The sequence below is a fragment of the Sinohyriopsis cumingii genome, unplaced genomic scaffold (genome assembly GCF_028554795.1).
Source record: "Sinohyriopsis cumingii isolate HCF-2022 unplaced genomic scaffold, ASM2855479v2 utg002885l, whole genome shotgun sequence".
Taxonomy (NCBI): Eukaryota; Metazoa; Mollusca; class Bivalvia; order Unionida; family Unionidae; genus Sinohyriopsis; species Sinohyriopsis cumingii.
In genome coordinates, this window is record NW_028316329.1 from 33,238 (window position 1) to 105,326 (window position 72,089).

At 34.0% G+C, this 72,089-nt stretch overlaps 1 long non-coding RNA gene across 2 annotated transcripts; it reads right to left on the bottom strand.

Annotated features, from left to right (window-relative positions):
• Positions 1-17,921: 17,921 nt before the first annotated feature.
• Positions 17,922-57,740, bottom strand: LOC149769998 (uncharacterized). Of its 2 annotated transcripts, none has more exons than XR_016418993.1 (3): positions 57,071-57,740; positions 56,449-56,708; positions 17,922-18,749 (listed from the first exon to the last, which is right to left on the bottom strand). It is a non-coding gene; the product is annotated as an uncharacterized LOC149769998 (long non-coding RNA). The 2 variants fall into 2 exon arrangements; XR_016418992.1 differs by having other exon boundaries at positions 57,304-57,737.
• Positions 57,741-72,089: the final 14,349 nt, after the last annotated feature.

Below are 72,089 nucleotides of genomic sequence, written 5' to 3' on the forward strand. Positions count from 1 at the left end.
AGTAAACAATCGTCGCATACGAGGTCTGGAAGTAAATCGTGAATGATGTCATGGACGATTTCTTCAAAGGTTTTTACCCGCGCTGACTTTCGATCGTTACAAAATTTATATACGGCAAAATACTTGTCAATGGCATCCTTAAGCTGCTGATGTCGCATTTGCCCGACAGACATGTGAGGACGCTTGACATCGCGGTATATCTACCCCTTTCTATGACGATTTACATGCATTTCTTACCTCATTTAACTCCGAGTAAACTCCTGTGGTCTGCTTAAGCACATTCTGGTCATGAGTGGCATAGGATGAGTCCTGTCTATAAGTATCGTCTAAAATGCAGCTAATAAATCTCTTTAGCGAACAGCACGATTTCCGACATGATTATACATTAGATAAAATCATCAAAAATAAAACCTGAAAATAGTTCAAGCTTGGATTGGTGGATTCCGCTGTGAACGCGAAAAACATAAACGCGATATATTTCGTCGTGGTGATGGGTACATAGTGTACTGCACGTCCGTTGTCGCATCCTGCATTATGCCTTCTCATTTTCACGTGAGAATTCTCTGTGTACCAATGATTTTTTCTTCCATGCAACTGAATTTTCCAGACAGAGACTGGGAAAGGAACCTGCAATTGCATCCAAAAATTGGAAGTCACTACCGACGTTGCCTACTCGTTGTAATAATCGGGCGCTACCTGATGATGAGCGAATATCATCCAAGAACGGCATGAATCCTAAAATTCAGACGACGCTGAGACAGACAATTCAGTTCGATTTCAGCGAGGGAATGTGACCATTGTTATTTTTGAGGCGTCGTTTATCCATGTACTGTTTCGTCGTCGCCTCAGTGTTGAGTACTGAAGTGGAATCGGTGATTATTAACCGTATTCCGGCAGCAAAAAAAAACATATTACCCTTCGTAATAACTCCACCTTTGTTGACCAAGGCGAAACTTGAGCTCCGGTCTTTTACGCCCCCTCTATCTCCTCAGGATTAGAGGCTTCAAAGAGCAAGCGTCGGAGCATTGCTGAAGCAGCCTAGCTTAATAAACCTTCTTGATGCAGTAAAGCAACGCCAGGAAGAGGATCTTCAAACATGGATAGATATGGAAAAAAGAAGTACTACCAGTATCAGGTATTGCATACTGTCACACCTCATACGAGAGAGATGAAAGAGAAGTGGAAGGCAGAATCAGACGCATTGACGTTTCTAGGGTTGCTAAAGATAGCCAAACAACAAAGAAAGAAAGAAAGAGAAATTGTCAGCATATCTCGTAAAAAGATAAGGATTGTGTCATGGAGGTACAATCCGCTACGTCTACACTCCCGCCGAGATCGTCTCACGATTCAAGTGCGTATCGCTTCTAAACAAGGGGAAAATGTCGGGGTGGAAATCGATAAAGAAATATTAGAATTCTTCATTCATCTACTGGATCAAAAGTTGATGACCTCTGATCAGTATTGCATTTTCTACGAGGACTTGATATAGACATGGACGATACGAAAATGTTATTCGATTTGCAATTCGACACGTCCGCGGTGAGGTATCATCAGCCATTGCAACTCGACCAGCATTTGCCTTTATCTCCGCCGAAATCTGGAATAGCTTCTTTAATGTGACCAACAACTACAATTGGTAGTCGTATCTAGTATCACTTCAACATAAAACGATCACCATTTCCCAAGGCGGAAACAACATTACCGACATCTCCACGAAAATCTCCCGAGTGATTACCACGAACGTGTCGGCCAACATTAAAATCGAACCCAATTACAGTGCGCTTCGTCCTTAAATCACCCTCTCGGGAAATTACATCGTGCAATTCGATGTCGCTAACTCGATCACATCTGTCGATCGTGCGCTACTAACATGTGGTGCTTCAGACATAGAACAGGAGATGCTTCAGCGAGTACCGATTTCGCTGCCAATGCAGACCTTTTTCCTGTAACAGGATTAGCAAATGTCACTAATATCACTGGATCCAATTTTAGGGTCAGTTTAGATTTGCACGTAATGCCACCTACAACGCGTGATTCGCCGCTCAACTCTCTCTTAACGATAGCAATCACGAAATCTATGTGTTCCGTCCTCCAATCAGCCACCTCGGTATATGCAGGGATACCCTCAGACTTCAGGTATGTCAAGCAAACGCTGGTGCTGAAAAGAGACTCACCTGACCAATACATGTACAAAGCAGCATCAGCTGGTAATGGGCAATTTAACATGATGTGGTTAGCACTGTGGATGCCCAAAATCCAACCCTTCACGACACACATGCTCGAAGTAGAATCCGCACAGGCTAGATGCACCAAAAAAGTGTGCTTGGGACAACATCGCATCTTCATGCAACAATTGCTCGCACATCAAGTTAATAGGTGGTGGAAAGTCGCCACCAATCCAGACACTAACTATCTCAGACACGTCTTCGTCGCGTTTGACGTTTGAGCTGCCCAGACGGCGTAACGATCAAATTGGAAACAAGCACGTCTTTAACAACCTTAATATTTCTCGCATCCACGTTTGCATTAACTCCAAACAATGTCCAGAGCGAGAGTTTGATTGCAACTTCGCTCTACGGACACGAAATTATTTTCACGCGTACATGATCCTGATGGAAGCCATGCAGAAGTATCAAGACGTAGACATTGGCACGCAGATCACTAACTTATATCCACTTCGATGTCTCCAAACATTCAGAACGTCTCAAAGAATCTCCTACCGACATCGAAATCCAATGAACTGTCGCTCCAGGAGCTGATTACTTCTGTTACAGTCTGGTCGCCTCAGACCGATTCATAACGCTGAACGTACTCAGTGGGAAAATAAATATCATATTATAGATAACCATCCCCAGAAAAGGTCATCCAGACGTAATGGAAAGGAAATAGCGAATGCGATCAATCCCTTTCTCAAGACCATGGCTACCAAGTTATTTGCTTTCGTCCTTGCGTCATTAGGACTGGCTGCAGCTACATGGGCTATCAACCGAGCTACTCGGAAAGAAGTTATGGGTAACGGAATGTATGGAAGAAGGCAAAAGCGTGCCAAATCGTCAATTTTCGATGCTAACTGTCGCAAACCACGACCAAAATAACAGCAATTCATATAACACCATGTCGTACGTTCCAGTCGAGGTCACACTGTCGCACGACAGACAAAAGCATCGATGAGGCAGCCACGCATAAAAGACCTTCCTCAGTAAGGCTGCATGCCTGAGCACTTCTGGGACCGGATCGGATCATGTTGACGCTAAATATAAGACTCAGCGCGAAGGTCTCATTCTGAACTTATCCGTTGAGCTGCTCTCCAAACAAGGATGATTTCTCACAACTCTGTTAGCAGAGATCTCTGGATCGTTACTGCCAGGATTGATCATCCTCCGAAATGGACTCCAGTTGCCAGGAAACACTCGAGGTACTGGCATGAGAAAAAAAAGGTGTTAAGCAACTTCAATCTTGAGAACCTCTTAGGATCAGCTTTCAACAGTTCAGAGGTGTCTTTCCTAAGATCAACTTCCTGAACATATCACCTCCGACGAGATCAACGTCATTAACCTGCAACAGTATTACGATGGACATGGCACTCACTGGATCGCGGTCGGCATCAACAACGATCCTCACTGGGACGATGTGGAGTATTTCAATTCGTTTGGTTTACCTCTTCTCGATGACGTCAGGCGATATCTCAAACCAGGGCTTAAAGGAGCTGTGTATAATTCGTTACAACTTCAAAACGTCGGCGATAGCACTTGTGGATGGTAGTGTATAGACTACATCCAGAAAAGGTAAGAGGGTCAATCTCCCGTTGAAATAGCGTTATCACTGTTTCCGAAATAATATCCACTCCTCATATAACCAATTGGACTCTTGGTGTCTCAAGTGTAAAGCCCGTCGAGGTGATCACAAAAAGTCATCGACACATGACCAAGTCGAGATGTGTAGTGTGCAGTTCTAAAAATGCACACATTGTCACTGGTAAAGCTTACTGTACCACTTTGAATACAAAATGTATCATTGCAGACACTGTGATCTCGATACGAGCTGTGAGGACCTTCGCAAGGAATGAAATCTGTTCGTGGGATTCTGTGAAGGATGTGGGCATCGACAATTCTCTGTGGAGCCATGGATGTCCATGCTCTCATCGGAAAATTTCCTAAACTCGAGGTGGATGAACTCTTCCAGGATATAAATATACAGGGTCATGGAATATCTTAGAATAACAACTGGATGATCACGATCAGCCACTGTCACATCATGAACCCTAAAACGGTGTCTATGCCAATCCAATGCACCACGATATCCGTTACAAAGATCTACCCAACGATGAAGCGGGATGCAATCGAGACATGTTAAGGGACTTCAAAGAACTCGAGCCTAACACTTTTAGAGAACGTGTAGATCCAGGTCTCGTGAGTGGTTTCATTGGCATTAAACATAAGCTAGGAACCGGTATGCCAAACGAACTGCATAAACCCGCACGCAAGAGTTTTTCAAGACGCAGAGTCATCGCAATGGGCATAGATGATATATGGTCAGCATATCTCGTCGATATGAGAAATAAAATGGCGAAAACTATCATTTCCACTATCTCATATCAGTCATCGATGTCTACAGTAAATATACCTGGGTTATTCCTCTCAAAACCCTAATAGGAAAATCCATCTTGGAAGCAATGGACAGCCTAACAGGTCTATGAAACACCATAAACTCTGAGCATATCAAAGTAGTGACTTTTATAACAAAACCATCTCTGCCTGGCTTAAAAAATATAACATCATCTTGCACAGCACCTATAATCTCCTCAAAGCATCTATTATCTAACGGTTTAACAGAACTCGTAAAAATCTATGCATTCAAATGACTTCAGCGGACGATTCTTCAAAAATCCCAAACCAAAAGTTCGCAGAAGCCTTAACTTTTAGATTTAAATTCAAGGTAGGTAATCACGTCAGAATCAGCAAGCAGAAATCCACGCTCGAAAAAGGATACATTCCTAATCGGACGGAAGAAGTCTCCGTCATCGATACCATTCAGAGAACCATTTCCATTGCCTACACACTCAAAGATTGTTCAGGAGAACCCATGCAAGGGTCTTTTTACGAGCAGGAATTACAAACAAAAAAAAACAAAGCAAAACCTATTTAGAGTTGAAAACGTGATCTCTACCGAAGCGAAAAAACAGCTTATCAAGTGGTATAGCTATCCTGAACAATTCAACTCGGGGATTCCCCCAACTTCGTTGGCCACGATAGCACCTCCGAAAAAATCTTAATCATATTCCATCAATCTCTTCCCAGAGACTGTCTTACATTTCACCGCATGCTCGTGAAGACCCATCTTCTCAGAGATACGCTTAAACACATACTCAGACTTTATAAATGTTATATGACTTACATAATGAACACGAGTCACCTTAATCAACCAGTAATAAAACTCTTCTCGCTGGGGAAATGACAAATGAAAATGCTTCAACGTGTTTTTGATATAATACTGCTGATTGTCTCGCTGCAGTGGACGCTGATGATTGTGACAACCCTTCACGCACACCTCATTCTCATCATCTTCATCATTCTCTTCACATTAGATCATCTCAAGCACATAACTCAAATCCTTATTCGCATAAGCTAACAACCACTCCATTGACTCCTTTTGACTTAAGTATGGTATCTCATTTTGCTCTCATTTCAAAACCTCAGTAGATCCACAGTCCAGGGATAACACAGAAGAGACATTCTATTACAAAGAACATCTCGAATAGATTTATCACACAGAACATTCATTGTTTTCTGCGCTGAAGCCGTCAGGAAAATTATATCAGAAACCAGTTCAGTGGGGTAATTCACTCACGAAGTTGGCTAGGTGAGCCAGAACCCCCATCACTGAGCAGTACAGATGGAGGGGTTGTGACACACTTTTATCACGTATTGTTAAAGATGCCCATAACCCCAACCTCTATACTACTATCATTTGCTATCAGTAGCAATGAATGCAATCGATGTTAACTTATGTTAAAATATACAGAGCAATTTTCTCTGATCACACGGCAATTTTCTGATGACACGGCAATATATGAGAAATATTTCCTTGACTTAAACCATAGTTTGGAAAATATCATCGATTACAAATATTTCTTAATATAAACCTTAGTTTCTTTTATTATGACTAAGTGACTAAGTGAAAATTAGCCATATGAATGCATCATTGATACATATTTGTGACATTACTGATTTTCGGGATAAGTAGAAAATTCCCCTTCTGAAACGTACTCTGGTTTTAATGAAATGTTAGTACAGAACCTTCTGTACAGAAGATATATTTCTTTGAATGAACATCACGGAAATTCCATAGGTGTAGATACTAGAATATATGATGAATAATCCCCCAAGGTAAGCGGGATTAAAAGTTAAAGCCTTGTACGACTTGCTTATATAATTGCATGAATTTATATTAAATAATCGATTGCTACGATGTAAGATACCGACGAAGTATTTTGAAACCTTGATCTTTGATTTACTTATATAATTTAGACAAGGGATATATATGTAGAGGTCTGATTTAATAATAATAATAATAATAATAATAATAATAATAATAATAATAATAATAATAAAAGAAGAAGAAAACGAAGAAGAAGTAGAAGTAAAAGAAGAAAAACAAGAGATGGTTTGGTATTAGTAATTTCAGATCTGAAACTATATTAAAAGTATGAGATCTAAGATTTTCTAAAACAAAGTTTCATAGATATTAAGTCTGCCCTATCAGATGTTTAATAATAATATATTATCCTTAAGCTGAGTTTGCAGACGAGCTTATATATATATATATATATATATATATATATATATATATATAACAAGCTTTTAGTATTGTAAAAGCATTCAAGTGTTCAAGTGAGAAAGGTTGTGTTTGTTAAATATAAATCTAAGTCATTAGCTTGGTATTACACTTTCAAACACAAGATTCAGTTCAGGCTAATTGTAATAGCATTGCAACATAGACTGTTTAAAAGAGTAAAAGAAATTGCAGTGCTAGAGCATACGAGATCAAAGTCGCACTGACTGTGTGATAAAAGCGTGCATTTGAATCAAGATAATTTTCTTTTAGAAGCGTGTATAAGATAGGTGAACTAGTAGGTCTACGATCCTGTTTTGAAAATTTAGATTACAATGTTTCAAGCAATTTAAACGAGATGCAATGCAGATTGTTCAATATTTATTATTACAACAAATACTTAGCGTCAATCTGAGGTCTTGCTATCGCTAGGCTTTTCCTGTATACATTGACTGGTAACGAACATATATTTTTCTAAATTGCTTTGTGCAGGTTTAGATTATTAGTTCTGATTTTCGAGATTCCATTATATGGAAATTTATCAGATGTCACGTAATATTGCATAAGAATATATTATGTCAAAATTTCCAGGTATGGCTCATTTGGAAGTTCATCGATCTGAAGTGACATATTTGCCTGATCTAAATACGCTTTTAGATACATTCATAACACATTTTGTATATTTTAAATTTATTATAGATGAAGAAAAGTAGAAAGAATCCCAGAGTGTATCTGACAACGGATAGGTAAGAAGGAATTTGCAAGTTACCAAATATAAATTTTCCTGGTTTCTGAGTAACTAATCTAATCGAGATTCTTACCTCTGTCTTTTAATGCCTGTTACATATACAAAAACTAAAGGCATCAAAATAAAACTTATGTACTAAGCATCTATCGTTTTAGTGCAGAATCATAGCGAAATTATATTAGACGAATGGTTTGCTTCCTGGCTCAGATGAAAAGTCATCAGTAGGTTAAGAATATTCCGGTGCCTTTAAAGCGTCAATGTCAAACTTAACCATTGCCTGAGTGTTGTACAACGTGTAAACAAGACCAAATCACCTCTGTATATATCAATTAAAATAGTTTCATAGACATCATAATCACAACAGTGTTCCATGCACACTTGATACAAATGTAGTCAAATATCTATATATATATATCGTACATACAGTCACAATACATGCAATATATTACAACTGTCTTATAGATTACACATGTCGCCTCATAGGAAAGTTTGAAATTCTTTACGTTCTGTTTTATTTTGTGCATTCATATGTGAAAAAATCTTACTTGGAGTTTTTAAAACGCATTTAGAGGTTGAATGAAATCATCTTTATCAATGTATAAAACATTTAAACACAACATAATTTATTTACAAATTTGCATTTAAATTAAAACTAAAAAGCTTCTTTCCAAACTTCTGCGGGTTTTTCCGATAAGATACTTATCTAAAATGTTATAAAAAAAATTAAACAGCTCATATTACTACCTCTCGCTGAGTTGTTTCGAAACGAGTTTCACATTTATAAGCATAATGTTCAAATTATATAAAGGCCATCTTGTTAACAAATACTATTTACGTCAGAGGAGAAATCTTGTTCACATTATATGTATATTTCATATAATATAACTTTTATTTATTGTTGACACTCTGTTATACAGATTTTGCATTGTTGAAACCTTGCATGTTTCCTATTGATGTCAGTTATCACAGGTAGCAACAGGAAGGAAAAATCACAAATAGGTCGCAGTAACTTGATTTGGGCAAAAGCTTACTATACAACCTGTTTGCTTATTATCCTGTGTGAGAGGTATTTGATGCGAAATATTATATATATATATATATATATATATATATATATATATATATATATATATATATATATATATATATATATATATATATATATATGTGTGTGTGTGTGTGTGTGTGTGTGTGTGTGTGTGTGTCTGCGTGTGTGATCTCAAATGAACACTGCTTTAAGATGAACTTTATTAATAATTTCTGGCTTTAACATTCGATCCTATCCGAGTAAAAACTAGAAATTGTTCAGCTCGTAAAATATGCACTTATTTGAGATTATGTTCATTACAGCCGATTCCTGTTGTAGGCATAACGAAATTTTCATAATACAAAATACATGAGCGTTACATTGGAGGTAGAGCAATTGGAAACCTCACTGGAAAATCTTAGCCGAGGCCGAGACCCAGACTCTAACTCACGCGGGCAGAAGATATATGTCAATGATCTATAAAGACAGGACCCTAAGATTACTCGGGGAACTTGGTCCACTATCACAGTTGTTAATTTAAGAGATTAATGCCTGGAGTGAGGAACAAATAATTTTCAAAAATATACTACTGCTGCCTAAACTGTTCCACATGCAGACTATTATCTCGGTTCTCCCTTAATATTCCTGGAGTTTTTCTTATGATTCATCCCCAAGGATAGAATCAATGTAATGCGATTTGTCTGCATCACAACCCAGGTAGTACACAATTGTTTTTCCCAACGTTTCTACAAGGTTGTAATTTCTTTACGAGGAGAAATAACATTCAAGCAATATTGATAAAACATTAGATATGAATATGATTTTGATAGTCCTCTGATTTAAAAGTTAAATAAACTTACAAATGGCACGTTTGTGCATTGATAATAACACCATGTACAAGAAAGTCACTTGTACAAAGAGAATACACAATGTTTTCACAACGTTGTAGCGAGGTTGTGTTTACTTTTACGGCAGTAGTTCAAAACCTGATCACCAGATGAATCCGAGGACAGACTGACTAAATAGCATTTCCTTCATATTTACAGCTTTAAACATGGAGAGGTCCTCGAAATATTTTCAAGTTAAGAATGGGTCCTCGTGAGGAAACATTCACTGTGTCGTCGTTATTTTTTCATCTTACTTTCAAAAGAACTGAATGAAGGTTGCAGTTTATCGGTACAAAATTTCTTTGTTAGCTTTTATGATTACGGTCATGAACATTTGAACATAGCATTGTCAGTGTCTGCGAGCCGTAGCTTGTAGGTCTTTCTTTACCGGCAGAACAACATGATTCGATGAGTTATCTGCTATTTTCACTAGTCTAGGTATAAACATTAATTTATTATTCAATAATTCGCATATTTAATTGCAGATTGTAACGTTTCTATTGTGATACAGAGATTTATTTATGTCTTTGGACGCTTTCGTGCACATGTCAACACCATGACACTATGCGTTACCATTTCCAAGCAACCAAAATATGGTCCTTGGCCAACATGTTCAATCTGTACGTGACATAATATAAATTTTGGGGTATTTCTGTGACCTTTATCTGACTCGTATTCAGTAAATTATATTGATAAACTAATGGGAGGTGTAAAAAAATGTATTGAGGATGAGAATGGGTTTACGTAATGCTTATATCTAACGTCTATTTGAATTAAGCCTGCTCTTAGATCATGAACGTAAGATTTATTTTTCTTGATCGAAATATATTTAAAACTCAAGTGTGGTGAAATGGAATAAACTTTCACGTAAATTTAAAGAAAGGTATTTTTAGACAAATATATACGTTCTGCTACGCATAGTTATACAATTGGAAATGCACTTTTAAAGATAGTTAACTTTGGTAATTACAGTCAAGAATAAACCATATATTTTGATGTTACAGATAATACTAAACAATTCAATCATGACATTTTTCAGTGATAATTATGTATAGGATGTTTTCTTTGAGTAATAAACACAACACGCATGAATAACATCTGTTATCAACTATACAGTATATTTACGAAATAATAGCATTGATATGCAAGGTCTGGAATAATTTGTTGGTGGGGGTTATGGGTCGAGAAGCATGATTGCCGGATTCATACACATTCAAATGTGAGATAAATAAGTTTCTGTTTTTAATCATATTAATTGAAACAAAAGTATGGTACATGACACATGCACTGTTAGTTTAACGCATTCCTAGTTGTCAATAACTGACTTTCTTTACTATTTTCAGACAATGATAACAACATCACAAGTGTAATTTATATCGAAGACCCTCAAGCATGCACCAAACCAACAAGAAAGTACTAAACAAAAGGTTAGTCGACTGAGATTCTATTTCATACATACTGGATTCAATTTTGTCGTTTTATGTTTTGTATTTAGAAATTTGGATGCATTTCTAAATTGCAAAATAAAACTGATGCTTATTTTAGTACTTGGGACTAACAAAATTTGAGTACAAACAACTACAATTTACATCCATCTCGTTTAATTGGGCAAGTGATTCAACTTGGAATTTTATTGACGTGAATTATCTGGACAAATAAAACCTGTTTCTGCACAACTTAGTTTCATATTACACTTGCTTGAATTGACAGGGTGTGTGCAAAAGTTAACATGCAACACTACATAAGATATTAACAGAAGCACAAGTACAGTGACGAAAGTTTCCTTACATTAGTTAACTTGACCTCTACATATGCACGCTGTGCTGGGATGATACGACCTTGCTCAAGCATTACAATTATTGGTCAATTTGCCGGAGGCCGACATTGCTGTGGAAGATACCGGTTCTGATTTTCAATCTTAATAAAATCCGGAAAAATCATCATAAAACAAAGTGATGGTAAAATATACGTTGAATTGTTTTCATTCCTTATACCCACGTTTCTGTTCTTAATTAGGTAACCTTAATATATAATCTTTTTAGGTTCTTATTCAGTTTACTTTCGCAGTTAAATAAAAATTCTATACAGTGCTGAGTACATTTTTATATGTGTACCTTTGAACTTATTTGCGGGAGGTATCACGCATCACAGCCTTCCAACAACGACAATTTGCACAATATTTGTGTTATCTGGACACTCGTATGCCTTGGCATCGTGTCGCTACTCCTTCTAATATGGTCAAAAGAGTGGTGATGTTTAGTTCGTCCCAAAATATAATGGTACAGATCTGCCATGCAATGTGGAAAAATGTCAGCACTCCCTCAAAACCTGCTGTCTTTATATGGATAGTAATGTTGGCATTTTTGTAACGTTTGATAGGACTTTCTTGCCAGCAGCGGGGTATATGAATTTCAGAAACTAAAGGCAACTTTCATTCTTCAATTGTCAGTATAGGTTTGTAAAGTTGACATATTATTGTAGGAATCTCACTTTATGACGTTAAATAACAACGTTGTAGCGGAATTCCATCCAATTCACAAAATCACGTTGCTGCAATGTTAAATGACAACTTTGAACTGTTAGCTGGGTACATGCAAATGTGACGCATGTCCATAGGCAGCTTCCTGATAAGCAGACTGTTATGCTTCGAAACATAATTGCAGAGTAGCCATTTGATCAGAACTCCTCAACTGCTGGGCTTTAGGAGACCCAGGCCTCGAGCTAACATGTCCCTTGTAGTAACGAATCTAAACACGGTGATATCTATGAACAATTTACATTACCATAATGGCACACCACAGAGAGAGAGAGAACAATTGTAACTTGCAGTTTTGTTTCGCAACTGTATTCCTGGTAAGTGAGAAATTCTAACTCTCGAACATATTTCATGTAGATAATGAACATTCTTTTTAACTAAATACACTTTGAAATAATGTGTTTTCTCCTGTTTGATCCAGGGATATTCACCCTGTGTTTGGTATTCAATTTGTATTGTGCAGTAATTATTCTATGTAACTAGACCCTTTTCATCAAAATGACTACATATGGATTATCTGGTCAAAGTTTCAAGTGGAACTTTACTGCCATGATGGCACGAGTGACTAATGAAATAGAGGTAGTACAAAATGAGAGTGGAAGAAGGAAGTTGTTCAAGGGTTTACAAAATGTTTGGCGTATGCATGATATCTGTACTATCTCGGAAAGCTGTGAAATATATTATCAACAATGTCTTTAAATATTTTTTTACAAGATAGTGTGTGACAAAAAGGCATGATTGATGAATGCAATGCAATATCGAGGATAAATGGTTGGGGGAACGGTGCTTTTTAAAATAGTGTTGCAACCTGTTCCGTAATGCCCAATGATCGTCATAAGCAACATAATAATTAAATTCCTTACTTATGTCTAATAATTCTATTGCAAACAGTATCGGATTCCGCAACAATTTGTATCTTTTCTTCAACCCATGCTCTGATTGTTTTAAGACTGAGCAAGAAAGTTTAATTGTCTATCTCCGAGTACCAGTATATACATGGAGGGTGAATGTACCAATGCTAAAGGCTACAGTATATGTATTGCAAGCTGCGGTCAGGATGTGTTTTCTTTAAACAAAAGTGGCTGTTTAAACTGTGGAAATCGTATCATCATGGTTCATGGATTAAGTGTTTCTAGTCAATTCATGATAAACTATATGTGACAAATGAGAAATAAGTCGGCTATATTCTATCAATACATGAGACTAAACAAAAAAAAGAAAGTCGATGACACCGAAAAGTCTACATTAAACACAAACAGAAATGTGGGTAATATTTGTAAAGGAGTTTGCAAATTTCGATAACGTGTACAGAAGATGAATGAACAAATAAATATTATACACAGTTGAACAAAATTGCATGTATTTTCTCGAGCAGAAGTTGCTATAGAATACTACAACATGGTACGATTTCACATCAGTCTAGAATTATTGTTTTAAAAATCTTTTAAAGAGTTTATAATAGATTCTAAGAGTAGAAAATTGAAATTTATTGAACAGAATAAATACTCAATTAATACAGGCAATATGTTATACATGTTGATTCACTTAGTGTTATGTTTTATATGTAAATTTTTAAAATCGTTGCATCATAATTTCTTTATTATCAGTCTTCTGTAACAGCAAGAGTGTAGATGTTAATAATGTCAGCTAATCACTTTAATGGTTAGGGATACAATATTATTATGCCCAGTACTATCAAACTCTAGCAGGAGATTATGGGCCGATCCTCATTCGATACAGATTGATTATTCCTGGTGAAAAAATGCAAAACCTCATAATTTCAACAAAATTTGAAACATTTCGAAAAATCTAAACAATGTCAGCATAATTTTATTTTATGTCTGACAGTATTAGATGACTGAATTTTGTATTATCATGTTCGTGCTAGCTCAGTAAATTCTGATATTTTTAGAAGTGTTTTGATGGCTAGATCATGGTTTTATTCTGTGTTTTGTTTCATTATAAGAAAATCGATATTTTATTAGCAGAATAAGTGTGGATTAGAAGATACAAAATTATGTAAATTGACTCCTTGATACAATGCCGTGAGGTTATTTGTATTAGAGTTCATTTATTTTGTTTTTCTTTTATGTATAATATTTAGCAATAAATCGTTTAAATCATATTGGGTTGGAATATGTCATTTACACAAAAATGCATATTGCATTATTTCACATAGTGTGTTGGTCACTAGAGAGCTTTTCCACTGTGTACAAATTGGGTCGATAAATATATTTCTCATCGAAGTATATCAACATATCACTGTGCTATTCATTAATTCGTCTCTTAATTTTGATATAATGATACACCACGAATCCATCTATTGTACATTGTTTTACTCCGCTCAAAAGTAAAATTGATAACTCCTCTCGTCTTAATTACACGCTAATGTTATCATCGTCGTTACCGTTACCATTGTTATCATCATTATCATAGATATTGTCACCATTGGTAGTAGTAGCAAACACTGTTAGGTGATGTCGAAAATATAATGATCTTTAAAGCAATATTCAAGTAACTACAAGTAAAGTAAAACCAATTCTTACATTTTGCTGTTCTGTTTAATGCATCATTGTGATCATACTATATATTCGTATTCATTATTTCAAGAGATTTTCAAAAAGAGACAAAAGGGAGACTGTGTGCTTCAAAATTGAAACCAAAATATATAGATTGTATGGAATGATAATTGGTATAAATGTTTAATGCTACTATTCGGTGATTGAGAGCTGATATCATAACAAACAGATAACGTATCGATTTTTGAAAATCGTAATATCTGTAAATCAATTTATACAAATAACTCTTGCAAAATCTGTAGAGGTTATCTAGCACATAATTCTAAATCAGGTATATGTCTGATTTTTATCAAAGTCATATTTATTTGCATCTTCAAATGAGAAAAAAATGAATAAGCTTTTGGCTTCCGTTCAAATCCCCAATTTATCAATTTGTACTTACTATAAATAATATTCATGCAATTTAAAAAATAAATATCTTCATCTGTATGTGGCATTATGGCATTAGATTCTTAGCGTCGTGCAGCTGAAATGGCATTTGATACAATTGTAAAGCAAAATGAATTCCAATTTTGTTTTCTAAATAATATACTTAAACAATAATAGAACTTTGTTTTGATGATTGCCGGTATGATGTTTAATGTGGTAAACGCCATCTGTTAAATATAATGATATTAGCGTTATTTAAATTGAACAGTGACTTGTGTATACTCAAGATGTAACTCACATCTAGGATGTGCAGTATGATCCTTCAGTTATCTGAAGTGTACAAGAGGAGTCTTTAGTCTACTGGGAGCTACATTGTCAAGACAAAACTGAAAGTTTTAGAATTATCATAAGTGTACAAGAAGAGTATTTACGTTCAGCGAGTGCAGTCTTGTTAAGACTTAACTGACATTTTTAGAAATATCTTAAGTATACAAGAAGAGTCTTTACGTCCAGTGCGTATTGCAAAATTCAACTCAAATCTGACATATACAGTCGTTACTTTACAAAAGCACACAATTTGCCTGTATAAGTTTTTGAAAATTCCCAGGAAAATAGCGAACACAGTCTAATGCATAACGTGTAATAAATGTTATAAACAAGCATTTCGACTTGTCCGATGCTGACTGGATTCAGCTGAATAGGATAAGCATTATAAAACAAATCTCAACCAGAAGGCGCTGATATTCAACATTTCGAAATCATTACAACCATATACTAACGGCACATTATACAAACTCACGATGTTTAATACTTCCATGTGTACTTCCTTTTATGGTATTAATAAATATGTATAACATTTGCCACGAGTCTCAATGACCTGGACATTTGGTCAAGGTATGATGTCTCAAACTACACATACTGTACAGACATCATTATTTTCTTATGATACTTACCATGATTGCAACCGCTAACCTTCAAATCAAGAATCTATACTTTTGTATTTAGTATCCAAAGTCCAAGCCATCCAAAATTACTCTCAATTCTAAATAACTATATCTATAGTACACTTTATAAATATAAGCCATCATACCAAAGTAACATTACTAGAAATAAGTCCCACCCGAGAAAGGTAAGAGTAAATTTGGACTTCACGCAACTGTTGGTCAATATATTGCAGCCGAAATCTTCAAAGTTCATCTTGGCTTCACGTCCTAATACAACATTGTCACTAAATTATACACCAGATAGACGCAGCCACAAAAACGAATGTTAGGAACCTTGCTCGGTATTCTTTTGCAATGGTTTTGTATATACATGTTTGGAATATCATAAAAAAATATCATCCCTTCAAATGAACACTTGGTTACTACAAAGTTTAAGAGTATACCATGAGGTAACGTTGATATCCCCACTTCTTACTAAATGTCATAAACTGTTTTAGAGCAGCGAAAACCATGATTTATATGCGTTTCGCAAGAACTTTCACACATTTCTGTAATGTTCTTGAAAGTTAAACGGAAACAAAGGTTCCTGTGCACTTTATTGCATTCTCTTGTTCATTCATTCATATAAATTTGTATATTGATCACGACCTTGTCCGTCTACTAACCGGAACCAATATCGTATCCCAGTCTTTGCAGTCAACAATGCCAAACTATATCGATCGTCCCATTATAGGTATATGAATCGATTTACCGATAAGTATGTAAAGTTGCGATATAACAAGCTACATATCAAAACAACTTCTTCATAAAAAAAGACATCTGATGTATTTTAATACTTTTCAAATCCATATGGTTTAATCAACATGTGTTTATTTATTACGTCCTAAAATTTAAGATATTGCACGTATTGCTAATGGTTGTCGCTGAATACAGCGATTTTGAATTTGAAAGAGAAACAAACCAAAATAGCTACGGCAGCAAAAATTACTTTCTGATTAGACTACTATAGTTCTCTAGCAATAAACACTATTTGCGCGTATACGAAATTCATCTTAGTGGTTCAGTTTGTTTCATCACTACCTCAATCGCATTATTAATTTTGATTACATTTTCTACCTGAATGTAACAGCTGTGAATCGCAAAATTGGAATAGCATTTTCACAACTCCTAAAATCTTTTGCTATATTGTAAATATCATCACAATGAATGTCAATACTGTTTTCGGTATCGACTCACAACAAAATCACTTTACCTATGTCATCTTACATGTTTGCTATATCTTTCATGTGGGTTCGTTGTACCTGGTATAAAATTTTTGAAGGCGTTATCTTTTTAGTAAGATAGAATCTAAGTTATATGTATTGCTCCACAATGGTTTTAAGTGGCTTAATTACGATTCTAATTTTCATGTGTATGGCAATGTATTGGTTCCAAAGCATATGTTGCATCTCTTAGACCTGAACATTTGAAACTAAAAGGGCACACGCAATTCGCATTTCTAATATTACAATTAGGAAATGTGCCACGAGTCTTCTCTCTTAGAAAAGAGGATTGTTTGAGTAAATGCAAAATAAGAAACACATTGATTACTAATGCTTTTTTATAGGATTGAATAATGATGAATGTATATTTATCTCCATTGTTCGGAGTTTAGACTGCTTACATCATATATACACATCAAGGAAAACTACATCACCTTGTGGTCTTGCCAGATCTGCTTTGGTCATTGCATGTAGACACCAACTTTCATCATTGGTCGTTTGACAAATAATGAAAAGTAAAGTAAACCTCTCACCTGCAATGAAGACTTCCTAATATATGGTTCTGGAAAGCGAAGCGCCAATCAAGAAACCTTTTCATCGAAAATATATTTTCACCAGACATTGATAAAAACTCGGGTTGTGTAATCTGATGCATATTGTCTGACAATACCTATATATGCATGTTTCATGCTTGCAAATGCGTATGACTGACACATAGGAAATTAATAAAAAGACAAATTATCAAAATGATTGCATTTATTTAGTTATCAATATACATAATGTATGAGCACAGTAAATGTTTATTGCAAGCTGGAAATCAATGTTCTCATGAATGTTTGTATGTCAGCATTATGCAGACGTTCCTTTAGTTTTATTTTATTAATATAAAGTTCTATTGGAAATGAAATAGTGGTCAAATCCTTATATATAGAGTACTTTTAATATAGAAATCATAGTCTAAAATTAAGCATGTTTCTCAAGATATGCTGTGATTGACTTCCGGACACGATAGTATCAAAGAGAGTGAAAACAAATAAAACAGGAGAGCTTTCCTTATGTAGACAATTAGTAGAACAAAGGAAAAATATTAACATATCTCGCAAATTTCCAAGTTAAAATTTCACTAAATATATTACATAAATACGACTGCTTATTCATCTTTGAAACAGAAACCATGATAGAATCAGTCCAACAACGTAGGCACTGTAGAATATAAACTAAAATCTCGTTTCATGTGTTCGTGTATCCACTAATGTATTGCCGACAAATTGTATTATGAATAAGTAAAATCGAAACGTTCTCGTTTTCATGTATTAATATATGTGTTGTTTAATGGTTTATTTGTCTGTGCTAGTTCTTTGCTATAATGTAATATTTCTTTTAGATATTAAATACAGCTTATTGATAATATTCCATGAATATCTTCTGAGACGATAGTTCCGTGCTAAAGCACCAATTATGCTCAGTAAGACAGCAATTTTTCCAAAAACATCCTCCAAAGAAACTCTTCTGTTATCATCTCTTAGATATTTCATTTTCTCGTCCTCTTGCTAGCTCTTAATGTCTCTGTCAAAAGAGAGAAAGTTGAAATTAGTTTATAAATTAATGCATTTCTGTGTGTAATTTAAGATATAAAAGCTCATACAAGAGCAAATTATCTTATGGCAATTGTTCTCAACGAACATTGTAAAATGTAGCTCTCTAGATAGATATATAGCTACAAATTTAACCATAAATAAAAAAGTATTTATTTTGCCAAAAACGAAATGTTCTTGTTCAACACTAACAACATAAGGAAATGCCCCTACCCAGACTGATCTGTAATCCCTTTCAGCTATACCCTAATCCAACATTAGATTCCTCTAGTAGGTTACACTGATTTTTGTTCAGAGTGGATTCTATTAATATGTCACCTGGAAGTTTGAGAACAATGGTGTCATAAAGAATTTTGGGTGTTTGGAGGCTAGTAAAGGTACTTTTCCAACTTAAGCAAGAACGAATCATATATATTTTTTGCGGATAGAAAGAATGAGTAGTGATCTATTGAGACCGTTTGAAAATCAAGTCACAAACATTTTTAGAAATACACTACATGCTGAGAGTGACATTACCACTCCAATAGCTAAGCTACTGAGAACTTGTAGAAATGCAATCCTGCAAGTTGCCCCTGGTCTATAATACGGTTCGTCCCAGAAACTGTTGAATGCGGTCACGACATTACGAGAAGAAAAAAAATAAGGTATTGAGGACTTGAATCATACGGCTAGAAAAAAGTATGATATATACACGCAAGAGTAGATTCTTTTGTCGGATTCTCATACAATACATTATTCGTAATGGATGAAGACCTCTGCGGTGGCCTAGTAATTAGAACATCCGCCTCGGACGCGAGAGGTTGCAGGTTCAAACCCTGGTCGAGTCATACCAAAGACGTATAAAAATTGTACTAGCAGCTGCCTCGCTTGGCTTGCAGCATTAAGAGGTTAGTGTTAGTTCTGGTCGGCCTGGTGTCAGGATAAAGTGACAAGGTGGAACATCATGCTACATGTCATCGGCATTATGCCCCAGAGCAAAACATCACTAACAATTGCCACACTGCAGATATCGTAACGATATGACTGACAAATGTATTTAAGGTACATTCAAAATTCAAATCATACACACATAATTGATGCTGCATTTGTATTGAAAGAAGCAATAAATAAATACGCATAGCAAGGGAAAGGATATAAAATACTCGTAGCTTCCATTCTTTTCGTTAAAATATTTTGGCAACTCGATTATAAATTGATAATATTAGATCTTTCGTTCGCTCTAGCTGAGCAATAAATCAAATTGTTTAATTGAGTCGTGTTTGTGCCTGATACAAATTTTAGCATTCACGATATAATCAAGTCCAAACCATATTCTTCAGCATATTATTGTGATATGAATTCTTAACAAATTTCAAACTGGCTTTTGCAGGAGGTCCATTAAGCAATGGTTTCGCAGGTTTTGCTTTCTGTGTAAAACATCTGCATAATTGATTCAACTTAGTAAACATTTTTTAAAAATAAAACCTTATGATTTTAAAACAATATTTCCTCTAAGCATATTCTATTATTGAAATTGGTACTCTGCTTGCTATCGACTCTTGTGCTTTTGTGTATAAAACGGGGTACAGTGTGTACATTAAACAAAAAATTTCTTAACTTCATCAGTCCACATTGCAAAACAAACCTGCTCTTTGAGTGTGTACTCGTCTCCAGAAACAACTTTAAACTTCTGTTTTCACATGTACGTACGATTTTCAGTTTTGAATGTAATGATTTCATTATAATCGTAATACACTGGTTTATTAACAAAAATAGCAATTCAAAACACTGTACAAGTCAACACTGATATTAGCCCTTGCAAATGAGATTTTGACTTTAATTTACTCTTCCGAAACCGCTAACATTTTTTATGTTTAAATTGTGTAACGCCAAACCAAAAAACAATATGACATATTACTGTGTATGCAACTTGGACTGAGCGCGAACGTGCCTACTAAACTGAACTAAAAGAAAGACAGCTTAACTCCAACAAACTAGTAACATATTCAAATTCCTAATACTGCTAATCTGTCCAAACATATCATATGACTAAAGCGTTGAATTATTTAGCATCAAAAGATCAAGGTCATAGATACTGCCCAGAAAGGACAAGTTCAAATAAACCCAAATAAACCGAGCCTACAATGAGACAAATGCTGCAGACATGCGTGCACTTAAACTACATACCGTGGGCAATTATAACTAAAGGAAAAACTCTTTGATAATATTTTGAGTGCCTATTGGAAAAGTTAAAACACCGGCAAGAAGAATAAGTGATCTAGCACCAATTGCCGTTTACACGCTTATAACTAACGTTGGTGCTTTAAAACCACCAACCCCACAAAAAAGAACCACTCGTCTGTTTTTACATTATATTGTCAGTGTCAAAACAGAGTGATATGAAAAAAATTGTTTGTAAAATCTAACATATGACCATAACTGTCCATATGTTTTAATGCAAAGTATAACAAATTTCTCGACATCGTCCAAGGCACTGGATTTCCACTTGCACAAAATAGCATACATGACTATAAATTAACGTTCACCGGAAGATTAAAACGACAATTTTGTCACCACAAAATGGGAAATGGGTTTTGTCTTGATATACGCGTGAAACGCATGCGTCAAAGATGGAATATAACTGAATGACGGATGATTTGTCAATAATATACGTGCATAGCGTTTTCAGATTCTGGTTTGTTTGCTTATTTGCTGCTGGTTGTTAACTCTTCCATATCAATGCTGCCACCAGGTTTGGAGAAGAGATAGAAAAGATGACTATTTTAATTGCTATACTTAATTAATTGTTGCTACCTACCAACATTATACTGCACAAAAGACCTTTGAAACAAGTCCTTAAGGAATAAAAGAAAGTGAGGTAATGGAGGAAAGGTACAAACAACAAATTTAAAAGCATGATTTTATGAAAAGTGCGTAGCAGCAGATCGAAAACACAACGAAGTTACATCACCTGAATATATTCGAACAACAATATGAAGCGAAATAACTTGATGTAAATAAACATTTCACACGAGTTCATCAACAAACTCTAACAAATAGAACTCAAATTTGTATGTGAGCTAAATACACGACCGTCCATCAAAATTACATCAAATGCATATGTCCGTTTACCGTCGAGCATGTGACAGTCCGAAAAAGGTGTAACAGGATGAAGCCCGAATTTGATTAGATCTACCGGAGACTCTTAACACATTTTCGTTTATTTAAAATGGGATTCAAAGATAACTTATTATTACAAGAAAATGATGGGCAGAGTTCAACCAGCGATACAAGAAAACGATACAGTTCCTCAGTGCAACTAATCAGAGCATGTAACTACAGGAATAATCAAATGACAATATATGGATGGAACGCAGACAAATAGAACTGGTATATCGACCTATCACTAGGAAAGATCAGTTCATTGAATTTAGAAACTAATGTGATATATGAATATCACTAGGGACGATCAAATCATATCATTTAGACGCATATGAACTATACATGGCTCATTGACATATATGGTGCGTGTATAATTGATTTTCGCTCATATAACCATGTTGAATAATATTCACAATATATATATATATATATATATCGTATCGTCTAGTCGACGATCACAACTATTCCGGTTCCAAAGCGTTCGTCTGACGGCCAAAGAGAGACTAATCTTGGTCCGCTCCTTCCAGTTTGCCGAAGGATCCATCGTGAAACCTCATTCCCTTACAATCCGTTCGTTTCAAACCATTGGTCACTCTTTGCGAGTAAAGCAGTTATGTTTTTCCAGACAACAGCATCGACACAAATAACTCAAACGTGTTGTACATGTGATGCGGTAAAGAGCGAATACAGTCATATATATTAAGCAAGCCAGCACATGAACAGACTGCGTTATACGTATGTAATAACAACGTTTCACATAAATCTGCCTCCGACAGGAATAAATGAACTGGATTGTGAGCTATCGAACATAATGCATCTTTAATTCATGCAACATGCAACTGAATTCAGCTTGTCTGTTCATCTATAACATGACTAACTTGAAGCAGTCTATTTACAATAGCATGGTTTTTTTGTGACATAGGTCTGACTCAATAAATAAATAATATCGCATAACTGGATAACAAGAAAGGATACACTTTAAGGTCTCATATCTCTCCAGAGAAGAATATCGTATTCTGATAATGCAGCGAGCATGTATTTTATAAGTACCCCGGTTATGACCAAATCCAAGGTTAGTGATCTCGATGTCAACGGGTTTCTTACTGCAGGCACTGAGCGTGCAGCACCATGTGAACCGAACTAAATATTTTGAAAAGATAGGGTTGAAAATAAAAGCCTCTCGTAAAGTTGGGCGCGCCAAAGAAATCCGAGCTTAGTTTCGATTATATGCCGAATCGATATATTACGTACGATTGCGTGCCATAAGCGTTAGACAATCTATGTGGAAACCAGTCGATGCAATGGAAAATAAAGTAATAAAGCCCACGGCAACAGGATTTAAACCAAATAAATTTTGGATCGAGTGAAAAGAGCGAGCACTATCTTTGCTCATTAATGTGATTTTATGAAATGAAAGTCCTTCAACGGCTTTCTGATACAAATTACACTGTCGAGGACATGTAGCATCATGACCCACTCAGTCACATTATCCTGACACCAGATCAACCAGCCCTAACACTAACGTCTTAATGCTAAGGGACAAGCGAATCAGCTGCTACTACCATTTTTGTAAGTCTTTGGTTCTACTCCGGCAGGGTTCAAACCCACGACCTCCCACATCTGAGACGGACGCTCTAACAGCTTAGGCCATGAGCTATATGCTGCTACGCTGCCAGCTCTTCCAGCCTTTACTAGCCTTTTGAAGTTTTTCTAGCCCCTCCAGACCATTCAGCTATAAATATACACAACCGGTCAATGTATTGCATGGAATAAACGTTAACGATGCTAAAATATGAATATCTCCTAAATCATGACCAACATATAGAAGCACACCAAACATTGCAGAAAAAATATCTATGAAATACATGCTACTTTCTATTTTCTAAATAAATATAAAGCCTTCATAGACGAATTGCACCAAAACTGATAATTTTCTTTACCCAAACACTATACAATTTTCTAGAGTTTTAATCAAAAGGAATGAAAGAAAAACGGTGTATAGGTATGAGGCATTTGAAATGCAGATTCAAATTTAACTTCAGCATAAACTACTACTCATCCCTATAGCTGTAGTACGTCGTGTACTATAGACTCTACCTGACGAGATACAAGAGATAATTGTGCCTGTATATGACAAAATGCCTCCTATAAATACTAAAATAATCGTTCAAGAACGAGGGGTAAAGTAACCTTGCACATCACGATATATGGGTGTGTCTCTGTAAGCGACCTACGAAAATACTCATGTATTACTCAGGCACCATTAGATGAAAAACAAAATTAAACTATCCTGGGGAACTCTGTACGCATCTACTAAATCAAATGTACAAAAGTGTCCTAAAGCATAGCCAAATTATTCAAGCTATTTTATATCTTATTCCGTGACAACCAACATAGTTCATATTCAGTTCTCTAGAATGCTGTCAATGCATGTAAACTAAGCAAAGTTTTCAACGTAGGCATGTGTTGACAACAAACAAGATGACAACAGTATTAGTTACAGAGATAAGCAATACCCGTTAATGAATTTGGTCCTCATATGGTCCATGAGCAGGACATTAACAATAATATATTAAATGCGCATCCATTTAATTGCATGACGTTATTTGCAATATCGTTATTCTTACTAAATGGCAAATACGCCAAAGACACGAAAGCTTTTAAGACCATGCATGTGAATATGAACTGATTAGTTTTCAAGGACTTGGTACATATATGCGATATGCATGGAGTCTCAAACCAAACGCTGGAACAAGCATCAATCTCTACTTAATTCGTTACCTAACATGAAAAACTTTCATTAAATATTATCGAAAATCATCTATGTATAAATTAATGTCAAATTATCAAGTTATAACTTTGTGAAATAATTGGTTTCGTCAAACATCTGTGTGTATACGATTTTACTGGCTTTATCAGGAGAATGATAAAAAAGTCAAAATAATATTCTATGACGTCTACATTTTGGTAAATTAAAGGTGTATCCATTCATTCACTAGAACATGATCTCCGTTGAATATTTGATTTACCTTGTTACTATATCCTCCAAGGCAAGTGTAAAGTTGGCCTTATCTTTGCGGTTTGTAATATGACTATCATGCTCCAGGAATGAGTACAAGAATTTAGGAGCCTATAAATCAATAGTATATATATATATATATATATATATATATATATATATATATATATATATATATATATATATATATATATATATATAATTAAGATAATAAATTAAGCAACAGAAAGAAGCGAAACGAGCAAGTTTTGTATTATTTAACAAGTAATTTAATTCTCTAAGTTATTAAATCAAGATGTTTCAAATTCGTCCAACTTATTGTGATATGTCATCTCAAATCGAGAGTTTAGTTTTAAATCCTTCTCAGGTAGGGTTAAAGTCTATGAAAAATGGTAAGTTGTTTGAGCTTGCCAGACATTATAATCTCTGTGGATTCAGGATTTATAGATGAAAAGGGCTGTCGGTTTTGGAGGTCTGTATTTGGTCTTGGTAGGCAATGAAACAAAAGAAAAATAATTACAGTTAAAACAAAACAGATGATCATAGATTTAAGAAAGATTAAGCTTCAGATGGACATGGAAAATGGAACGTGATGGAAATGCAAATTCAGAAAGAAGAAACGAGAAGAGAAATGTAGACAGAGAAGGAATGCAGATTCAGGAGAGAAATAAGAGAGGCACGAACAGATCGAGCGAAAGAGGGATGAAAAGGATATGCATTTGAAATTGAAATAGTTGGAACTGTCAGACGTAGCATATTCCCCCCTTTACACAAGTTCAGGCTTTGATGTTGGCTAATATTCCCTTTTCAGGAAAAGGAAGTTAATAAATACATAGTTCACTTTGTTAAAAATGCTGAACACTTTAAATAGACATGACGGCATTGGAATTATTATAAAGTATGCTTTATGACAAATCTAGTGAAGTCTACACATCACTGTCGATACAATAAAGTTCTCATTATGACGTGGTTAAAGAATCCATCTTGAAGGATTATGATTTGTTGCCTGAGGCACATCGAGAGAAAGTTTGGAAATGTAAAGAAGAATCTGGACACACCTATCTTGATTTGGAAGGGAGAAATAACAACTGCTTGATAGGTAGTGCTCAGCCAGGAAGGTTAATCAAGATTCCGATAACCGCAGACAAAGAATATTAATTGAGGAGGACAACAATAACGTCTATAATAATGTCAACGTATATCTTGATTAGCAAACGGTGGAAAATGCTGCTCTTACAACTGATGATTATTCCTTCATTAAGAACGTTTCATTTGTCAAAAAGGCTTTCTCTCAGAGTTTATGTTAAAACAAATCATCTTAGTCTCATACAATTACATCTAAATCTCAGTCTGGCACAACGGATCTAAATGAAACATCTGATAAGACCAATAAGAAATCGTTATTTTTCCTATGTGCACTTATTGTAAGAAGAAAGGGAACGTCGTTAATAATTGCTACAGGATAAAGAAAGAGCTATTACAAATGCTATTAGTTTGAAGAGATCAAGGTCATGGTCTTTTATTGAATGCAATAAATTTTGCTATCAAATAATCCCCAGTTTGATTCTATTTTGGAGATTCATGATTGATGAAAGGAGCTTCTAAAGTCTTTTGTTAAATGGTACTTTTTCTTTATCTGAGACAGGGAAAGATATCTTATTTGGGGAGTAGAGTGCGGCTTTGTTATGTTTTTGTCATTTGTATCAATTGAGCATCATAATTACTTTCCGAACCTCTGACTGTTAGAGCAGGACCTTAATCAAAAACCTATAGATGATATTCACTTATTATAGGGAAATGACCTAGCTGGGGATACGATTATGGGTAATCCACTTGTAACTGACAAGACTTGTTTGGGCCGAAAGGTTAATCGCATCATGATTAAAATTCCTGATTAGTATCCTGCTTGTGCAGTTCTCAGAAAGATGGCAGAGAGAGAGAGATAGAAGGAGAGAGAGAGAGAGCGAGAGAGAGAGAGAACTCTCTTCAGAATAATATTAATCAGGATATGATTCTTTTAGCTGAAATATAGATTGCCTAGTCTTTTGATAAGGTTAGTTTCTGTCCCGAATTTGTCATTCTAAAGTACTGATGACAGTGATCCTTCCTTTCTAATCTATATCTCTATTCTAATTTGGGTGACAAAAGAGAAGCTCTTGTCCAACAGCTACAGGTTCCTGAGATCTCATCTTTGTTTCAGAGGGCTATTGGTTAAACGGAACCCACACAAGTCTCAGCTTATTAGTTTGCTGCAAATTGGGTAATTAAGGAGACCGGCATGAGGTACCCGCTGGTGATGAGTAGTCAGTGAGCTATCAATTTGTCATTAATAAGTAATATCGACAGGACATTATTGGTCTAAGCCACAAAGCTCCCTTGGCTGATCATGAAGGATTCAATAAAACTTATCACAATTACCACAAGACCTTGAATCATTTTTATTGAACGAAAAGTAATATTTATATCTGTAAATACTGTAGATCATGTCAAACTTGTCAAATTGTAGAAAAACCCAATCAGAAAGTATCTAAGGTTGAGATTCAAACAAACTCTCCATTTTACGAACCATTTAGCAGAATAATGTTAACCTGTGTCCGTCTCTTACCTAAGACCATGTCAGGCAAATAATCCTTGTCGATCAAAATGTATACATCCTCAAGGGTACCAAAGGCGATTACTTAGAGAAATATTGAATCCAAATCCTTTGTAAAAACTTAATTGAAGCAGCTTAATTTTGGCCTTCCCAATTCTCTCCAATCTGATAAAGGGCCAACGTTTCTTTTCTGGACTTTTCCAACAAGTTGTATATGAATTATACATCCATTATTTGAAATTGTCTCCCTATCACGGTGAAATTCAAGGGTGTTTAAGAGGTTACATCAAACGTTTGAAGCATATGATTCATTCATATTATTTGTACATGAAAAGATTGGGATTGGGATCTTTATTTGCTGCTGTTGTTTGCTGTTAAGGAATTAGTTCAAGAATCATTAGTTTTAGTCATTATAATTAGTTGTTGGGTTTACTGTCTGTAAACCATTGCAATTATTAGAATAAAAGCTTCTTTAACATGGAAATTTCAAAAATAATCTTCTTGACTCTGTACCCGATTTCAGTTATAAGTTTGATATATAATAATTCTCCGTCAAAATTTAGCGTTTAATGGACATTAAAACATCTAGTTGAGGTAATTGTGACGCATACAACGATGACATCATCTACAACGATACCTCTAAAAGTCACTTGGAAACCATTCAGAAAATCTTTTGATCAACTCAACGATGCGAATCACAAAATTAATTTAATTAGAAGTTAGTTTGGCCTTGCTTTTGTTACGTTTTTAGGATACATTGTGCGAAGAAGTCAAATTAAACCTCTGGAGTATACAATCAAATTTACAGTGCTAGTAAAGAGAGACTCGTGCGAAATTTGCACATGGATAGGTATTATCGGAAATTTTGTTTCAAATTCCTCCATAACTATTGAACCGGGCAAAGTTGATGTGTAAGAAATCCAAGTATCATTGGTGTGAAAAAAGTTATGAATCTTAAAACAAATTAAAGGCCAAACTTGAGCGCACACCAGTTATTTTTAGCTTGAAATTCCAGTTTAAAATTGTCTGTTGATGCAAGCGATTTATTGGTTGGTGAAAAATTAATTCAAGGAGAATAATATGGTGGGGATCATTCGGTGTGATATTTTCTAAACAAATAAAGAAGCATCTGAGAAATTACGAATATTTGGTTGCAATATTTTGAGTTATATATGAGTTCAGCCACCATTTATTTTATTTACTGATCACAAACCTATTACTCTTATTAACAACGAGAAACACAAATATCAAAGATTGTTGAGATATATTTTGTTCCGATAACCTGGTTAAAGGTATCCATTAGTCACGAAATCTCGTGGGCTGTTTATCCCCACCAAACTTGCACGGTTGACCTTTTATATGATCTAATGCGATATGAGAAGACTTATTTTAATGCATTTATACATGCATACATATTAGTGCTTGTATTATAGAAGTGACGAACTCGTCGCCCTTATCTAACCCTTCTTTTCATGTTAGTGTAGTAGGCAATCTCTTCCCTAGTCATGCTGTTAACTGCTTTCCTGGGATTGAAAAATTGATAGGAATTATATATATATATATATATATATATATATATATATATATATATATATATATATATATATATATCGATATAGATATTTGTATAAGAATGGACGTACATGTAAAGACTTAAAATTAAAAAAAGAACATAAGCTGTAAAAACAGTTGAAAAAGGAATTTGCTGATCAGTATTTAAAACGTATTTCCTACATCGATAGCGGGTTATAGAAAAATAACAGCTTACGAAATGAAATGGGATTAAGATAAGTCCGAAATAAAATGACTTTAAATTTCAAAACAATTTAAATTTCTCTGAAATTCGGATCACAGGGAAGCCCCCGATAATCCGTTACGACTTTATGGTCACAAGCTTCAGTAACAGAAGAGAAGCAAAAGAACAAGTTTTATAAAACTTAAAAATTTAATTATCAAAGTTATAGATGAAAAATATCACAGAAACATTCAGTATTATGAATCAAAATCAAACTAGTCCTAATTAAGGTCTGTGACGGTCCTAAACGAATCAAAAGTTCTTTATAAATTTCAATACAGCAAATGTACTGGTCCTCAAAGAACTGTGACTTTGTCACGATGGCGTAGTCCAGAATTCCTTCGAATAATTTATTAGTTCCATAATATTGTGATAGTCCAAATAATAAGCACTTCTGCTTCCACGGACCAGTCCAAACGTGTTTTCTCTCTAGAATATCTAAATACTACATAAAACACGTATGCAGACTTACAACAGGAACACAATCAGCATGAATGACTCCAAAAATCGAAAAATTAGTATTTATAACTGTCAAACACATAAGTAAACATATAATCTTTGATCCTATGTAATATTAGTCTCCTCACAGATTCAAGTCTCGCAGGCCAAATTTAGCTAAAGATATTTGTTACACATTACATCCATGAATAAAGCTTATAAACTGGATATAAAATCATGTACCAGGAGTTTATAAGATATAAATATACATAACAGGTTAAACATTGGGTTCTTCTATTTTAGATTTATCCATTGATACTATACCCTTGAAGGCAAGGTAATACTAAAAATATGCCATGCGGAAATAAAAGAATATGACTGTTATTTAAATCGTTTCCTTAAGTTTTCATGATAACAGTTTATGTTTAAATTGCTTATCTCCTCACCACGAACAAAAATACACTACTCGTACTTGATGAATTCTACCTTATCAATCAGTTATTTATTTTAATACATCTAATATTCTGTAAAATTCTTGTAACTTCTTTGAATGTACACAGAATTCTTTCCGGTTGATTTTTCAAACAATTTTCAGTAAAGTGTCATTACTTATATTTCGAAACTCTAAGTCATGTGTTTTATCTTATTTTGCTTTTTCATTCCTTCAATCACATCTAATTCGTTAGGATGCTTGCCTGTATCATCCATCGTTACATTTCTTCTATATATATATATATATATATATATATATATATATATATATATATATATATATATATGTATATGTATATATATATATATATATATATATATATATATATATATATATATATATATATATATATATATATATGTATATATATATATATATATATATATTTGATTTGTTAGTCTTCAATTGTTTTTTAGATATCATTATTTATTTATAGTAATGTAACATTGCATTTTGCACTTAATCTTGTTTCTACTTGACCTGCGTTATTGAATTCTTGATTCTGTAAACAACTAATACATAGCAAATATATTCTCTATGTGCATGGGTTCGATATTATTATCATTATTAATATAAGTAAATATGTTAATATGGGGCTGGATCTAGTTTTTGTTTTGATTCCCCTAGCGCACCTGACATAGTCCACGTTATATATTATAATTTTAGTAACATACTTTCTAATTATAGCTAACATTTAGTTTTGTAAATATTAAGAAGTTTCTAGAATGTTATTTTGCATTAGATAATAGGTTTTTTTTTTACAGATAATAATAATTGTGATCTGAAGTCAATTAGAGGACTATTTAATCTTGCTACTGGAAAAAGTATTCACTCGTGCTTTAAGGCAATTTTATTTTATTGTTGCATCCAGTAGTTCGTTTCGAATAGAATTTATTTCTTCAAATTATTTAATTCAGTGAATTTATTCTCTGCAAATAGAGAGTACTCAGACAAAAGAATATTCTTGGACAGAAACATTAACTGGTGTTTATTGTGAATTCAGACCTTGCATTATATTACTGTGCTTAAAAGATAGAGATCGCATATCAACACCTTCAGCATTGAATTTAATTTGAATTTCCACTTACGTTAATTCAGGACCTTTTTTATTGGGACGTTTGCCTTTAATTCTTGGATTATTATTGGGATTTAGTTCGCAATACTGTAAGATCGTTTCTTCATTTTTTCTTTGTATTCTATGGAAATAAATTATTTGTTGGATTTTACAAGCTTATTTTCTTTTTCTCTCACTCTTTTCTGATGCTTATTTTAACAGCGTAGGCTCGCAACAAATTCCATATCTCTCTCGATGCTTGTGGGTACATAATAATTGAATATTCCAGGAAGAAAAACGTATGCTAAGAGCAAACAAGCAAGTAAAGCAAACAAGCCTGTTATCGAATGATAATACAATTTACATAACGAATAAGTCGATCACCTTAAGACAAAATAAGTCCTTAAGTACCTAGACGATAACAACAAATACGATAAACACTGTCACAATGTAAGCCTCTGAATAAAGCTCACATGAGGAAGTGGAGTTGTCAGACATTCCAGATGACAGTAATACTAACTCCACACATTAGGTGCAGTTTGATTTCTTAACACTTTCATGATCATTTTAAAAGCTATTGGAGCCTGGAAAAAAAACTGTACCAAATGCGAATCTCCCTTGCAGAAAGGATTTATTTTGCTTAACATCAGTGACATAACCCTGCATTAATATCAGTACAGCTCAAAGACAAAGTCAGGACATGATTTCGGATAAAAAGCTCACTTATGTGCATTGACAAATAGCCGAGTACTCGATAAACAAACCGAAAGTCTCCGCGAATGCATAAATAAAATTTCGTCAAATTAAAACGATAATAAAACGTCAAAGAGACTTTTCATTTGCAAATGGATTGCCAATGAATAAGGTTTCGGCTTTAGTTAGCCTGAACATTAAATAACAAATTAACTAATCATATTTACAATGGATCTACAGTACAGGAGATTTAAACATGACCGATGTATAAATATGCTAAAGGAACATCAAGCATGATATATTATGACAGTTTCAAACCTCCGATTACTGAAAATAAATGAATGACCAAATATAATCTGAGATTTTATAAATACCGTGACGGTGTATTCAATAATGCAAATACCTATCAATAGATATGTCTCTTGAGTTTATTCAATCATGATTTGTTTACACAAATTTAGGTGAAGATGTTCAACAGAATTGTATTTAATAGATACCCATTTTTCTGATCTTTAATTAATAACTGGTAAAACCAGTGTGCCAAAATTGCATCTTTTTCATTTAGCTGCACATTTCCAAACTTGCATAAATATTTATGCATTGAAAATAATGTCTTTGAAGCTAGTACACATATGATTTTCCTAATTAAGTGCGAAAAGACGCCTGTTATAAATGCAATTAGAAGAAGCACATATTTATCGGCAACATTTAACATTTCAGAAGAATTAGGTAATGGATGTTAGACGAACTTTACAGAAAACCCTTTTGTTTTGTATTAAATTTAAAGTGCCACTTGTTACAATATATACACAAAACACTTAGGCCCGCTTGCAGACCCTCTTTTGACTCAGAAAATATAACTGGAACATCGGTGAAAAAAATAATAAAACATTATGGCATGCTTATATCAGTACCCGAACACCACTGCTAATAAATTTCTTTTGAACGTCGTTGATAAACATGTAAACTATAAACGATGTCAAGGAATCTTATTCACGAGCACAAGTTGTAAAAATAGATACTTCCGACAATGCATTATTATATCTCACTCTCCTTAAATGTTTCAGGCATTTAAAATAGTTTCCTTCTAATTTTTTCATACGTAATTTATGACATAAAAATCCCTTATAATATCATCAATTGAATAGAGATGCCACATAAATAAGATGCACATATTGATAAGATAAGTGTTCAATTAGAACTTGGCATATTAGGAACGTAAATGGTGGCAACAATTTTTAAACACTCGTTGATGTTAAAGTTTGTGTCCCTTTCTTGATGTAATAAAGACAATAGCATACGTGGAGTTCGCATAGTATGAACGTACCTACATCAGCTTATTACGTACTCATGAGACATAGAGCTTACATAGTCCATTTAGACATGCGAAAACTCATCAAAGTAAATTACAGCCAACACAAGATCTCACTTTAAAGATCCAGTGATGGTCCATCAGGCTTCGTTTTACAAGCATGGTTTGGATATGCTAGGCGATGCTTTGAACTAATTATATATATGATAAACGGTTATATTAAGTTAAGTTAGACAAACATCAAATGAGATTTATTCTATCTTCCGAAACTGAAACTTTTAGCCCAACATTGTCCAAACAAATTAAAGACACCATAGGACCGCACAAAACAGAGACACATGTATTGTCTTTGTTGTGTGTATAAAAAAAATGTTGTGAGCTACTTCCAGACTTGGAATAATGGACGGACATAATGAGTGGCGAATAATCAACGCCAGCTACAATATTTATAATATAAAGTTATGCATGGAGGTACTAGGGATATATGTCATGACTCTGGTGTAGCTGGATAATGGGCAAAAGTTACAATAATAATAATAATAATAATAATATTAATAACGATGATGATGACAATAGTAAGGTGCTACGGAATATTTACTTGGGTTACATTGTGTACGCCCGATAACTGATTACTAGAAATCAGTATACATCTTTGGAAAATATTACGCAAATAATTCATGTAGATAAGCCCATTACGAAAATTAGGTTTCGGTACCAATGTAACCTTAAACTTCTTTAGTGACAGCTCGCAAATGTTTATAACAATTGCAAAAGGTTCAAGATGAATGTTTATAAGTATCTATGTTCTTTGAACAACTAAACAAACTTGCACTTTAAGACTCTTTTCTTTGCGCCAGTCCATAAACCTATCATCTTCCTATTCCTCGACACACTTTGCAGCATCATTTGGTTCTTGTGGAATAACCTGTTGGTAGAGGTAGTAAGCAATATCCAATGTTGATGTCATTAATGAACATACTATTATCATAAACCAGATATCAAAATTCTATATTTTCATGTTCCTTAAGTTTTGCCTTGATACATCATATATGCGTGCAGTGTTATCTTTTAATACGTATATATTTACATAGAGAATCTTACACAATCATGTTTGGTAGTCTGAGGCTTTGGTTGTTGAGAGTGGATCAGTGTTGGTGTCTCCAGCATTCCAGCATACTGTGGGATGGAGTATGGGTTATAACCCTTATTACTGGGTAAGTTTCGTTTATTCGGAATGAGTAAGTAACAATTTAACATCCTTAATTTACCTCTACTATAATTGATAAACGTAAATGGTCACTTGTTTAAAGAGACGTTTTCATAAAACTGTAATATATTAAACTAAACAGATATATAACTTTTGGCAAACGTTTGCATTAAAATAATGTACAAATTCATTGCAGATATACTGATTCACCAAATAAGAGATGTCACTTTTTAGCAGACAATAACTACTACTACTACTATAAACATGTTTACTACTCTTTTACACCTTATATAAATTATTACTTTGGTTACCAGGTGTACTACTGCTGCAACTGTTTATAAATATATTGATGTATTGCTCCAATTATTATCTCCACTATAAAACCATTAATACCGTTTGCTTGGGTTACTACTACTACAAGTACTACTGTTGATGCTCCTAACTACTGCCAATACTACTACTACTAGAACGACTACTGCAAACACTATAATAATTTCCGGGGCCCCGAGTGGCCCAGTGGTCTAAAGCGCTCTCCGTCACGGATCACTGCCATCTCACCTCTGTCTGCGTGGGTTCGAGTCTCCGGCTCGGCCAATGTGGATATGTGAGAAAGCTTGCCGGTAGCTTCTCGTGGGTCGGTGGTTCTTTCCGGGGGTTTTCCCGGGTTCTTCCTCCACCATTAATACTGGCCGCCATGTATAGCCTATCTTGTGCTGAAAAATGGCGTTAAACCCTATAACAACAACAACAAAAAATGTTGTCAGCTTTACTAGTAGTAATAGTACTTGTAAATTATCCAGCCTGTAAGTGATGAAACTAAAGAAATTGTGGAATGTACTTATTAGTCTGATATGTTTGCCTATGATATTTTTATGTGGTAAAAGTTGAATACAATGCATACCTATACTAACGAAACAGGTATTGAAACAGGTATTGCCAGGTATTGACGAGGGCTTTATTTTAAGATAAGTTGCTACGGTATATAAATTCCTCAATGCGTTCTTATTCCTAATTTTTAAAGGTATTTGTACGTATGGGACCCTTATGTTTTTTGGCCAACTATTCTTATATTGGCATAATCTTTGCTAATCAATAACAATATATATGTATGTTGCAATGTATATTTAGTTTATGTCGCATGTTTAATATTTGTCCATGAGCGTGGGTTGTAAACAAGGCCAGCCTTACTGACAATTCGACTCGGTTTTCCACTGAATTGTTTCTCATCATAGGTCAAGTAAATATGCGTATTAATAGGAATGTCACATGTATAATTCATTACTGTTTTCGATCAGCTTGTGTGATCAGAGTTTACAATTGTATAAAATATAATTCAAGAAGTACTGATTACAATGATCTCCTACTTACGATCCACTGTACCTATTATAATCAGGTGACAAAAGACAAATCACTTTTTGTCCAACAGGAACAAGATACTTAGATCTCTAATTTGTTTCAGATCGCTATTAGTAAAAAGAAAGCCACACAAGTACCAACTTGATCCTTAGTGACAACTCGGGTTCTTATGAGAAAATGGAGACCACTTGAGGTGCTCATTGGTGATAAGTGGTCAGTGTCTATCAAATTATCATTCTGAGCTAATATCGACAGTAAATCCTTAGTATAAAATATGAAATTCCCTTGGGTGCTCATTCAGGAGTCAGCATGAAGTTCACATTCTAGATTATATGCTGTAAAATCATCATCTAAAGCAGGAATGTTTGAAAAGTACATGCAATATTTACTTGAGATTGATTTTATAGAACCAAGTACAAGTAATTGGAGTTCTCCATGTATTGTTGTGTCTAAACTAGATACTACTTTACAAATGTATCAAATGTATAAAAAAAGTCAGCAGTGTTAACAAAATGGGCACCTGTTCAATGTCATGAATAGGTGACTGTATCAATAGAATTAGAAATGCAAGATATCTCCCAAAGTCTGAATTTTTGAACGTATTCTGGCAAGTTACTGTAACAGATGGACATTTTAAAGTTGATATGAGTTCAGCTCTTTCTCTGATTGTTGAATTTATTGATACCAACCCACACTTTTCTGTAACAAAATGCAAAATTCACAAATCTGTGTTTGTTGAGTTATGGTTTAATGAAGCAAGAGCAATTCATTAGACAAAAGAAAAGATAATGCAATTGCAGATGTAATCACACGTGTATATAAATATTATAGTTCTTAATGTTTATACCTTTATTTGTATCTCTATGTTATGCATATTAATTGCCTATTATGTTGAGTGTTAACTTGAATTTAATTGTAGTAATCGTAGTATCATCGTAGTGACTGTGACACCCAGCACATTGCAATGTTTTCCATTGTAAATACAACTCTCTTCTAAGAGTTTACTGTCGGTTGTACAAAATAGAGTTTATTTACGTATGCTAGCTACAAAATCCTTGTCTTAAATACTGGAGTTGGCCACTCCCCCTACTCCATCCACCCCGCCCACTCAGAAGAAACCGCACAGTCTATAGCCATTGAAAACCTGCACCAGCTGTTTCATTTGGACTGGCCCAATTTGACAGAGGTAAGCTTGAAAAAAAGATGAGTGCAGAAAAATAATCAACCTATTCCAGTGCTTGCATAAAAATGTATACAAATTTAAATTTCAGGTAAAGCTTACTTTACATACATATCCGTTGTACAAGTTACGACAATGACCGATGTAAATCACCAGATATCACTCACTTACTGCCAAATGCTACGGTCATGTCCGAGGATCATCTGGACTGGCAAAAACAATCTGGCAAGGCACAGTGCGAGGGTGCATAAGAAGAGGCAGACAGAAAAAAGGTCGGAAGACAACATTAAAGATTGGATAGGCATGGTGGTTCTAGATTTCCAAAGGGCAATAGAAAACAAAATAAATCGGGAGAATTGGTAGTGAAGTCATATGTGGTACCCCAACGACCTATTAGGTTGTGTTATTGATGATGATAATGATGATGATAATCCTGATCTTGGTGCGAAATCAGTATTATCATATTTCTTTATTTCAGGAGCTGAGCCCATTCACCTAATAATTTGTCATCAGACATTATATATTTTTGCTACCAATTTAAACATTTCCTTACATACAATTTAAAAGCTAAAACAATAATCAGAGCTGACCTCATTTAAATCTATCTTCAGTACCTTCATTATCCTTTGATATGTATTGACCTGTTGTGATAGTAGCATTACCGGATTTCTTTCTTTCAAGAGATGAGGCCCTTTAACCGGATACTCTGTCAACATACTAATATATTTTATTTTCATGTATGAAATGTAAACGCTACAATAATAATCAAAACCAGCAACATTGAAACGTAGCCAGAGTGAACGTTTCGGGCCTAGATGGGTATCCCAATTACGGAACCTAGCCTTCCTGGTATGTATCTACAAGATACGGGATGCTTCTGACTGGTGGACTCAGAGATAACTAAATAGAGATTTGATGGTTTGCCACAAGAGTTCTTCTGTTTCATTGATAGATTGTGTTTGCTTGAAAACCAATATTATATACTTTCCTGTTTTTTTCTAAACATGGAAGTTAAAGAGAGGATCCGTTTCATTTTAAAGACGGGAAATCAAAATGGCACCGAATCATTTGAGTGCAAGGAAAGATACAAGCATTCTAGGAAGAATACAATGGAGTTCCCAAGATATTTGGGCAGTACATACAATCGGTTGACTTAGTAATAAAGCACGATGATTATCATGGTAAAATTTGATTTGAGAAACCAAGTTTCATAATTAATTTTTACAAAACTTTGTCACGTGTCTAGTTGTAGAACTAGCTAATTGCATATTGTTAACAATTTCTAAAGTGCATTTCAGAATTAAAACAGATGAGATAAAAACTTTTCAAACACATTTTAAGATCACCGCATTGTACTCCTCTTCAAACCAAGTACGCTATTAATTTCTTAATTTGTCAGAGAATCCTCAAAACGAGAAGAAAACACAAAGTTTCTAAACAATAGCGATAACCCTCTTGCAGTATATATGTGATCGGATCCATAAGGTAGTACTACTGATAGACGTTTTTGAACTATCTGAAAGCATAACAAACATAAACGCTTATTTGTAACATAGTATTCTTGGAAACCAGCAAATATTTGCATTGTAAAGTTAACCATGATTTTCTGTACACATTTTAGTCATAATTATATGTGATGTTGTGAAACTGCGATAAGTAGTATTTATCTAAAGGTAATGAAGTAGGTCAGTTAAAACCATTACTGTTATTTATGTACTACTCCGTTTGACATTATTTATTAAATATCTTGCCTCCATATTTTCGAAATGTCGACTAGTTTCGACGGACAAGTTCTGAATGAAACTTAAAACAAATTTAAGAGATATTAAATTTAAATTGCGCTCGACTCACGTGTTAACACACCAGTTAAATTATCATAATCCATAACTTCGAAGCCTTAAATTATATCGCAAACATGAAACAAATTGTCTTGTTAAAATGTCATCTGTGAGCACCAGGGAATATTTTCGTTTGAACTCGCAAAAATTAATGCTCGCATTATTTACTGGGCAGTTGTAAGACACCAAAAATGTAATCGCTATCCTACAAAATGACTAGGCTGCAACATTCATGAATTGCCATAAGAAACATACAAAACCCAGAATAAATTTGCTTTTGATGTTTTCTCAGTTCACTAATGTACATCTCGATGACGATGACTTCGGTATGATTGAATAAGTACGTTCTGGCTTGAGTCGTCTCAATATATTTGTATAACATATTCGAAGCCACAGTCAATTATGCATGATAAATTAAATTTATATTAAAAGTATTTATATTTTTAATGTTTTGTGTTCTCTACCTTAACACATTAACGTTTGTAATGATTTTATTTTCTTGGATTCTAAAATAATTGAGGAATCGTTTTATCAATATATTGATGAACATCGTGTTTATTAAGTATTTGCGGAGAAATGTTTAATATCTGCAAGAAATTGTTTTCATCATATCAATATAGTATTAATTCTTCACGTATTTTCGTTATGAATTATGAATTTTACAATCATTTCGATACGTATACCTTATTGATTTTAGTTTTCAAAATGTCCGTTTTCTTCAATATTCATTAGAAACTTGCCAAGTAAACGACGTATCTGTTAAAATAGCATGTTGTTTTTGTTTATAACTGGTGTCACAAGAACGATTAAAGAAATAACATAACAATAGCAACGGCAATAATAATAATAATTATCGAACATTCAGTGTCCACATCGTTATGAGTCTAACGTTTACTCAAGTTTTATTAATTCTTTAAGTTATGTTTTCCGTTTTCATGTTATTGTTACACGCACAGGGTTATTTACTTGACCGGAGGTTCTCAAAACCCTGGCGCGATTCTCGTTAGAGGTCATACGTTTACCCAAACTTTCCAAAGACTTCCATACAACTTCAGTTGTAAATTAGAAAGCCCGACGTCTCCATTCTATACCTAAATTTTACTCTAATTAATGCAAGACCACAGATAAAACAACCTGCCAAATATCTATCAGCCGCACCTCTGCATGGTTTCTCTTCATCAGGTTCCGTACCGCCAGCCGTTCACGCCTTAGAAACTATACTAGTAACCTCTAACACAGGGAACTATTTTAACTCCGCCACCTTAGTCCAGTCAATGTATGCTTTCCAGACACATTTAGCCAATATAACTGCACCCCATTTGCCGCCATGGCGACATAAACGGTATCTGCTTAGTCCCTTCTTATTTATTCCTTTGTGTAATTTTCCGGTTTCCTACCGTAAATACTGGCACTGCAGTCACACCATCAATGTACACCACTAGATTTTAATATGGACTATCTTACTTCAGGAATATTCATGCGGTTTTGGCCTAAATTCACTACTAGTGAACCATGGCATCATGGAAACTCACTAACACTTCACTCCGTGACGATTGTTCCTACAAACTGGCTAATTATTTCGAGCTAGGAATATTTCCATTGCGCCGAATTCCAATAATCACACAAGTAATCACACAACTCTAAGAATTCCTTAAAACGGGGCGCTATAACTAAATGCGCATACTCCATATTTATTACATTATGATACTTTGAACTTGATTAAAGTACATTTGTAGTATTTACCGCTACAAACTGCAAAAATGCGTGTCTGTTTTAATACTAAAGTGGATTTTTGGTATCTGTAGTCTGCGTCTAATTTCGTCACTGTCTTGATTAGACCACATATTTCAACCGCTGACTTGATGTCTTGCTCTCAATGTATTGCTTCAGTACCTTAACTCGCATACGTTTAAAAGACATTAAAAGACATTTAAAAAGCCATTTTAACTTGCTGAGTTTAACTGTCATTATGATTCTATGGTCTTAAACCAAGCAACATATAAAAGAAAAGACCAACAAGTTCTGTTCGCACTATTTGTTTCACTAGATGTATTCACTTGCGTTTTTCACATTTCACCAGAGACACAAAATAATATTAATGATTTTAACATCTTGGTAATTTTCAATAACTGCATGAATGAAATAAAATTTAATGTAAGAATACTTTATGTGTATTGGAATGCAAGAGTGAATTCACTGACTATATTTATTTTGCCTTTTTTGGTTTTTGTTTTTCTTTAGAAAGTGTTCACATTCAAACATTCTTATGTTTTGCATCTAACCAATTCTGTATTTTCTTTCATACACATACACATAATTTGCATTACATACCATTTTGTTTCCTATAGAACTCCACAAGACATTAATTAGATCAAGTTATTTACTTATTCCTAATTTCCGATTCAAATAAGGAATAGGTATCCAGGTACTAATTCAGGATTCCACATTATAGGCATGAAGTTTTAAAGTATTTTTTGTTTCCGATACAATAAGAAATAAAGTATCACCTACTTATTCTCGATTTTGAAAATGCGGCATTTTCACCTCATCACCTTAGAATGAATATTAGTATTATCACCAATATGTATAATGAATGCTTGTGTGAAGGTTTGTTTTTCACGCAAAACTATTGATAATATGAGAAACCTTTCTTGACGTATGACCATGTTCATAATTGTCATCAGAAGTTTGTTTTTCATTGTTTGCACTGCTATACAAACATCAAGATAAAGAAGGAGTCTACACAAGATGTACATAGTAAGAGAGGTAGATACAACCTCAAAAAGAAATCTTTGTCATTAGTTAAATACTTCAAAATAATATTCGAAATATTCTCTTACAGCGCGATACACGAGATATGCAGATGGTTTTGTAAGAGCACAATGTTTTCTGTCAGAGTTACAACACATTACTGATAACATTTGTAGGAATAGTTGATTCCTCTGATTCTAGATATTAAGATGAGAAATTTTACTTTCTTTGTTTATTTTTGTAATGCAGGTAATTTCAAACTTGTACGTGCATGTGTATAATTCATATATGCATATAATTTTAAATACGGAATGGAAACAAGTGTTGTAAAAAAGCATTGAATGATATTTCAAAGCTCAATTCAGTAAGTTCTAATTTGCATATTAAAAACTTCTAAACAAAATAATCACTACATTCCTCGAATAGTTGCAACTATTTCTAGTACTGTTTGTTTATAAACTTACGTACCAGTTGACCAATATTATTTAGCCCCAAAACTCAACACAGAATAAAGGTAAAAACACTCAGTCAGATATTATAAATTATTGAAGAAAAATACATATTCAGATTTACTGACACTTAATTCAGCATCGTTATGGATATATATATATATATATATATATATATATATATATATATATATATATATATATATATATATATATATATATACACGATTATTAGGATTCCAAGTGTGTGTATGTGTCTTCCGTGCATATTTCCAGCTATTATGTCATACAAGTACAAATTCAGAAACAAATCTAATTTACACAATCTACTATTATCATTGCTGTGGATCCTGTTATTACAAATAAAAAGAATGTAGAGTTGGATATAAAAAATAGATTCGCGACGATGAACATTCAACGTCAGGAAGGAAGAGAATATTTTATTAATTGATTTAGAAGATAAAGATTTGCATTTATGCTTCTTACTACCATATATAACCTCAAAATGTCAAATAGGAATTGTCAGGTAACAAAGATTTCTTGAATGACACTTTCGAATGGGTAAAAAGTAAGTGTTGTCACAAACCTAATTTGGAATTAAAACATATAGTCTTTGGAATTAAAGACGACACTCAGATTGATGATGTAATGAACCACTACATTATATATGAAAAGCAGAGAGACTAAATATAGCCTTTTAAACATGTATCCATATATAAGTATTTTAATTCGCTTGTCTATATATTTATATGCACATGAGCGCTTAATTTGCTAAAAGTGTATACGAGATGCGCAATGTCCCTTGTTTATCTAACTGACAGGAAAAACAATACAGATGGCGAAACAGGAAGAAAATGTAAACCCCTGCAGGGAATGGCTACTTTGCATTTGGTTTGACCCAAAAACATAAAAATGTTTTTGCAAAGGTAGGTAATGTTTACGAAATACTGACTACTAACAGTTAACCTTATGGGGTCAATAGGTAATTATAGCAAATCCTCTGCGTTTATGATGGGGCTTTCCTCTGAAATGGTACTCCTTTTATTTAAATGAAAATATTGACTTTCGATCAATATTTAAATACGAATATCTTTCTTTATCGTCAATATTGGTATCCAATGCAAAAGAGTTAAACTAAGGATGTCGATAGTTTCAAAATTTGATTTAATATATTCAAAACAGTGAAGTTCATGTTTTTTAATTGATGTGTTGTTTGGATTGACTGATTTATTGCCTTTTCCTCCCTATTAATCTCGATTCTAAATGTAATTCAACTGAGGTATGTTTGAAATGATTTGTCCTATATTAACGGTACTGCATATTGACGTGTAACTATAAAACAGAGAAATAATATTTTTCATAGTTTTGCACGTATTTTTCTGCTTTATTTTGTATGCTTAGAAGAAGTGACTTCTACATAACGTTTAAAATAGATCCTCTAAGTAAGAGCACGCGTTTATTGATATATTTATTTCTCGTGCTGTTAAAAATATGACTTGATGGATAATGTGACTGTTAGGTACATATACAAATTCCAATTAAATGATACCATTGTATGTTGGCAATCATGCAGTATTTAAATCTATGTATTCATACACGTATATATGTGTTTATGTACGATAACAACGGTAAGTTTAATAAAAAATAATTCATTGCCAAACTTAGAGAATCCTTTATCTAGTGTCCGTAATCTTCCTATAAATCAGAATATTGTATATGACCTCCTGTTTTTAACTAATAGAAAAGATGATAAACATTTTAAATTCAAAGGGAGGTCTTTAGCATCATTTATCCACTTTAAATCAAACTTTGTCTCAGGGTAAAATAAATCTTGTTTGCTTGACTCGAGTTTATTTATCAGATATGTGTATTGATGACAAACTAATTCTTTTTTTTTTATAATAATCCTCTCCGTCTTTAAACTATAGCTCGAACCAAAGGACTTTAATTTACATTTACTAATGTTACAGTTCAATCCAGATAGATAAATTATATTTCCACGCCAATCACAAAGGTTTCAAAAGCCTTAGTTTGTTTATTACATCGTGGCTAGCAACCTTGTATTGGAGTTTCTTGAAATCATGTGTGCTAGCCACGAGAAAGCCTTCACCGTTAATAGCTGTAAAATCGCGTACTGACTGTTTACCCGAATAACGTAATCTGAGATAAACAGATTTAACAGATCGCGTATATTCACGCACCATTCACGGTAATGTTTGATTTTTTTAAAGAACTAGGTTTATGAGGTCAGTAGCTTCAGTAAAAGGCACAAATCGGAAGAATGAGTAATATAGTTATTTGTCAACTCCATTGGCATATAATGTTAGGTTTCATATATTTTTCTCTAATACAAAAGGATTCAGCGTAAATGCCAATAGGGGGTCTGTGATCATGTTTTTGTCGCAATGTTTAATATTAACATAAATTCCTAGCATCTTCTCCTCATCACGAACGCCTTCATAAGCAAAAACATTGCTATTGTCATCAACATGTATAAAGACGGTACACACCGAACTCTATGGTTCACTCAATCACATATGATTAATATCAAGAAGTATTTCTGACGTATGGCCATGTTGAACTTTTAATGTTAAATATACAAACATGATCTAAAGTCCCATGTATAATTAATAAATATATCCATTTATTCACAATTAAACTTTTTCTATAACGCAAAAGATAAATACAGATATAAGGGGTGAGCCTCTTCTTCTCATATGAGAAAATTCTTATTTATGTAGCCACGATTTTGAACAGCGAATTTAATAAATACATTTCGGTTTTTAGAGATCAGTACAATCTTGTAATTACTTTTAAAATAATAGATTCACACAAAATGTTATGATTTCTGCTGGCCTCCTGCTTAGTGTAAATCGGTACGACAAACAGAAGCAGAAACGATGTTAAATTCTAGATGGCAGAAATATTTATGAAATATATAAAGAGGAATGTTGCAGCGCTAATGCATTAACGTGGAAGGAGGAAACACCTTCTGATTCGGATATCTTAAAAGACACTCATTCCTAAATTAGGCCTCTAACAGTAAATAATATACTGATAATAATGTTGTGTTAGAACAACATTACCTATACCCATACACATTTTTTCACGCCATATTTTCTTTTCATTGAAAAAATTCCTAATGTTTGTGTACGTAATCTTTAGCACGACTGGTATATACATTTCCTTCATTTATACATTAAACGTTAACTAAATATATCCTTTCTGTCACGGTAAATATTGGCAAGCGACCTTTTAATGGAGATTCTTCTAATCATAAAATCAAACCATAGAAAGACATGACCCTTTGACCCCTTAACATTCCTTGTAAATTCGCGAAATGCATGTTTCCCATAATGCCAATTAAAAAGAGGATTTGCCACAATAACGTTATCTAATGTGAATGCTGTAAATGAATTGTGTCTATAAATGTGTTATACACATGAGTGTTTTCCCACAATAATTTAGGTTTTGAGAACAATGTGTTTTCAATAGGAAGAATGCATACTTATTTCATAATTTTATAAAACAAAGTCGGGTCATGTCCGAGTTGGTGCAATACTTAATGTTCTCAATTTAAACTCATTTGGGCTGACACGATCTTGGACAATATTTTATTCAGTTCTCCAAAGGAATTTTAGGATGCCAAAGGGAATTTATTCCCATCTATTTACAAAATGCAGATTTCCAATTTAGTGATATGGTTGTGATTTGGATCTTTAACGTAGCTTCTAACAATTTTTCAGTCATATCGCTAGGATGTTTGCAATGTTGCAGTTTATAGTGATGTCTAGCACTGGGACATCATGCGGCAGACATGTAGATTGATGTCCCAGCCAGTCACATTATCCTGATACCAGGCCGACCAGTCCTAACGCTAACCTCTTAAAGCTGAGCGCCAAGCGAGGCACTTGTTAGTACCATTTTTGTTTTTGTTTGGTATGACTCGGCCGTCGACCGAACCCACGACACCCGTCATCCGAGGCGGACGCTCTAACCACTAGGCCACCGGATCGGTTGCAAAATCTATTTGCAAAATCCGGCTTTCAATTTAGAATTACAATGAAGCTAACATTTAAATTCCATGAACTTGTAATGTAAACGGTGGACATCAATGTCCTATATAAATATTGTTTATAAATTCCAAACACAAACATTATGTTTGTCACGTCACAATCTCAAAGACCTGAACCATGCGTAATGTTATAAGAGCGGTTTTCTCTATTACTGATATTGTTCAGTGCATTCTTTAATCCACGACATTGTTCATATGCATGGTAATATTGATCAGTTTAACTGATTACAATTTTAAATGCATATACGTGTCGTTTATTGGAGGATAAGCACAAACCAATTAGGATAGAAGGCCATGACCAATGTCAGTAACCAAGAACTAAATTCGCTACTATCACACTACTTGAAGTTTCTCTGCAATAATGTAACCAATGCAACTACATATACCGGGAATCTTGTCCGATTTACTAATTAAAAGAACAACGCTACCAGTCTCCAATCAACATCATTTTTTTCCATTCTGAACAGTGAACTTAATTTGGCGACTTAACTGCACACACACACACACACACACACAACACACACACACACACACACACACACACACACACACACATATATATATATATATATATATATATATATATATATATATATATATATATATATATATATATATATATAAGACATTAAATTTAATCTTTTTCATTAAATTAATGAAAAATGTATATAGGGTTATCATTTTAAGGCACAATGGCGACAATTAAACACGTTATAGTTAAAAACTAAAGATCCTAACCAGCACTCAGTTTTGACTGACCAATACACATTCATCTACTGACACGTACCAACACATACGGAACAACAAAAAAGTAGGTATTTGCAAACACTATACCCACAAACAGCTATACACTATCACATACAGCAATAGGGGTACTAATACATAGACGTATATAATATTACTCCCTGAAAGGGTAAAAGTGCAGATTTAGTCACAAACATACAATCACACCTGAAAACGGTAGGATTAACCTTGGTTCTAGTTATCATTTCTCTGTATTACTGAAGTAAGTATTCGGTTGTATTTTGATACATGAAAATCAAAATTAAATAATTTTCTCATACGATACTCTCGCATACTTAAGCGTTATTGCTGTCCCCGAAAAAAAATCAAACCATGAAACATCAACTAACAATACGAATGAATGTATTCCGTATATACATAGATCGATAGATGCATCATGTATACATAGGGAGGTTGACTGACGCTTGTAAGTTTTCTGAGGTACCAATCAACTTCAGAGTTTTACCTCATCTTGTAATTACTGATTCATATACAGACGTTATAGATATGAAAATATCACAAGCGTACAAAATATTGTCAGTTTACATTTTCTCTGTGCAAGCATGGCGAAAATTATGCTATCGGTATTTCTTGTTTTCTGGCTCAAGGAGAAATCATCATTAAGATAAGAATATTGTGATGTCTTTATGCCAGGAAAGGAGAAAAGACCCTCTTTGAGACTTAACAATAACAGCATGCTTTGCAACTTGTTAACAAGTCTCAGTTATCACTCTATAGTTTCATTTATTATGCGAAAATAATATTGATGGTAAATTTCCATTGTACAATATGTTTATCTTGTCTTAAGTGTATATGTTTGAGTACTTCTATTATGTTTTATGCAAAGTTATTTGAAACATCCAATATCAGTATAACCATTATATCGTATGTACAGTCGCAAAACATGCAATATATTATACATATACGTGTTCCCCCATATACAACTTATTTACGTTATAACTTATGTTGTGTATTCTTACCTGAAATCCTCATACTTATTATGTTATTTACTGTTGACGGTCTTGTATACGAACTTGCTTAGTTGTAACCTTACCCGTTTCCTAATAATAACAGTTATTGCAGGTGGAAATGACACATGGATCGCAATAACATGTAAGTCAAAAGCGTCCCGAAAACTTGAAATTGTTTTCGTCAGTGTTAGAGCTACTTTATGCGAATGATTATCATATTTACATTACTACATTTACTTAACACAGGACGTAGACTCAAGTCTAAATTTGTAACCCATGCCACTAGCATACCTAGTGTAATTTGAAGATAACATCCAATATAATACATATAATAAATATGATATCCTTGTATATGATTCTTCCCTGTAAAAATAATGTAGGCTGCATCATCCGCAGAACTCATTGACTAGATGGATTAGGTACATGCGTGTGATATTCTGAAAGAACAGCTGTAATTATGTATATATATATATATATATATATATATATATATATATATATATATATATAGATATATATCGAAACGTTACTTAATTCAACAATTGAAAACTTATGAGGAATTTGGCCTAAATGAAATATCTAAAGATTTAAAATATCTAACCTTCCCATTGCGGCCTCGTGAAAATTACAGCTAATTATTATTTATGCAGTAAATGCAAAATTGGAGCAAATATCTACCCAAATAATTACACTTTTAATATTTTTATTGTCTTTGTTATTATTGTTATTATTATTATTATTATTATTATTATTATCATTATTATTATTATTGTCAATTATCACGATTCACAATTATTTTAACACCATTCCTTAAAAATCTTCTTGCATTGCTCAACTTGGATATACTTTATATCGTCAATTTTTCGCCACGCTTTGTCTCGTCCTTTTTACACAATTTAGAATTAGGTCGAAACATACTGCATGGCTCGTTATGTGATAAATACAAGAACCCGCTCATCTTTTATTTCTGCACAAACTTTGTGTTGTTATAAATTGCCCCTAAATTTAGCAAACTTAGTATTTAATCAGTACGTATTTAAATATGTACTCATCACAGCTAGTTCTTGCTTCAAGCCATTTTTCAGTGCAAGGGACATGACGCTGACGGCATATCTGGTGGAAGAAGAATCCTGGAAATCCCCGAGAAGAACCACCGACCTACAGGAAGCTTCTAGCAGGCTTTCTCACATACCCATATTGGCCGAGCCCGTTATTCGAATCACCCCACCGCACCCACCAAAAACAATACACAGGAGTTCAACTACGCAGTAGCAAACAGACTTTAAAGATAGCATCTTCTAAGGTTTTGGGGACAGCTTTTAGAGAATGTGAAATCAAAGAAATCAATACGAAAAGTGTGCCAACTATCAGATAGGCCACAAGAATGCTCCTTGATTGGGAAGAGATGGTTAATATACATTATCTCTTACTCTTTACATATGCATATGGTTATTTATATATGTACGTATCTACGTTTTAAAAAATATGCTACCCTACCGTTTATGTAATTAGCAAACTATATTAGCTGTTTCATCAGCATCAATACAATTATATTAATAACTTCAAAACGTATTTCAAAACAAAGATTTTTTAGAAAACGTACCTAGAGTGTTAAATATTTTCAGCTTTTTATATAAATTAATGATGTAACGCATATGCTGCCTGATGTTTGCTAGGTATGTGTCTACGGACGTGTTATTATTCCCAGGATTATAGTAAATTATAACTTTTTGTCAACATCTTTGTTATCTATAACCGCTGTTAGAGATAATGCAAAGTATCACCACCCTCATAATAAATTCAATAAACTAGGTTTTGGTTATTTTCGAAGTTCAATCTCCCGTACACATGCGTGCCAATGCATCCAACAAATGTTTTAGGCACCTTACTCATCAGCAGGTTGCCTTGTTTGTGTGTTTGTGTGTGTATGTGTGCTAAAGTGTTTGTATGTATGTGTGCATGTGTGAGAATGTGTGTGTGTTTCGGATTTTAAGGTAGCTTTAATAATTCGAGTCACATCGCTAAGATATCTGCAATGTGGCAGTTTATAATGATGTATACTACTTGGTCATCATGCCGCAGGTATGTCCCGACATACCAGGGCGATCAGTCATAACACTAAATGAACCCGAGACCTTCTACATCTGAGTCGGAGTCTCTAACCACTGAGACCACCGGAGCGGCACCGCATGTTTTAAGACACAATTACATACTTGTCATTAGAACAGGACTACGGAACTGCAGGCTTTTATGAAAACAATGCTTTGTAATATCCTGTCAGCTGCCGAAAACAAAACACGGGACAATACATGAAGAGTTTTCATTGCCAAAATGCTATAAATATTGCTCCCAGTGCGGCTACGAAGCTCAGATTTCACTTAATGATAAACACCAGGTCACAAAATACCTTGAACATTGTTATCGTCCTTTGTTAGATTTATCACTGGATTGAACAGTCGATGCAATTAAGGAGTGTGCAATATTTCAATAAAAGAAAAATGTTATCTTTTAAATTGTTTCATGCAATCAATAAACAAAATGTTGTAGTAAACAAGTGCACTTTTTATTTCTTTCATTTCTAATAAATTCGGCTCGTGTATAAAATAATGCATAAATAGGACGATCCTGTACATGTTTTCTGGATAATCGGGTTCCAAATTATTTTTGCCTGTCAGGATAAAGGTTTTCGAAAATTTGTTAGAACTGACTAAATCATTCTGAATGGTCAAAGGCAAACAATCTTATTACAATAGGTGGAACAGCCTATATTATAAACCATGAATTCAGAAAATCATTAGATCTGTCAACATTGTCATTTTTAATGAGGACGGATCCTGGTTAAATTTGGATAATTTGAAAATTAATTTTCCATTCACATTATGCTACCAAAGCGATGGGTGTCGTTTGCCCGCGGACCTGGTTTCGAATCTCGGTTGAGTACGAATTAAAATTTCTCTAACTTGTATGATAGTATTATCTGCATTAAAATATTAAGTCAAGTATTGTCATGTATTATCCTACAGAATGAAGGAATAATACTTGTATATTTGCAATTCTCTCTATCTACCTACACACACACACACACACACACACACATATATATATATATATATATATCTATATATATATATATATATATATATATATATATATATATATATATATATATATATATATATATATATATGCATCTTTATCGCATATTTGCAGCTATAAAATCAAATTCAATAATTAAATCAAGGATCAATTATAACTCTTATTTACACAAACTTGTATCATTATTGCTGTTAAAAATGACAAGGATATAGAAGAGAATATTAAAATTAAATTCGTAACTAAAACCTATGAACTTCAACAAGAAAGATAATTCTGAATTAATTGATTTATAAGACAAAGATTTGCAGTCATGTTTCTTACCTACTACCATATAAAGTCTCAAATTTGTCAAACTCGATAACAAGCAGAGATTTGTTGACTAATACTTTAGAATGGATTTAGAGTAAGTGCTGTCCCTAAATTAATTTGCAATTAAAATATACAGATGCTCTCTTTGGAATTAGAGTTGACACTCTTACTGATGAGGTAATGAACCAATAATGATATATGCAAAACAGTATGTATGTATGTATGCATGCATGTATGTATGTATATATATATATATATATATATATATATATATATATATATATATATATATATATATATATATATATATATATATATTCACCGATTTAATAGACATTTGTTATGTGTCCTTTCATACTTTTTATTATAATCTGAAGAGATATGGCGCTTATTGAGAATGTTTTGGGACAAAATTTTTACTATTCGTTTCACTAAGAATTATTAGATTCAGAGAATTTACACTCCATTCTTTGTATAATATTTACAATAAAGGTCAAAAACTTTGAAAAGCTGTTTGAAAAGAATATCAGTGACAGTTGAAAAATTCGGTTTGTAGCTTACTATGTCATTGTAACGTCTACTAAAACTTTGTGAAAGCGAGTTTCATTTAATAATTTCATACTCATTTGCTGAAATCAGGGCTTATACCAATGGATATTCTTCTAATCAAAACAAATAAATGCAGTGAAATATATAGTTTTGTAGGACAGGAATGGAATGCTTGGGACACATTTCTGATTTTTTCAATTATGACTATTTTCTTATGCATGTACTGTAGACTTAAACCCTCTTCTTATATGTCACTCAGTCAACTAAGTTTCTTAAATTAATCCGAGCTGTTAGGAATTTAGTATGAATATGTTAAGTAATATATTCCTGCGGGGAGAATTTAAGGTAGAAACTAAGTTGGTATGTGATCAGGACCACATGTATACATTGCAAAGGTAGATTTAACATGGACTGTTGATAAATCGTTACGACACCAGTCATAACCTGAAACAATACATGGGTTTAAAAAGCACTGTTACAGCTTCTATTTGGGCTTGGTTCATATAATCATCGCAGGCATGAACCAGTTTAAATCATATTGCTGGGGATTAGTCAGAATCAAATGAAGTTCTTCAGTCATTGCGGGAGGTTCAGTATAATGTGCACAAAATAACACATAGAGTGTCGATAGTTGAGTCGATTGTATAAACAATGAAATAAGCTTGTTTCGATTAATTCAGACGAATATTTCGAACCTTATTTTCAATAGATATGCATGAACTCTCATGAAAATCAGATATATTAGGTCCACATATCATGGGCGACCAAACTTGACGCAGAAGAGCCATTAAATATCTCATTCTTATGTAATAACAAGGTAAAAGGAAATATAGTTTGCTAGGTTGCAACATTTTCTTCATAGGCTTTTTAGATAGACACCAAACGCATGATCCGATTAAATTATTTGGGTATGGTTATCGACAAATCAACTTGTAATGGTATGTAAAAATTAAATCAATTTTCCTAGGCTATGTTTTATTATCTTTCCCTTAGATATTAAGAAGTAGACTTGGCTGGAAGATAGAACTAATCAGTCTGAAATAATCAAATTATATAGATCAATACCTAACTCTATTATCATAACCTGCTGAGTGTGATGATTCCTTTTTATAGTAGCAAAGGCACTTGTTTTAAATTCGTCTTGGATTGTTCGAAATTGTTTAGTATTCAGTTCAAAATATGCTTAATGAGGCAGTGCATATCTGGTGCAATATAAGACGCTGAGCATAGAAAACGTATTGCTATGATAAATAAATTGGATATTTATTGCACACGGGAAAAAAAAACAACAAAGAGTACTTGCTGTCAAAAGTTTGAAGGACACTGCATTCATTAAAGGATGTCAAATGCTAAAGGTGAAAAGTCTGAAATACCTTCTAATTCTCCATCTCAGTATATTAGATCTGCGAAGATCATATTATAATTAATATTAAGAGGTGCAATGCTACAATAAAATAAAATAAAAGTGCAGATGATTGAAAACTAATTATTAACAAGGTAAAAGTTTTCCATCGAACATATATATGGCTTTCCATTGCCAGAGATTTTGTTTTCTGAGGATATATATATATTTCAATAAAACGTTTATCCAGTTACATATAAATATGTCATGAAGATACTTGTGGCTTTTGTCATACACACTATTAAACAGCTAAGCGAATGCCCCGTTTGTTAGTTTAATTTATTTATTTTGAACAACTATGTCAGATCCAGGACAATTCCACTATAGCAGAATCCGTCATAATTGCATGCTCAATTTCTCCGGTTCGTCCTGCGTGCACATTTTACTGACTTTAAATAGTTGAAATTACCATGCTATAGATCCCACAACCACACTGACCTTATCAGGGCAAATTAAGATCAATGTCAGTCTTGAATTAATTATTTTCGCCACACAGTGAAATGTACTTAAAAGGTCGTCATACGCTTTTAAACACACCTTAATTATTGCTCTAATGGTGTTATATATTAAGAGTTCCAGATATGATATAAATGAAACGCATACAATCTATTATGATATACAGGCCGGGGTATTAAATATATCAACCAGTTGAAATCCATCTCTGCGACTACTTGCCTAGAAAGCAATATTGTATATTAATTTTTAGAACTGTGTTGAATAGCTGATCAACCGCGGCAATATTGCCTGTGTAATATAAAAGCAGGCAGTCGTGATTTCATGGATGTGGTAGAAGAGATGTCTAGAAACGTTTTGCAAGTCCAACTTAGGTAATAAAAATCCTAGGATGTTATAGGGGTCATTCAAAGGAAACCTGAATAATAAAAAAAGATGCAGCATATGTATGAAAAGCATAAGACGCGTCAGGAATACATTTATTTTAGCATTGAATATATCTGTCCTTTTATGTTTAGGTCGTACACAAACACTATTCTGCAACAGTTCTGTGCATGACGGAAATGTTGGAAGATTTTCTAGGGTTTTCCATGAATACCCTCCCATAGATGGCACAATTATACCCAGACGTATTAGGTTGTCTAGACTAATTTGTATGCTGAGATCACTTGTATGTCAAGAATCAATATTCATGTGCATACGTATGTAACAATGAAAGGGAGATGCTGAAAATACTCGTTAACGCAAAATTACACGCATCATCTATCAGATATACAGGATATATTTTAGTATTATTATTTTGTGAGGAAATCAGTTTCCATTTTACTCTGACACGATCAGGTCATTTATTTTCAGTGTATGCTTATAACAAACAAGAATATACTTGCGCTTGAAAATATTTACTTCAAAAACCTTCTTGCATTACTCTACGGGATATAATTTCTGGCAACTATTTCTCGCCACGCCTTGTCTCGTCATTTACTCATAACTCAGAATTAGGTCAAAGCATCCTGTCTGGTTCGTTATATGATAGATACAAGAACCCGCTCGTCTATTATTTCTGCCCAAGTTTATGTTCTTATATCTCTAGTGATTCTAATATGTAAGGAGTCCAGACGTTTCTATATACTACGTGTTAGGTATGTCTTTTTAACGTTTTGTCTCCATTGACGAAGAGTTTGGTTAGCCGGAAACGTTGTGAATACGTTTTGATATATATATATATATATATATATATATATATATATATATATATATATATATATATATATATATATATATACGATGTTGTTCATACACACTATAAAACATCTGCCGGACCTCTCCGGTGTTTTTCTTTGCACTTTATTTATTTTGAATAACCATGTTCGTTTCAGGACAATTCCAACATGGTATAATTTCAAGATGGTTTCATTATTAATATCTCCGATTCCTTCTGTGTCCAGATTTTACACACTTTAAGTTGTATCCATTACTATGCTATAGTTCTGAGAAAAAAACAATTCACTTTTTAGGGCTAATTAACATCGATGCCATTCTGGAATGATTAATATTCGCCACACAATGAAATGTACTTGAAAAGGTAAAACACACTTCTAAACATACCCTTCTATATCTCAGCATTCATGGATCTGATAAAGAACTACCGTCAAGATTATGCACAAGCCGGACGAATCATGTAGGATATTTTGAGGCTCATCTTAGGACATAAACAATTGAATTAAGAACATACAAATATTAAATCAATCTCTTATTAAAACTGAATAGAACGTTAAAAATATAATATTAATCATAATATTTCAAACATTATAATGGCAAGTATGCCTCGTTAATTTATATCCCAATGCGAGTAGTTTAAAACCAAAGAAGGAAACATTTTATGGTGTTTTATACGTTTGTAAATAGAGATGGGTCTTTACGCATTTCACATATTTGAGCTCTTAATTAGGTGTCATTTAAGAAGTCTACCCTATGATATTTTGCGTCTTTGCAACTATGAATTTTCAATTCTACTTGTTTCCTTTCTTTTGCAGTTGATTACTGTCTGCCGGAAAATAACGTTATACTATTCGATGTTCTTTTCTTCATCGCCAGTTTCATCTTATTACATTTCGATGTGCTTGAAACGATCTCTGACTTTGTTGATGCGTTTATGATTCAAAAATACTAATGATGTGACTTAAAGAGTATGCAATTTTAATTCACATATTTGAGATTTGAAAACATAAATTGCAAGATGTTGTTTGTAGAGTAAGACATATGAGTTAAAGTCGCATTAATGATTTATTGCAAAACTTTTGAAACCGTAATAGAGATAAATAATATTGGATGTTGTCATAACAAGCTGCATCCTTGTACAAAGAAAACAAATCATACATTGCATCGAAGTTTCATTACACTTCTTCCAGTTTATATACCTATTGATCAGGTTGACTAAAGGTTCACGTGTGTAAATTATATTAAGCTAAGAATATATATATATATATATATATATATATATATATATATATATTCAATTATTTTTCAGTGTTATTTGTTTCTTACCAAAGAAAGCAATTGATATTTAACATGTTAATACGTAAGAGAGTTGCTTGTTTGGGTCTCCACGAAAACTGGTGTTTGTGGATAAATGGACACCTTTAATTTGAAAGTTGCTGGCTTATTTATTCATCCTGCTAACATGTTGTAATAAATACAATCCAATGAAACTTACCTTTAAGACAGAATAAATATATCCTTCTAAACATGTATCCATAGAAATTGTCTGCACATTATCCACTAAATTTCCTTTTGTACTTCGAAGAAAATCGCATTTTTCGACAGAACTTCAACTAAAGATACTCAATGCAAAAAAATAAGATAAAAATGGTGTATCAATGTATCCGATCTTTACTCTCTTCATTAACCAAATTAATTCATTCATTCTGTAAAATCACAGGCGAATCGGACTCCATAAGTTGCATTTCATGTCCTCTGTAATAAAAAGGAAAATGTGAAATTAGTCACTGAAAACATTTAAAACGATTGATCGAAGTGGAGTATGATAGCAATTTGGTAGCATTTTTTTTTAAGTCTGTGAGTGGTTTAGTGAAAGGCAATTATATGAATGTGCATGAGTGTCTGACCGACCTCAGTCAAATGTGTCTATTGTTTGATTTTAGTATCGCAACATTATAAAAACTCCTTTCGTTAGAACTCTTGCGACGGTAGGCAGTTAGGAACAAATGATCAATGCGACAAATTCTATGCACTCAAAACAGAAATTACCAAAATATACCACGAGGTACCAAATCAATGATACAATTATACATTTCGTTATTGTATACTTTACTTACCTCCATGGATGATTCAGGACAAATTTAAAAACAGTGTCAGACTGTGCGCTAAATAATTGGAGCAACGCTTAGAGCAGGCGGCCCGTATTGATCCTCCCATTACAATATTACCTAATAAGCCACAGTAAACTTGCCCTTGGACAGAATGCAAATTAAATGAATCTCATGCTGTTCTAAATGATCGTTTCAAGCACATCGAAATGTAATAAGATGAACGCTTTCTTTACTTTTACCTGTTAAATTCTGCTTACAGAAACGGTAAATAAAGCATTGACATACACCAATTTTTAGTTTCTGTTGCATACATGCTCGATCTATTTTATACAGTCTAAACATTTTCAAAGTTTTAACTTCAATCAGGTAGTGAACACGCGGTAAAGGTAATACGTGTCTCTCGGAATGAATCATGGATGAACTAACAAAGTTCATAGACTGCCAGCTTATTTTGTATTAAAGGCTGCACTGCAACAATCGTATAATGGTATGCACTTGTTGGTTCAAATTATTGTGCCTTTGAAATAGGTTCGACTGTTTCCGTGCCTTCATTGCCCGTCTATGAGTAGTTATTAACTCAAATATTGTCAAGCAGAAGTATATACTTGCACATTCCAAGCATAGACGGAAAACATACGATCTGATCATGTAAGTGTAAAATCTAGACTTCTTTCTACACTAAATAATGATGCTAAAATATACACTGTATGTCTTATAGATATTCCGTGTAACATAGCACTCAAGTGTGTTTTTAGAGTTTCCTGTTGATGGTTATATACGTTTGCATGTGAATAGTGATTGTTAACATACAGGCGATCTAAGCATACAAATTGGCCGAGGTAACCTGATACTTATGGAAATAACGTTATGCCAGGTATAAGAGGGTATCGAGGGGAACTGTTGAAAATATGGCAGCATTTCCTTCATACACAAAACCGTTGCAGAAAGAATTGAGGTATATTAAATTCTAAAATAAATGTATTCCTGATGCATCTTATGCTTTTCACACATATACTATATCTTTCTTATTCAGGTTTCCTCTGCATTACCCCTCTAACATCCTTGGCCTTCTCGGGCCTAGGATTTACTTGCAAACCTTGGAAGGTTTCCTTCTAATAATGCATTTTCCTTCATATGGGTTTACAACTAAATGAATTAAATGATACATTTTATTGTTCATGATTATAAAAGATGAATAGAATGGACAACATAAATTACCTTTTGTCAGCTATATAATTTTTTGATTACACATATATAGTATTGGAGTGTACTTTACACTTAAGTTCACTACCTGATTGAAGAGAACTTTGAAAAAGTTTAGAGGGTGTAACATAGATCGAGCATGTATGCAACATAAACTAAAAATTGATGTATGTCAATGCTTTATTTACCGTTTCTGTAAGCAGAATTTAACAGGTAAAAGTAAAGAAAGCGTCTTAATTTAAAAATCAATACAACGTTTTGTTAAATTACATTTAGAACAGCATGAGATTCATCTAATTTGCATTCTGTCCAAGGGCAAGTTTACTGTGGCTTATTAGGTAATATTGTAATGGGAGGATCAATACGGGCCGCCTGCGCTACGGGTTGCTCCAATTGTTTAGCGCACAGTCTGACACTGTTTTTAAATTTGTCCTGAATCATCCATGCAGGTAAGTAAAGTATACAATAACGAAATGTATAATTGTATCATTGATTTGGTACCTCGTGGTATATTTTAGTAATTTCCGTTTTGGGTGAATAGAATTTGTCGCAGTGATCGTTTGTTCTAAGACGCCTACCGTCGCAAGAGTCCTAATGAAAGGTGGTTTTTTTATGTAACGATACTAAAATCAAACAATCGGCATATTTGACTGAGGTCGGTCAGACACTCATGCACATTCAAATTAAAGAAATTAAAGAAGTTCATTTATCCCATAAACACCAGATTTCTTAGAGACCCAAACACGAAATTAGCTTACATTATGTTGTTGTTGTTGTTGTTGTTGTTGTAGGGTTTAACGCCATTTTTCAGCACACGATAGGCTATACATGGCGGCCAGTATTAATGGTGGATGAAGAACCCGGGAAAAACCCGGAAAGAACCACCGACCCACGAGAAGCTACTGGCAGGCTTTCCCACGTATCCACGCTAGCCGAGCCTTGGACTCGAACCCACGCAGACAGAGGTGAGATGGCAGTGGTCCGTAACGGAGAACGCTTTAGACCACTCGGCCACTCGGGGTCCCAGCTTACATTAGCCTAATATAATTTACACACGTGAAGTTTTAATCAACCTGATCAAAAGGTATGTAAACTGGAAGAAGTATAATAAAACTTTGATGCACTGTATGATTTGTTTTCCTTGTACAAGGATACAGCTTGTTACAACATCCAATATTATTTATCTCTATTACGGTTTCAACAGTTTTGCAACCCATCATCATTTCGACTTGAACCAGTATTTTTTACTTTGCAAACAACATCTTGCAATTGATATTTTCAAATCTTAAAATATTTGAATAATAATTGCATCCTCTTTAAGTCACATCATTAGTATTTTTGAGTCATAAACGCATCAACTAAGTCAGAGATCGTTTCACGCAAATGTATTACGATGAAACTGGCGATGAAGAAAAAACATCGAATAATATAACGTTATTTTCCGGCAGACAGCAATCAACTGTAAAGGAAAGGAAACAAGTAGAATTGAAAATTTACAGTTGCAAAGACGCAAAATATCATGGGGTAGACTAATTAAATGACACCTAATTAAGAGCTCAAAAATTGGAAATGGCTAAAGACCCATCTTTATTTACAAAAGTATAAAACAGCATAAAATGATTCCTTCTTTGGTTTTACACTACTCACATTGGGATATTAACGAGGCATTATTGCCATTATAATGTTGGAAATATTATGATTAATGTTCTAGCTTTAACGTTCTACTTAGTTTTAATAAGAGGTTGATTGGATATTTGTATGTTCTTAGTCCAATTGTTTATGCCCGAAGAGGAACCTCAAAATATCCTACATGATTCGTCCGGCTTGTGCATAATCTTGAAAGTAGTTCTTTATCAGATCCATGTGTTTAGAAGTGTGTGTTGTCTTTTCAGTACATTCCACTGTGTGGCGAATATTAATCATTCAAGACTGCTATCGATCTTAATTAGCCCTAAAAAGAGAAATATATATATCAAAACGTATTCACAACGTTTCCGGCTAACCAAACGCTTCGTCAATGGAGATAATACTTTAAAAAGACATACCTAAGACGTAGTATATAGTCAAGTCTGGAATCCTTACATATTGGAATCATTAGAGATATAAGAACATAAAGTTGGGCAGAAATAATAGATGGGCGGGTCCTTGTATCTATCATATAACGAACCAGACAGGATGTTTTGACCTAATTCTTAGTTATGAACAAATGAGGAGACAAAGCGTGGCGAAAAATAGTTTCCAGAAATTATATCTCGTAAAAATTAGCCATATGCATGCATTATTGATACATATTTGTGACAGTACAGATTTTCGGGATAAGTATAAAATTCCCCTTCTGAAACGTACTCTGGTTTTAATGAAATGTTAGTACACAACCTTCTGTAGAGAAGATATATTTCTTTGAATGAACATCACGGAAATTCCATAGGTGTTTCTATTAGAATAGATGATGATCCCCCAAATCAATTTATTCTAGATTATTAGCGAGAGACACATACATTGAACCTATCAATATCATCAATGTGCATTCGAGAATAACATTACAAAGTATGACATTGGTAAATAGGTGATAATAATGTTTGGAAGAATCCAATGACCTCAAAAATAAGTTTATTGAGAATACCGCTCAAGTAACTAATACACGTGGAGACACAATCTATTGAAGCCATTATATTTAGAAGAAAAGAAAACTCATTTATCGATATAACAAACATGGTAAGCAGGATTAAAGTTAAAGCCTTGTACAGCTTGCTTATATAATTTCATGAATTTATATTAAATAATCGATTGCCACGATGAAAGATACCGACGAAGTATTTTGAAACCTTTATCATTGATTTCCTTATATAATTTAGACAAGGGATCTCTATGTAGAGGTCTGATTTAATAATAATAATAATAATAATAATAATAATAATAATAATAATAATAATAAAAGAGGAAGAAAACGAAGAAGAAGTAGTAGAAGAAAAAGACGAAAACGAAGAGGCGATTGTGGAGATGTACATGGTTTGGTGTTAGTAATTTCAGATCTGAAACTATATTAAGATATTAGATCTAACATTTCTAAAACAAAGTTTCATAGATATTAAGTCTGCCCTATCAGATGTTTAACAATAATATATTATCCTTAAGCTGATTTTGCAGTCGAGCTTATGACACACACACACACACACACACACACACACACATATATATATATATATATATATATATATATATATATATATATATATATATATATATATATATATATATATATATATATCAAGCTTATAGTATTGTAAAAGCATTAAAGTGTTCAACTGAGAAATGTTGCGTTTGTTACATGGAAATCTAAGTCATTAGCTTGGTACTACGCTTCAAAACACAAGATCCAGTTCAGGTTAATTGTAATAGCATTGCAACATAGACTGTTTAAAGTAGTAAAAAGAAATTGCAGTGCTAGAGCATACAAGACCGAACTTGCATTGACTGTGTGATAAAAACGTGCATTAGAATCAACATAATTTTCTTTTAAAAACGCGTATAAGATAGGTGAATGTTGTAAATCTACGATCCTGCTTTGTGAAAACTTAGATTACAATGTTTCAAGCAATTAAAAGGAGATGCACTGAAGATTGTTCAATATTTATTATTACAACAAATATTTAGCATCAATTTGAGGTCTTGCTATCGCTAGGCCTTTCCTGTGTACATTGACTGGTAACGAACTTATATTTTTTTTTTAAATTGCTTTGTGCAGGTTTAGATTATTAGTTCTAATGTTCGAGATTCCATTATATGGAAATTTATCAGCTGTCACGCAGTACTGCATAAGAATATATGATGTCATAATTTCCTGGTATGACTCATTTGGAAGTTTATCTATCTGAAGTGACATATTTGCCTGATCTAAATACGCGTTTAGATACATTTATAAATGCATTTTGTATATTTTAAATTTATTGTAGATGACGAAAAGTAAAAAGAATCCCAGAGTGTATCTGTCAACGGATAGGTAAAAAGGAATTTGCATGTTACCAAAGATACATTTTCCTGGTTTCTGAGGAACTAATCAACTCGAGATTCTTACCTCTGTCTTTTAGTGCCTGGTACATATACAAAAGCTAAAGGTATCAAAATAAAACAAATGTACTAAACAGCTATCGTTTCAGTGTATAATCATCGCGAAATTATATTAGACAAAGGGTTTGCCTCCTGGCTCAGATAAAAGTCGTCAGTACGACAAGAATATTGCGATGTCTTTAAAGCGACTATGTCAGACTTAACCATTGCCTCTGTGTTGTACAACGTGTAAAAAAGGCCAAATCACCTCTATATATATCAATTAAAATAGTTTCACAGACATCATAATCACAACAGTGTTCCATGCACACTTGATACAAAAGTAGTCGAATCATTCTGCTAACCGTCGATGTATTATCTGCATAAATAATTGAAATTATATATATATATATATATATATATATATATATATATATATATATATATATATATATCGTATATCAATCACAATACATGCAATATATTGTAACTCTCTTATAGATTACACGTCCCCTCAAAGGAAAGTTCGGAATTCTTTACATTCTATTTTATTTTGTGCATTCCTATGTGAAAAAAATCTTGGAGTTTTTAAAGCGCAATTAGAGGTTGAACGAATTCATCTTTATCAATGTATAAAACATTACAAAACAACATAATTTATTTACAAATTTGCATTTAAATTAAAACTAAGATACTTCTTTTCAAACTTATGCAGGGTTTTACGATAAAATATTTATCAAAAATATTATAAAAAATTAAACAACTCATATTGCTACCTCTCGCTGAGTTGTTTCGAAACGAGTTTCACGTTTATAAGCATAATGTTCAAATTATATAAAGGCCATCTTTGCTAACAAATACAAGTTAGGTCAGGGGAGAAATCTTGTTCACAATATATGTATATTTTATATAAGATACAACTTTTATTTATTGTTGACACTCTGTTACACAGACTTGCGTTGTTGTAACCTTACATGTTTCCTATTGATAGCAGTTATCACAGGTAGCAACAGGAAGGAAAAATCACAAATAGGTCGCAGTAGCTTGATTTGGTCTAAAGCTTACTATAAAACCTGTTTGATTATTATCCTGTGTTAGAGGTACTTGATACGAAATATTATATAATATTATTAATAATTTCTGGCTTTAACATTTAAAATTGATCATCTCGTAAAACCTGCACTTATTTGAGATTATGTTCATTGCATCCGATTCTTGTTGTAGGCATAACGCCATTTTCATAATACAAAATAGATTAGCGTCACAATGGAGGTAGAGCAATTGGAAACCTCACTTGAAAATCTTAGCCGAGGCCGAGGCCCAGACTCTAACTCACGCGGACAGAAGATAAATGTCAATGATCTATAAAGACAGGACCCTAAGACTACTCGGGGAACTTGGTCCACTATCACAGTTGTTAATTTAAGAGATGAATGCCTGGAGTGAGGAACAAATAATTTTCAAAAATATACTACTGCTGCCTAAACTGTTCCACATGCAGACTATTATCTCGGTTCTCGCTTAATATTCCTGGAGTATTTCTTATGATTCATCCCCCAGGATAGTATCAATGTGATGCGATCTGTCTGCATTACAACCCAGGTAGGACACAATTGTTTTTCACAACGTTTCTACAAGGTTGTAATTCCTTTACGAGGAAAAATAACATTCAAGCAATATTGATAAAACATTAGATATGAACATGATTTTAATAGTCCCCTGATTTAAAAAATGAATAAAATTACAAATGGCACGTTTGTGCATTGATTATAACAGCATGTACAAGAAAGTTATTTTTACAAAGACAATATACAACGTTTCCACAACGTTGTAGCGAGGTTGTGTTTAACTTGACGCCAGTTGTTCCAAAACCTGATCCCCCGAAGACAGACATAATAAATAGCATCTCTCTCATATTTACAGCTTTCAGCATGAAGAGGTACGCGAAATATTTTGAAATTAAAAATGGGTCCTCGTGAGGAAACAATCACTGTTTCGTCGTTATTTTTTTTCATTTTACTTTCAAAAGAACTGAATGAATGTTGCTATTTTTCGGTAAAAATTTTCTTTGTTGGCTTTTATGATTACTGTCATGAAAATTTGAACATTGCATTGTCAATTTCTACGAGACGTAGCTTGTCGATCTTCCTTTACCGGCAGAACAACATGATTCGATGAGCTATATGCTCTTTTCACTAGTCTAGATATACACATTCATTTATTATTGAATAATTCGCATTTTTAGTTGCAGTTGTAACGTTTCTATTGTGATACAGATATTTATTTATGTCTATGGACGACTTCGTGCACATGTAAACACAATGACACTATGCGTTACCATTTCCAAGCAACCAAAATGTGGTCCTTGGCCAGCATATTCAATCTGTTCATGACATAATGTAAATTTTGGGGGTATTTCTGTGACTTTTATCTGACTGTATCCAGTAAATTATGTTGATAAACTAATGGGAGGTGTAAAGAAAAGTATTGAGAATGAGAATGGGTTTACGTAATGCTTCTAGCTAACCGCTTTTTGAATTAAGCATGCTCTTAGATCATGAACGTAAGATTTATTCTTCTTGATCAAAATAGATTTAAAATTCAGGTTTACTGAAATGGAATAACGTTTCACCTAAATTTAAAGAAAGGTATTTTTAGACAAATATATACAATCTGATATGCATAGTTCTACAATTGGAGATGCACTTTTAAAGGTAATTAACTTTGGCAATTACAGTCAAGAATAAACCATATATTTTGATATTACATTTAATATTATGACATTTGTGGTCAAGAATTAAATCATGACATTTTTCAGTGATAATTATGTATATTATGCTTTCTTTGAGTAATAAACACAGCACGCATGAATAACATCTGTTATCAACTATACAGTATATTTACGAAATAATATCATAGATATGCAAGGTCTGGAATAATTTATTGGTGGGGGTTGTGGGTCGAGGAGCATGATTGGCGGATGCATACACATTCAAATGTGAAATAAATAATTTTCTGTTTTTAATCATATTAATTGAAACAAAAGTATGGTACATGACACATGCACCGTTACTTTGACGCATTCCTAATTGTCAATAACTGACTTTCTTTATTATTTTCAGACAAGGATAACTACGTCACACGTGTAATTTATTATGCATATTTTGATAAGAAATAAAAATGTGTCTTGCTACAGAATATGGATGTAATATCCACGGAGCCACACACATCATATATTCTTAGAATCGAAGACTTAAACTGTAACAGATTAAGATTTGTAAAGACTGATTTTGAACGTTTGAAAAGATGATCACTATTGGCATTTGAGACAACAATTCACAGAAAGAGTTTTATAAATCTTCCTTTGATTATTCAAGATGGTTAGAAAAATTCAATATATCATATTTCTTTAGCTTGTATTAAAGACACTGTGCTGATATTACAATAACCTGCTTTCAAAGAATAGCAATTCCAAGGGTAATTAAGTCATTTCGGAGACCCTCAAGCATGCACCAAACCAACAAGGAAGTACTAAACAAAAGGTTAGCAGACTGAGATTTTATTTCATACATACTGGATTCAATTTTGTCGTTTTATGTTTTGTATTTAGAAATTTGGATGCATTTCAAATTGCAAAATAAAACTGATGCAACAACACGGATAAAAAGTAGAAAAAACTCACAAACATATAATTAGAAACCTAGCTCTAAAAACATCCAACTTAAATAACGAAATAACTCCACTCGAGTGGGAAACAGCGTTCAGATGCAGACAAGAAACATCTCCAGCGGAAGACCAGATAGGATATATCATGTATAAAATCTTACCTGAAAACATTACGAACTTAAGATTAAAACTATTTAAGACTGTTTGGACCGTAGGTAAACTGCCTGATAAATGGAAACATGCTATAGTAATCCCAATCCCAAAACAATGTAAAGATCCCAATGATATTAATTCTTACAGATCCATCTCCCTCACAAACAACGGAGAAGACACCTGAGAAGACAGGAGTTAATCCTATGATATGCAGCACGAATATCAACCCACCTAAATACACCCCCCACCCGAACAGCCATTAATAAATGCAATAAAACATTCAGTAGCAAATTAGTTCCAAACACCCATGCAGGAAAACTAATACACCAACTAACTGAACAAATCCCAATAGCAAATTTCAAGTTAGAAATAACTCAACACCTTGACACAACCCCTTTAATTAACACCAAACAATCAATCAACACTCAAATCACGAAACTTGGTAACAAAAGTGATCAAGACCTAAAGATAAAATCAGTTATAACAATAGAAATTATGGCCAAATATCTAAATTTGGTGAAACTTTATACTGATGGATCCAAAACATCAGAGACCCCCCCCCCCCCGCCAAAAAAAAAGAGCAGCAGTAGTAATCCCTGAATCTATGATTCAAATAGGAAATAGACTAACTGACCACTGCTCTATCTATACAACATAATTCTTGGCCATCTTGGAAGCTCTCAAGTGGATTATAGAAAGCAATATTAACAAGGCAGTACTAATAAGTGACTCGCTCAGCGTTATTACATCTATACTAGAAAATAATCCTAAATCAAGTGAAAACTTTCTTAGCCAAAACTACCTAACACTTAAAGAACTAAATAACAACCAATAAAAAGTAGAATTCATGTGGATCCCATCTAACATTGATATGAAGGGGAACGATGTCGGTGACCCAACAGCAAAACACAAAAAACGACCCAAAACCTATTAACATTAAGTAAAGTGTCAGTGAAATAATCAGTATAGCATAAACCTATACTAGCAGCAAATGACGGGAATACTGGAACCAAAACACCAAAGGTCGGAAACTCTTCTTCATACAGTAAGACATTGACATAACTAGGAAACCATCTAAAGTTAACAACTCCGATCAATAGATCGTTACTAGTATCCTAACAGGGAAAACAAAATTGGCCAGCAGTTGTGGAAAGCACATAGTACCTAAACCTTCAAATAAATTGCCAGATTCCAGAAGATTTAACGCACATATTCAACAAGTGCCAAAAGCTCAAAATAGAAAGATCTAAATTCAAAAAGGAGCAAAAAATAATTAGATCCCCTTTTACTCATCCAGTTTTCATACCGATTGCAAATCAAAACCCAAACACCACATATGTAAACATAATTAACGTTATCCTTGAGACAGGACTATCAAACAAAACATAAGATAAACTAATACTTAATGATAGTGACATAAATAAACTGAATTCCCTGAAAATAAATAAAATACGGAACCTAATAAGACTAGATGTCTTTGAATGTCCTAGGTGACTCGAACACTCGCAAAGACATCTATTTTATCAAATATAATTAATGATATGGACTTAAATAAACTGAATTCCCTCATCAAATAAACCAAATAGGAAACCAAATAAGACTCGATGTCTTTGAATGTCCTAGGTGACTCGAACACTCGCAAAGATACCTGTCTTATCAAATATCTGTGTTGAGACGGACTTAAATAAATCAAACATCAAACAAACAATACTAACAAACATAATAAGTAGAATTAAAAGTTATTATTCAATTATTAGAGCCTTAACATCATCTCTTACTCCACCCCCAACACACTCAAAAGGGGAGGGGGCTTACGTTAATCTACATTTTTATTATTATTGTTCACCTTTTTCCAGTTCCTTCTACTATTTCGTACCTTTTAAACCCTACCAACCTCCAATGAAATAATCTGTATGGACTAATAGTATAACATTCCAGCTTCAAACACACTCTAGCCTGAAGATGACACTATTATTTTAGCAAGGTAACAACTAATTAAACACCGAACAGATCCAAAAGTAGAACTCATAAATGGTCCAACACCCAAGACCAACAGACCCCGCTGCACAAGGTGGTAATCAAAAAATCATGTTAGGAAAGTAAGACCCAAAATGAGCTTATATAAAGTAGTCAAAACACCAACGACCATCAGGCTCCGCTGCACAAGGACGCAAACTATAAATATCTTATTTGGATACAGGAACGACCCCAAACTTTCTACAACATATAAAGTGGTTTAAAGTCCAGGATCAGCAGGACCAGCCCCACACAAGGTGGCAAACCTTAGTCGTCAACAATGCTGTCATCTCAGGAACCCTTCTCCAACCTAATCCTAAAAATCTCAGATACAAAACAGCACAGAGTTATATTCCAAATTGTACAAGACGTCAAATTTTATGCCGTATACCATGGAGTCTAGGAGCACTGACCTGTGAACTGGAATCCAACCTTCCCACCCTAGCCTCCCATTCCACAGTCGGACATCAAAATCAATTAGCGTGCAGTGCACGCCCTTATCACTACTGATAATTCAGTAAAATTACATCATAAATATGAATTTTTGTTGTGTCTATTCCCAATTATATACACTTTATCCTGCTTAGTGGATACAGACATGAAAAATGAGTTTGTGTTGGGTCTATTCCCTCTCGTTCTAAGTCTTCCATTCAGGTAGTCAGTGAATTACATTTAGTCATATATCCTGACGGCTTCAATTAAAGGTTACTCTTTGGGCACATAAATGCACGGGGGTAGTGGTTCCAATTCCTTTCCCCAGGAGTAATGAAATAGCCTATTGTGCAGGCATAAAACAGTGGTGCATGTATAGATGTGCGAACACCACTATAATTTAAGCTAAGCATGTAAGTGTTCTGGCTACCCATCGTTCATTCTTTGAACATAATTGCAAAATTGATAGAACTTCAGATGTACCTGGAGTATGCCAGGCGCCTTCTGCATGAGCGGGACATGAAGGCAATACAGGAGGAAGCCAGGCTTGAGGAAGAGGAGAGGATGAAAAGGGAGAGAAGGAAGAAAGGTTCTTTTCTCGCCTGATGATTAGGTCAGTGTGTGAGGTGAAACCTCTGGTAACACTACAAGTACCAACAACACAGCCACTACCTCATCCACAACCATTACCACCTGCACAGATACCCGTTGTCCCCAAGACGGAAAACTGTGAGAAGGAGTTGCCTCAGGAGGAGGTAAATATACCACATTATCCAGGGGTGTGGAATAGGAGAAGGAGGCAAGAAGAAGTCTTCAGAATCCCACAAACGGAAGATTGGGGTGTTGAAAGCAATCAAGCAGCCTTTGCGCTCCCAAGAGCAAGACTGAACTGGGAGAAGGACTGGAATAGGAAATGTATGTGTGAGTGGGGCCGGACCTGGAAGCTGCACACATTAAGAGGTGCATCTGAAGTTCAAAACCAGCTCTTTTCAGGGTTAACAAAATCTCTAGAAAAGAGATTATTAAAGATGCCGATTCGTGTGTATGTGGAGTAGTGTGATTATAGACACCCACTCCTTTCCTGACGTGTGTGTATGTGTTCGCGTACGTTTTTGTACGTATGTGTGTTTGTATTAGCTAGGGTACGTTTGTGTGAATAGTAGATATTGTGATGTTTCCTCTTCCCGTGTGTGCTTAGTAAATTTTGGGGTTTGTATGAGTTTGCGTACGTTTGTGTGGATAGTATGTATTGTGTTTTCCCCTCTTCCAGTCTGTGGATTGTATATTTATGTCTGCATTTTTCTCTTCCGCTCTGTGGATAATAGATTTTGGGTTTTTTTGATAGTATATAATAGTTTTTTCTTCTTTTTCATGTGTGCGGATAGTAGATTTAGATGGTTTTGGGTTTGTTTTTTTTTTGTTCTCGTGTGTTGTGTGGGTTATATATTTTTGGGTTCGTGGATAGTATATAATACTTGTTTCTTCTTTTTCCAGTGTGTGGATAGTTGATTTTGGGTTTTTTTTTCTCCTTCCCTTGTGTGGATAGTAGCTTTTGGGGTTTGTGGGTAATATATAATAGTTTTTTCTTTTTTCCCGTGTACGGATAGTAGATTTTGAGGTTTATATGAGTTACGTACGTTTGTGTGGATAGTAGAATATATGTAAAGTGAGTGTAATTGATATTTTCTTTCACGTCCATGCTTAACAAATATGAAATCAAGCGTCCTTCATTTAATATCTCGCCTGGGGTTCTCAGGATACATTCAGACCCCAATGGTACTATGGGGACACATATCTCTCCCAATTCTACCAAGAGGCCTATACAACCTACCCAGTCCAGCAGCTTGTGGGAGCAGCCTCTTCGCTACACAGTTACCACTTCCCCATTATTCTCAGAGGAAAGAATTCCTGCGAAGATATGTAAAGAAGCAGAAGACAAACGTGGAACATTTGCTTAACAAGCCCTCCTGAAGGTTCCAATATTGCCTCCTATCGAGGGAACCATTTTGGTTTTGTATCCCATTTGGATCAAACTATTATTTATACAAACTTGATCCTTTGGACCGCCATATCAAAACTTAAAACTTTTGCGACATAATAGTGATCAAACTTTTCATATACCGTTTAGGCATATTAGACAAATTAGTTAAATCGGATTATGAAGATTTGTTAAGAAGTAGGACATTTTTGTAGACTTGTTGGATTTGATCTAATTGCACAGGTGACTAACACGTTATTGGTATTTTTGTATTGTCCAATATAATAACTGGACTAGATTTTAAATAAGTACGGGCTGTCTTTTCTGGAAGTACACGACAGCAGCAGGGAGGGCGGGCAGACCAAGAGAAATCGACGGACTAAAAACGATACTTGGAAACATCACCGGGAGAAAGATTTTATTCATCAAATAGACGCTTCCTGTGATAGTTACATCGTTATTGATTCGCAATCTAGTGAACAACATCTGCCCGGAAGATTTGCTGCGTATTGATCATGTTCATGAATTTTTTTGTTTTTTGGTTATATTCTCGTCGACAAACTATACTGATCCGCCCTCCCTGCTGCTGTCGTCTTTAAATGAATTTTATAGGATTATTCTGTCAAAAGATTCTATCTAGTCCGACTCGATATCTCGTTCTTGGGTCACATAAATTCACAGTGACAAATCCATACGGTGTGGACTGAGCTCGTCCAAAGAAATTCTTGAATTTGTTTATATCCATGTCGCCGCTGCACCATGTCTGATGAATATTTCTCAGCGTATGTGTATCCACGCCGTTGAAAATCGCTAGCATGTTACAGTTATCTCTGATCACTTTAGGTATTTGAGTATATCTCTGAGTCACATAAACAACATCTGTGTTTTTATGTCGTCCACGAGAAAAGATTCTAGCGGGATTAGTTTGCTTATCCAGCATGACATCGTCATAAACGACAAGATTATTTATCGAACCATCAAGAACATCTATTGATGGTGCTTCCTCGATATCAGTGATAAAATCAATTATATTCTCGCCGTTATTCAACAACGCCGCATTTTCATTAAATTCCTTGAGTACCTGATAGCATCGTTGATCAACCACAGATGGTGCAACTAAATATAATTTGTCCCATTTCAACCATCTCATAATCAGATTCAACAATAGCTGCGTTTTACCTGACCCTGATGGTCCTATTATTATTATTCTGATCGAATTAGGTAACGCGGCATCGTGTTTCATAGGGGTAGATTTTTTTGTAGCTGAAAAATCAATTACATTCATGATATAGTTATACTATGGATTTATATTGTGTGCGATGCAGAACACGAACTCCAACCGTGGATGTGGTTTCTGTCGTTACAAAGAATAATAGATCAGCCGTTACCGGTAAATGCGAGATATGTAACACAAAGAAATTTAGATTCACATCATCCGGTGAAAAACCAATCAAAATGAAATTAACTAAAAAAAAAGAAGAAGAATCGGGGGTGATTATCACATCAGGATTATCATCGTTACCCGGATTC